Source organism: Triticum urartu, chromosome 5A (assembly GCF_056163025.1).
Source record: "Triticum urartu cultivar PI428250 chromosome 5A, HENAU_Tu73, whole genome shotgun sequence".
Classification (NCBI taxonomy): Eukaryota; Viridiplantae; Streptophyta; class Magnoliopsida; order Poales; family Poaceae; genus Triticum; species Triticum urartu.
Window position 1 is genome coordinate 316,726,347 of NC_141877.1, and position 72,089 is coordinate 316,798,435.

A 72,089-nucleotide genomic window follows, 5' to 3' on the forward strand; every position below is an offset into this window, starting at 1 on the left:
TTATGCGGTGCCTGTGAGGCAGGAAAGATGACGAGGGCCAAACATCCCTCGAAGACAATCATGACCACTACTCGACCCTTCGAACTGCTTCACATGTATCTTTTCGGTCCCACTCATTACTCAACTCTTACTACTACTGCTTGTCTCTATGGCTTTGTCATTGTTGATGATTATTCTAGATATACTTGGGTGCAGATAATCCTTTACAAGACTAAAGTGCAGGATGTCTTCAGACGCTTCACCAATCGAGCAATGAACAACTATGGCGCCAAGATAAAGCATATCAGAAGTGACAATGGCACTGAATTCAAGAACACTGGCCTTGATACATATCTTGATACCTTGGGCATCACACATGAATTCTCAGCCCTGTACACACCACAGCAGAATGGGGTCGTCGAACGCAAGAACAAAACACTCATTGAGATGGCCAGAACGATGCTGGATGAATACAAGACTCCAAGAAAATTCTGGCCTGAAGCCATTAATACTGCATGCCATACAATCAATCGTGTTTATCTTCACAAGCTTCTGAACAAGACATCTTATGAGCTCCTTACTGGCAAGAAGCCAAATGTCAGTTACTTCAGAGTATTTGGCGCCAGGTGCTGGATCAAGGACCCACATCACACCTCAAAGTTTGCACCAAAAGCACAAGAGGGTTTTATGCTTGGATATGGAAAGGATCCGCACTCCTACAGAGTCTTCAATCTCTTTCATTACAAAGTGGTTGAAACAGTGGATGTGCGGTTCGATGAGACCAACGGTTCACAAAGAGAGCAACTGCCAAATGTGCTAGATGAAGTTCCATCCAGTGAATCAATCAAGCTAATGGGAACTGGAGAAATTATACCTTCTGAAGCTCATCCTAAAGAAGAACTTATCATCTCAGCACCTGATCAACATGAAGACAATGCTCAGCCTGAAGACATTCCTTCTAACAACGACAATGATCAGCAAGAGCAAAATCTTCGCCCTGTACATCCTCGTGTTGCCAATGAAGTGCAGATTGAAAGAATAATTGATAGCATCAATGCACCCGGTCCACTCACTCGTTCAAGGGCAACTCAGCTAGCAAATTTCTGTGGGCACTTCGCATTCGTCTCAATAACAGAACCCAAGAAAGTTGAAGAAGCCTTCATGGAACCTGAATGGATTCAAGCTATGCAAGACGAGCTTCAACAGTTTGAGCTGAATAATGTATGGGAACTGGTCAAGCGTCCCAATCCTCGGAAGCACAACATAACAGGCACCAAATGGATATACCGCAACAAGCAAGATGAGCATGGTCACGTTGTCAGAAACAAAGCTCGTCTCGTTGCTCAAGGATATACTCAAGTGGAAGGCATTGACTTCGATGAAACATTTGCTCCTGTGGCTAGACTTGAAGCCATACGCATACTGCTGGCCTATGCAAATCATCACAACATACTTCTTTATCAAATGGATGTGAAGAGCGCCTTCCTCAATGGCAAGATTGAAGAAGAAGTGTATGTTGCACAACCTCCTGGCTTTGAAGATCCAAAACATCCTGACATGGTATACAAGCTCAACAAGGCACTGTATGGCCTCAAACAAGCCCCTCGGGCCTGGTATGACACACTCAAATACTTCCTGAAGAGCAAAGGCTTCATACCTGGTTCTCTCAACCCCACTCTCTTCACGAAGACATATTATGGTGAACTGTTTGTGTGCCAAATATATGTGGATGACATTATCTTCGGCTGCACCAATCAGAAGTATAGTGAAGAGTTTGTATATATGATGCAAGAGCAATATCAAATGTCTATGATGGGAGATCTGAAGTTCTTTCTCGGTCTTCAAATACGATAGCAACACAACGGCATCTTCATATCTCAAGAGAAGTATCTCAAAGATTGCCTGAAGAAGTTCGGTATGCAAGACTGCAAAGGCTTCACGACGCCAATGCCAGCCAAGCATCATCTGGGTCCTGACGACAATGGTAAAGAGTTCGATCAAAAGGTATACCGCTCCATGAGTGGTTCTTTACTTTATCTATGTGCATCTAGGCCAGATATTATGCTTAGTGTTTGCATGTGTGCTCGATTCCAAGCGGCACCAAAGGAGTCGCATCACTTAGCTGTGAAGCGAATTCTTCGATATTTGGCTCACACCCCAACTCTAGGATTATGGTATCCAAAGGGCTCAGAGTTTGATCTGGTTGGATTCTCGGATGCTGATTATGCTGGTGACAAAGTTGATCGCAAGTCTACATCAGGCACATGTCACTTTTTGGGACGATCACTTGTATGTTGGTCTTCAAAGAAGCAGAACTGTGTATCTCTCTCCACTGCTGAATCTGAATACATTGCTGCTGGATCTTGCTGCGCTCAACTTCTATGGATGAAGCAAACGCTCAAGGACTATGGCATTCATCTGAAGCAAGTGCCACTCTACTGCGACAATGAAAGCGCCATCAAGATTTCCAACAACCCAGTTCAGCACTCGAAGACAAAGCACATTGAAATTCGTCATCACTTTCTCAGAGATCATGTTGTGAAGGAAGATATTGATATTATACACGTCAACACTGAAGAGCAATTGGCAGATATCTTCACCAAGCCCTTGGATGAGAAGAGATTTTGCAAGTTACGGTGTGAGCTAAATATCTTGGAATCCTCAAATGTCCTGTGATCAGGCACACATCCTAACCCTTATGCATATTGATGACTTAGATGTGCAACACACGAAGTAAAGTATATCTTCAATCAATAAAGACATACATTCTAAGTGTGAATACATTAATGTGGAATTTGACTTCGGAGCGCCACGATAATTGTGCGCCGTGTCTGGGTCTAATACTTCCTATACGGTGGGTAACGCCACCACCAAATGTTCTATTTTGAAGTGTTTCACTCATGGCGTTACCTTGCTATGTCTTCACATTTGGTTTGACTTCAATCTCAACATGTCTTCATGATTATCTTCACTATGTTGATTATATATATATACTTGTGTTCTGTCCTCTACAGCATTCATTTATAGCTATGTCTTCTTGTTGAATCTTTTGAACTAAGTGAATGTGATCGGACCCTAACCTCTCTATGCTATCTATCTCAAACTCTATCTCTCCAAATCATATGCATTCTATTGAAACTGTCGAATGTCTTCACTGCGTCCTTGTCAGCAGAAGATACAAAGACAAACCTTAAGTCCACTTTCAATGCTCATTCCTCCAAATGAAACCCGGAGAAGTAGGAACGACCACCCGACAATCCAGGCGTGCGTGGGACGTGGAACAAACCCCAAAATTCTGCATGATGGCCACGTGTTCCTCAGATGCGAATCGCCAGGGGCACCTGTGTAATAACGCAGTGCCGCCCCTGTACCTATAAATACACACTTCACGGTGGTCATTATCTCTTCTTCCACTCTCGCACGAACCCTAGCGCCACCGCTAGCCCTCGACGACGCCGGCGACGAAGCGCTTCGCTGCCGCAACCTCTCCGACGCCGTCTTCACGCCGACCGCGGACATCGTCCTCTCCGCAGTTGCCGTAGGTGTCCTCCGTCGCCAAGTTAGGGCACGGAAGATCGAACTGCTCGGCCTCATCTTCCACTCCGTCTAGCAGTTCTTAGTGTGGTAAATAAAACTTCCTTTTTACGGCACCATTGATCCTATGGCTTTGCCACTTTCTACCACAAGCAGTTTCTATTCACACAAGTTAGATCTCTCTCATACTGCATCTCATAACATGCCTAGTATATTCACTTATGCTTCACAAAGTAGTTAGATTCCTCACTTGTACTGATCTCTGGACTCGTACAAATCTAGAACCAACTCCTTATCTATGAGTGAATGTCTTCGCACGATGAGGTCAATGTCTTCTAAACTGATTTATATTCAAAATCTTCTAAGAATGCATATGACCTCTTCCCCTTCCCTCGCACCTTGATGCTGTCACAGGTACATGTCCGTGGGAGAATCCCTTAGTTCTCATAGTCTGCATTCATTTGCAGAATTCTTACAGCATCATATAAATTCTCCCGAAGCAAGTTCCTGTTTGTCCAGCAAGCGAAAATCTTTGAAGCCTTTGAACGTGTTGAATCCTTTTAGTTTAAAGTTCATGGCTTCAGAGAAATCTGCAAGGAAGGGTGGCAGAAAGCGTCGTGGAGAAACATCTAGAGATCTGCCAGATGACCTCTTAGAACTGTACAAGACAGGTCCTGAAGAGGATTACAATCAGCACAAGACCCGAATCCAATGGATTCGAAGATATTGGGCAGAACAATATGCTGAGAAAAATGCCATCAAGAGACCGTGGGGAGACATCCTATACAAGAATCTTCAACCCAGGTCCAGAGATGAAGCCATTGAACAAGGCTTCTACCCCTGCATGGTCCGTGGGCCACAGCCTGCTGATGCACACCCATCGTCACTACTATGGTGTCGTGACGACATTCTGTTCAAGCGCAACTTCCAGTTTGTCCAGAACTCAGCGAAGCAAAACAAGAAGACATTGGGACTAGACTTCAACCCTGGTCCCTCAGCTCCAAGGGCTGATGGCACACGAGATGCAGAACACAATGTCGTCGGTCTTTCTACAACCTTGAAGGCCTCATCACCCATATCTTGGTTCAAGGGACTGCAGTGAATAAGCCTGCAGCTGACGCTGAATCAGATGAAGCGCCTGCAGCGCCGAAGCCAAAGAAGTTGAAGAAGCCTAAAGCTTCAAAGCCTGCCCCTTCACCAAAAATCTCATGGGCGAAGCCACTGGCAACTGCACCTCCTGAAGATAGTGTGCAGTCCGAAGATTTATCACGCATCTCCAAGCCCCAGAAGGTCAAGATGCCTCTGCCACACACCAGCCAAGAGCTAACAGCTGCTGCCATTCTGCGCAATGATGCCATTGATCTGTCAAGTGATGAAGATCTTGCAGATGATGCTCTTGAGCAACTCATCAAGAGCAAAGAAGAAGCAGAAATCTTCAATGATCTGCCTCTATTTGATGTAACAGTCATTCATAATTTCATTGATGAATGGTTTGACACGCCAAACATCAGCTTCGACGATCTCCAACTACCCATTGGCCTCAGTGTCGCCTTCCATGGCGCCATTGCTTCAGAGCTAGCTATCGCCCAGCGCATTGTTGAACTGAAGCAGAAGATTGACTTTGAGAAATCTCAGTTCAAGAAGCATATGGCCAAGCTCAGCGTGCAAGACGTGAAGAATTTCAAGATTATGCTGCACGAGCTCAAGGAAGCCTTTCTAAAGAAATGTGCAGAAGCTCAGGGTTCTCGTGAGCGCATGAAGGTCCTGGCTGATAGGTATGTGCAAGCCTACAATGAGGCTGAGAAGCGCAAGGCCCTTGGGCGTCCTGGCATCGACCCCAGGATGGCTGCCAAGAAGCAGAAGAAGCCCTCTATGGCTAAACCTGAAGCACCAAGGCAGGAGGCAGATCCCCTTGTCTTCCCAACTAGCATGACTGGCCCGAAGCCAAAGGCCAGGTCAACCGCTTCAGAACTGAAGAAGACCAGGACTGCTGAGGCTGAAGCAAGGAAGAGAAAACATCCTGAAGCCTCTGCTACTGCCCCAGCCAAGAAGAAAAGAATGACCAAGAAGGAACGGGCTGCTCCCATAGAGCCCTTGATTGTTGAACCCATTTCCATGGTTCACCCCGACGCCGATCCACAAGAACGTCAACTGTCTGTCCATGAGCCTACTTTCACAGAGGCTCATGAAGCTGAAGACTTTCCAGCAGCTGATCCCCTCGCTACTAAGGACATTGGTCACCATGACCATGTTGAAGATGATGCAGCCCTTCCTCAGCTAGAGCACCAACAGGTATCATCGCCTGTGCTCACGCACAGTGAACTCATCAGCATTGGTCGTCCACTGACACCAATAGCACAGGATGCTTCATGGGCGGATCGCCCACAAGAGGAAGAAGACTCTGAGGCCCAGCCAACACAAACTCCACAGGCGTCGCCCACGTTGCGCAGGCTTCGCAAAGGTCCAAGGCCTCAAGTCTCTGCATCTGAAGCTAAAACTGCTGAAGACATTCCGGCTGCATCAGCTGATGAAGAAGAAGTACCACAAGCTGCTACTCCCCTGTCCCACCAAGAAGCAGTTCTTGAGGAGAACATGATCGTAAGCGACCCTCCAACTCGTCAAGTGGAGGTTGAAAATCTTGCGGCTGCCACCACCAACACCACTGAAGCCACTGACGTTGTCATGGCTGAAGCAAATGTGGAGCCCTCACCAACAAAAGCACCAGAAGTCAGCGAAGCCACTGATCCCGCTGCTTCTGTTCCTGTGTCTGCTGCCGGTCCCCAATTCGACTATCATGTTGAGCACAGGCCTCAGGTACAGAAGCCAATCCCAAGATTGCCAAGGTTCCCAGGTCCTGCATCAGCACCTGGCTCCTTCAATATCAATGGCTTCAGAGCAGACAACACATTCTTCAACAGCTCCAGGAACCCCTACTCCAGGGAAAGAATATCATCTGATCGGTTCTGGAGTTATCCGCAGCGAAGCTATTACTCATGCGTTCTTTACAACCAAGGTCGCATCTTCCCACACAAGCGCCTTGACATTGAAGCAATAGCTGGTCTGCCCTGTCTGGAAGAAGCTCTGGATTGCTTCAAAGAGGTTGGACTGCTGCCGTTCGTCACTGACCAAGAGCATTGGAATGAAGAGTTGCTGCTCCAATTCTATGCCACACTTCACATCCGCGGGTATTGCAGAGATCCGAAGACTTGGCTCCTGGAGTGGATGACAGGAAACGTTTATCACGAAGCCAAAGCCTTTGACATCATTGAGCTCACTGGTTTGCCCACTCCTGGCGATCTCTACGAGCATGGTTGTCAGCTTCATAATGAAGCTATTGAGAGCATCTTTCAGAAGACTGAACCTAATATGAGTCAGATGCTCAGTATGATGAAGCCATTGCCCCAAGATGCTACTTATCCCACGGAGTTCTTCGTTGAATACCTTGAGTATCTGTCAAGAACCATTTATCACATCATAAGGCGAACTCTCTGGCCAATCAAAGGACATTCTCCCCATGCCAAGCTGGAAGGTGCAATGAAGACTTTGGTCTTCTACATTCTTCATGGAAAATGCTTCAATACACAGGATTTCTTCATTCGCCAACTTGCTTCATCTGGCTCTGATCTGTTTGGTTTGAAGTTCTACGCCCCTTGGGTGATGCGGCTGATCAAACTTCACTCCGCTATCTCATATCAGCCCTCGGCCCGCAACCATCGGATCTTTTTGCCTGATGTGGATATGTCTATTGAAGCCATCTATCCTGAGCCTGCCAAGGAACCTCTCAGTCTTTAGAATGCAGAGCATCAAAGTTTCACTCAGAACGTTGAAGGCGTTGAAGCCGTAACTCGTGTGTATCCTTTGGCTGGCACTACACGTGCACCGCATCCTGCTCTCACTGAAGCCACTTACAGTACAACTGCTCCACGACACAAGAAGCGCACTCATGTTCTCAACGACCGGGAGCTTCTTGTGGCTCTTCATCAGAAATAGGATAGGCATCATGACTGGCTGAAGTGTCAGATGCAAAGCCTCTTGGTGGATGTTAATCGCATTCGCAATCTTGCCACCACGAATGCTTTTGTTGCCCATGAAACCTCTCGCCGCACATGGAAAGGGCTAACACTGATGTGTTCTGAAGATGATCTTCAAGAGGATGGCTTCACTGAGCAATTCAAGTTTGACTCCACACCTCCTCGAAGGGCAGTGCTGCGACGAACTCCATCCCTTGAAGACTCTGAGTTCTCTTCCTCTGCTGCAACTATGAATGCCAGAGTAATCGAGGATGAAGACGATGCTACTTCACCGCCACCTCCTTCAGCACGCTTCGACTCTGCTCCAAGCTCTTCAGCACCGCCAAACACAACCAACGACCCGGCTGCTTCACCTACTCCTCATGGGAACGAGTAGATGCTCTATGTCTTCAAACCTTTTTGGTCCTTATTGACAAAAGGGGGAGAAGCATTGAAGGAAATATGCCCTAGAGGCAATAATAAAGTTATTATTTATTTCCTTATAATCATGATAAATGTTTATTATTCATGCTAGAATTGTATTAACCGGAAACATAATACATGTGTGAATACATAGACAAACAAAGTGTCACTAGTATGCCTCTACTTGACTAGCTCGTTAATCAAAGATGGTTATGTTTCCTAACCATGAACAATGAGTTGTTATTTGATTAACGGGATCACATCATTAAGAGAATGATCTGATTGACATGACCCATTCCATTAGCTTAGCACCCGATCGTTTAGTATGTTGCTATTGCTTTCTTCATGACTTATACATGTTCCTATAACTATGAGATTATGCAACTCCCGTTTACCGGAGGAACACTTTGGGTACTACCAAACGTCACAACGTAACTGGGTGATTATAAAGGAGTACTATAGGTGTCTCCAAAGGTACATGTTGGGTTGGCGTATTTCGAGATTAGGTTTTGTCACTCCGATTGTCGGAGAGGTATCTCTGGGCCCTCTCGGTAATGCACATCACTTAAGCCTTGCAAGCATTGCAACTAAATGAGTTAGTTGCGGGATGATGTATTACAGAACGAGTAAAGAGACTTGCCGGTAACGAGATTGAACTAGGTATAGGAATACCGACGATCGAATCTCGGGCAAGTAACATACCGATGACAACGGGAACAACGTGTGTTGTTATGCGGTCTGACCGATAAAGATCTTCGTAGAATATGTAGGAGCCAATATGGGCATCTAGGTCCCGCTATTGGTTATTGACCGGAGACGTGTCTCGGTCATGTCTACATTGTTCTCGAACCCGTAGGGTCCGCACGCTTAAGGTTACGATGACAGTTATATTATGAGTTTATGCATTTTGATGTACCGAAGGTTGTTCGGAGTCCCGGATGTGATCACGGACATGACGAGGAGTCTCGAAATGGTCGAGACATAAAGATTGATATATTGGAAGCCTATGTTTGGATATCGGAAGTGTTCCGGGTGAAATCGGGATTTTACCGGAGTACCGGGAAGGTTACCGGAACCCCCCGGGAGCTAAATGGGCCATGATGGGCCTTAGTGGAAAAGAGAAGAGGCAGCCCTACATGGGCTGTGCGCCTCCCCCTTCCCCTAGTCCTATTAGGACTAGGAGAGGTGGCCGGCCCCCTCCCTCTCTTTTCCCCCTCCGCGAATCCTATTCCAACTAGGATTGGGGGGGGGGGAATCCTACTCCCAGAGGGAGTAGGACTCTCCTGGCGCGCGCCACACCTTGGCCGGCCAGCCTCCCCCCTCTAGTCCTTTATATACTGAGGCAGAGGCACCCTAGAACACACAAGTTGATCCACGTGATCTATTCCTTAGCCGTGTGCGGTGCCCCCAGCCACCATATTCCTCGATAATACTGTAGCGGAGTTTAGGCGAAGCCCTGCTGCTGTAGTGCATCAAGATCGTCACCACGCCGTCGTGCTGACGGAACTCTTCCCCGAAACTTTGCTGGATCGGAGTCCGGGGATCGTCATCGAGCTGAACGTGTGCTCGAACTCGGAGGTGCCGTAGTTTCGGTACTTGATCGGTTGGATCGTGAAGACGTACGACTACTTCCTCTATGTTGCGTCAACGCTTTCCCCCCTCGTTGCTATGCATCACATGATCTTGCGTGTGCGTAGGAAATTTTTTGAAATTACTACGAAACCCAACAGTGGCATCCGAGCCTAGGTTATTTATGTTGATGTTATATGCACGAGTAGAACACAAGTGAGTTGTGGGCGATATAAGTCATACTACCTACCAGCATGTCATACTTTGGTTCGGCGGCATTGTTGGACGAGACGACCCGGACCAACATTACGCGTACGCTTACGCGAGACCGGTTCCCCCGACGTGCTTTGCACATAGATGGCTTACGGGCGACAGTCTCTCCAACTTTAGTTGAACCAAGTGTGGCTACGCCCGGTCCTTGCGAAGGTTAAAACGGAGTCTATTTGACAAACTATCGTTGTGGTTTTGATGCGTAGGTGATATTGGTTCTTGCTTAAGCCCGTAGCAGCCACGTAAAACTTGCAACAACAAAGTAGAGGACGTCTAACTTGTTTTTGCAGGGCATGTTGTGATGTGATATGGTCAAGACATGATGCTGAATTTTATTGTATGAGATGATCATGTTTTGTAACCGAGTTATCGGCAACTGGCAGGAGCCATATGGTTGTCATTTTATTGTATGCAATGCAATCGCGATGTAATGCTTTAATTTTATCACTAAGCGGTAGCGATAGTCGTAGAAGCATAAACTTGGCGAGACGACAACGAAGCTACGATGGAGATCATGGTGATCACGACGGTGCTTCGGAGATGGAGATCACAAGCACAAGATGATGATGGCCATATCATATCACTTATATTGATTGCATGTGATGTTTATCCTTTTATGCATCTTATCTTGCTTTGATTGACGGTAGCATTATAAGATGATCTCTCACTAAATTATCAAGAAGTGTTCTCCCTGAGTATGCACCGTTGCGAAAGTTCTTCGTGCTGAGACACCACGTGATGATCGGGTGTGATAGGTTCTACGTTCAAATACAACGGGTGCAAAACAGTTGCACACGCGGAATACTCAGGTTATACTTGACGAGCCAAGCATATACAGATATGGCCTCGGAACACGGAGACCGAAAGGTCGAGCGTGAATCATATAGTAGATATGATCAACATAACGATGTTCACCATTGAAAACTACTCCATCTCACATGATGATCGGTTATGGTTTAGTTGATTTGGATCACGTAATCACTTAGAGGATTAGAGGGATGTCTATCTAAGTGGGAGTTCTTTAATTAATTTGATTAACTGAACTTAAAATTTTCATGAAACTTAGTACCTGATTAGTATCTTGCTTGTTTATGTTTGATTGTAGATAGATGGCTCGTGCTGTTGTTCCGTTGAATTTTAGTGCATTCCTTGAGAAAGCAAAGTTGAAAGATGATGGTAGCAATTACACGGACTGGGTCCGTAACTTGAGGATTATCCTCATTGCTGCACAGAAGAATTACGTCCTGGAAGCACCGTTGGGTGCCAGGCCTGCTGCAGGAGCAACGCCGGATGTTATGAACGTCTGGCAGAGCAAAGCTGATGACTACTCGATAGTTCAGCGTGCCATGCTTTACGGCTTAGAATCGGGACTTCAACGACGTTTTGAACGTCATGGAGCATATGAGATGTTCCAGGAGTTGAAATTAATATTTCAAGCAAATGCCCAGATTGAGAGATATGAAGTCTCCAATAAGTTCTATAGCTGCAAGATGGAGGAGAACAGTTCTGTCAGTGAGCATATACTCAAAATGTCTGGGTATAATAATCACTTGATTCAATTGGGAGTTAATCTTCCAGATGATTGCGTCATTGACAGAATTCTTCAATCACTGCCACCAAGCTACAAGAGCTTCGTGATGAACTATAATATGCAAGGGATGAACAAGACTATTCCCGAGCTCTTCGCAATGCTGAAAGCTGCAGAGGTAGAAATCAAGAAGGAGCATCAAGTGTTGATGGTCAACAAGACCACTAGTTTCAAGAAAAAGGGCAAAGGGAAGAAAAAGGGGAACTTCAAAAAGAACGTCAAGCAAGTTGCTACTCAAGAGAAGAAACCCAAACCTGGACATAAGCCTGAAACTGAGTGCTTCTATTGCAAGCAGACTGGTCACTGGAAGCGGAACTGCCCCAAGTATTTGGCGGATAAGAAGGATGGCAAGGTGAACAAAGGTATATGTGATATACATGTTATTGATGTGTACCTTACTAATGCTCGCAGTAGCACCTGGGTATTTGATACTGGTTCTGTTGCTAATATTTGCAACTCGAAACAGGGACTACGGATTAAGCGAAGATTGGTTAAGGACGAGGTGACGATGCGCGTGGGAAACGGTTCCAAAGTCGATGTGATCGCGGTCGGCACGCTACCTCTACATCTACCTTCGGGATTAGTATTAGACCTAAATAATTGTTATTTGGTGCCAGCATTGAGCATGAACATTATATCTGGATCTTGTTTAATGCGAGACGGTTATTCATTTAAATCAGAGAATAATGGTTGTTCTATTTATATGAGTAATATCTTTTATGGTCATGCACCCTTGAAGAGTGGTCTATTCTTATTGAATCTCGATAGTAGTAATACACATATTCATAATGTTGAAGCCAAAAGATGCAGAGTTGATAATGATAGTGCGACTTATTTGTGGCACTGCCGTTTAGGTCATATCAGTGTAAAGCGCATGAAGAGACTCCATACTGATGGACTTTTGGAACCACTTGATTATGAATCACTTGGTACTTGCGAACCGTGCCTCATGGGCAAGATGACCAAAACACCGTTCTCCGGTACTATGGAGAGAGCAACAAATTTGTTGGAAATCATACATACAGATGTATGTGGTCCGATGAATATTGAGGCTCGTGGCGGATATCGTTATTTTCTCACCTTCACAGATGATTTAAGCAGATATGGGTATATCTACTTAATGAAACATAAGTCTGAAACATTTGAAAAGTTCAAGGAATTTCAGAGTGAAGTTGAAAATCATCGTAACAAGAAAATAAAGTTTATACGATCTGATCGTGGAGGAGAATATTTGAGTTACGAGTTTGGTGTACATTTGAAAAATTGTGGAATAGTTTCGCAACTCACGCCACCCGGAACACCTCAGCGTAATGGTGTGTCCGAACGTCGTAATCGTACTTTACTGGATATGGTGCGATCTATGATGTCTCTTAATGATTTACCGCTATCGTTTTGGGGATACGCTCTAGAGACGGCCGCATTCACGTTAAATAGGGCACCATCAAAATCCGTTGAGACGACACCTTATGAACAGTGGTTTGGCAAGAAACCAAAGTTGTCGTTTCTAAAAGTTTGGGACTACGATGCTTATGTGAAAAAGCTTCAACCTGATAAGCTCGAACCCAAATCAGAGAAATGTGTCTTCATAGGATATCCAAAGGAAACTATTGGATACACCTTCTATCACAGATCCGAAGGCAAGACTTTTGTTGCTAAATTCGGAAACTTTCTAGAGAAGGAGTTTCTCTCGAAAGAAGTGAGTGGGAGGAAAGTAGAACTTGATGAGGTAACTGTACCTTCTCCCTTATTGGAAAGTAGTACATCACAGAAAACTGTTCCTGTGACACCTACACCAGTTAGTGAGGAAGTTAATGATAATGATCATGAAACTTCAGAACAAGATACTACTGAACCTCATAGATCAACCAGAGTAAGATCCGCGCCAGAGTGGTACGGTAATCCCGTTCTGGAAGTCATGATGCTAGATCATGATGAACCTACGAACTATGAAGAAGCAATGGTGAGACCAGATTCCGCAAAGTGGCTTGAAGCCATGAAATCTGAGATGGGATCCATGTATGAGAACAAAGTATGGACTTTGGTTGACTTGCCCGATGATCGGCAAGCAATTGAGAATAAATGGATCTTCGAGAAGAAGACTGACGCTGACGGTAATATTACTGTCTACAAAGCTCGACTTGTCGCGAAAGGTTTTCGGCAAGTTCAAGGGATTGACTACGATGAGACTTTCTCACCCGTAGCGATGCTTAAGTCTGTCCGAATCATGTTAGCAATTGCCGCATTTTATGATTATGAAATTTGGCAGATGGATGTCAAAACTGCATTCCTAAATGGATTTCTGGAAGAAGAGTTGTATATGATGCAACCAGAAGGTTTTGTCGATCCAAAGGGAGCTAACAAAGTGTGCAAGCTCCAGCAATCCATTTATGGACTGGTGCAAGCCTCTCGGAGTTGGAATAAACGTTTTGATAGTGTGATCAAAGCATTTGGTTTTATACAGACTTTTGGAGAAGCCTGTATTTACAAGAAACTGAGTGGGAGCTCTGTGGCATTTCTGATATTATATGTGGATGACATATTATTAATTGGAAATGATATAGAATTTCTGGATAGCATAAAGGGATACTTGAATAAGAGTTTTTCAATGAAAGACCTCGGTGAAGCTGCTTACATATTAGGCATTAAGATCTATAGAGATAGATCAAAACGCTTAATTGGACTTTCACAAACAACATACCTTGACAAAATTTTGAAGAAGTTCAAAATGGATCAAGCAAAGAAAGGATTCTTGCCTGTGTTACAAGGTGTGAAATTGAGTAAGACTCAATGCCCGACCACTGCAGAAGATAGAGAGAATATGAAAGATGTTCCCTATGCATCAGCAATAGGATCTACCATGTATGCAATGTTGTGTACCAGACCTGATGTGTGCCTTGCTATAAGTCTAGCAGGGAGGTACCAAAGTAATCCAGGAGTGGATCACTGGACAGCGGTCAAGAACATCCTGAAATACCTGAAAAGGACTAAGGATATGCTTCTCGTATATGGAGGTGACAAAGAGCTCGTCGTAAATGGTTACGTTGATGCAAGCTTTGACACTGATCCGGACGATTCTAAATCGCAAACCGGATACGTGTTTACATTGAACGGTGGGGCTGTAAGTTGGTGCAGTTCTAAACAAAGCGTCGTAGCGGGATCTACATGTGAAGCGGAGTACATAGCTGCTTCGGAAGCAGAGAACGAAGGAGTCTGGATGAAGGAGTTCATATCCGATCTAGGTGTCATACCTAGTGCATCGGGTCCAATGAAAATCTTTTGTGACAATACTGGTGCAATTGCCTTGGCAAAGGAATCCAGATTTCACAAGAGAACCAAACACATCAAGAGACGCTTCAATTCCATCTGGGATCTAGTCCAGGTGGGAGACATAGAGATTTGCAAGATACATACGGATCTGAATGTTGCAGACCCGTTGACTAAGCCTCTTCCACGAGCAAAACATGATCAGCACCAAGGCTCCATGGGTGTTAGAATCATTACTGTGTAATCTAGATTATTGACTCTAGTGCAAGTGGGAGACTGAAGGAAATATGCCCTAGAGGCAATAATAAAGTTATTATTTATTTCCTTATAATCATGATAAATGTTTATTATTCATGCTAGAATTGTATTAACCGGAAACATAATACATGTGTGAATACATAGACAAACAAAGTGTCACTAGTATGCCTCTACTTGACTAGCTCGTTAATCAAAGATGGTTATGTTTCCTAACCATGAACAATGAGTTGTTATTTGATTAACGGGATCACATCATTAAGAGAATGATCTGATTGACATGACCCATTCCATTAGCTTAGCACCCGATCGTTTAGTATGTTGCTATTGCTTTCTTCATGACTTATACATGTTCCTATAACTATGAGATTATGCAACTCCCGTTTACCGGAGGAACACTTTGGGTACTACCAAACGTCACAACGTAACTGGGTGATTATAAAGGAGTACTACAGGTGTCTCCAAAGGTACATGTTGGGTTGGCGTATTTCGAGATTAGGTTTTGTCACTCCGATTGTCGGAGAGGTATCTCTGGGCCCTCTCGGTAATGCACATCACTTAAGCCTTGCAAGCATTGCAACTAAATAAGTTAGTTGCGGGATGATGTATTACAGAACAAGTAAAGAGACTTGCCGGTAACGAGATTGAACTAGGTATAGGAATACCGACGATCGAATCTCGGGCAAGTAACATACCGATGACAAAGGGAACAACGTATGTTGTTATGCGGTCTGACCGATAAAGATCTTCGTAGAATATGTAGGAGCCAATATGGGCATCCAGGTCCCGCTATTGGTTATTGACCGGAGACGTGTCTCGGTCATGTCTACATTGTTCTCGAACCCGTAGGGTCCGCACGCTTAAGGTTACGATGACAGTTATATGATTTTATGCATTTTGATGTACCGAAGGTTGTTCGGAGTCCCGGATGTGATCACGGACATGACGAGGAGTCTCGAAATGGTCGAGACATAAAGATTGATATATTGGAAGCCTATGTTTGGATATCGGAAGTGTTCCGGGTGAAATCGGGATTTTACCGGAGTACCGGGAAGGTTACCGGAACCCCCCGGGAGCTAAATGGGCCATGATGGGCCTTAGTGGAAAAGAGAAGAGGCAGCCCTACATGGGCTGCGTGCCTCCCCCTTCCCCTAGTCCTATTAGGACTAGGAGAGGTGGCCGGCCCCCTCCCTCTCTTTTCCCCCTCCGCGAATCCTATTCCAACTAGGATTGGGGGGGGGGAATCCTACTCCCAGAGGGAGTAGGACTTTCCTGGCGCGCCACACCTTGGCCGGCCAGCCTCCCCCCTCTAGTCCTTTATATACTGAGGCAGAGGCACCCTAGAACACACAAGTTGATCCACGTGATCTATTCCTTAGCCGTGTGCGGTGCCCCCAGCCACCATATTCCTCGATAATACTGTAGCGGAGTTTAGGCGAAGCCCTGCTGCTGTAGTGCATCAAGATCGTCACCACGCCGTCGTGCTGACGGAACTCTTCCCCGACACTTTGCTGGATCGGAGTCCGGGGATCGTCATCGAGCTAAACGTGTGCTCGAACTCGGAGGTGCTGTAGTTTCGGTACTTGATCGGTTGGATCGTGAAGACGTACGACTACTTCCTCTATGTTGCGTCAACGCTTCCGCAGTCGGTCTGCGTGGGTACGTAGACAACACTCTCCCCCCTCGTTGCTATGCATCTCATGATCTTGCGTGTGCGTAGGAATTTTTTTGAAATTACTACGAAACCCAACAAGCATATGAGGTTGATAGTCTTCAAGCGGGTCCATATGGGCGGGTGCTTTATATTTTCCTTCGTGCTTACAACTCTCATTTTGCTACATTTGGTTCTTTGAGTTGTAACACTTAAACTCGATGGTAGTCTGCTACTTATTTGCCACCTTGTGTTGCGATGATAAATTCCGCATGTGCGACGATAAATTCCGCACTTAGATCATTCTGCAGACGTCCATTTTCCATTATGCATGTCATTATCTTCATATACTTTCACATGCATAGTGGATTGTCATCATAAGTTGAAGTGGATCTCCACAAGTACAACCTGCCATGTGCATTTGCATTCCAAAAGCAAATTACTTATATGCACATCTTCAGGGGGAGCCCTTGCAACTTATGAAGACAATTCCTTATCCTTTACATTTTCACAGATTATATTCCCCGTTGAAAACTTCAACTAGTTTGTTATCAATCACCAAAAAGGGGGAGATTGTAAGTGCATCTAGTGCCACCTCTAGTTGATTTTGGAGTATTGACGACAAACCTAGTTGAGGGACTAATGTGTTTGTGAGAATTGCAGGATAACACAGGTAGAAGTCCCTCATTGATTCGGTTTTCCTACCAGAGATGACCCCTAAAAATGTATGAAGACATTGAAGTCAAAGGTGGTATATGAAGATATTCACATTGAAGACTATGACAAGAGAAGACACCACATGAAGCCTATGGAGCTCGAAGACTTAGATCTTTCGTAGTTCTCTTTCTTCTGTGTTGAGTCATAGGAACCACCGTACTGTTAAGTGGGGTCCAAGAGAACCAGTCAGAATGACTGAAGTGATGCTTAAACAAAACCTATGTCTTCGAGTGAAGACTTTGAGAGTGAATCTTGTCCAGAGTCGGGCAAGTCAGCTTTGCTTGAAGCCCAAGTAAAGTTTTCGTGTGAGTTTGAAATCTGACCGTTGGAACACGTGTCAGTTCCTTAGTGACCCAGGGTCATTTTGGACAGATCAGGTCGGGTTGCCAAGTGGCTATAAATAGCCCACCCCCTACAACCATAAACGGTTGGCTGCTCGGATTGAGAGTACGGCTTTTGTCGTTTGAGAGCAACCCACCTCGAAGCCTTTGAGAGAGAATTCCTTGCGAGGATAAAGCCCTAACCACCTAGAGCCAAAGAGAATTAGGCATCACTTAAGTCTTCTTGTCTGTGTGATCTGAAGACTTATTACACTTGAGGACTGTGCATCCTCCAGCCGGTTAGGCATCGCGTTCTGAGCATCCAAGAGACATTGTGGATTGCCGGTGAACGAAGTCTGTGAAGGTTTGGGAGTCTACCTTGAAGACTTACCAGAGTGATTGGGCGAGGTCTGTGTGACCTTAGCTCAAGGGGAATACGGTGAGGACTGGGTGTCCTGAGCTGCGTGTTTAGGACAGGGTGTCCGGGACTGTGTGTCCTAAAGTTTAAATACCTAGCCGCCCTAACCAGAGTACAGTTGTCACAGCAACTGGAACTGGTCCAACAAATCATTGTCTTCAGCAAGTCACTGGTTTCATCTTCCCTTCCCTTTACTTACTGTTACTCCTTGTGAAGTCATTGTATGTTCGCACTATCTTTTGTCTTCACTGAGTGACTGCGTGTTCTGTGTGGCTTCACAATATCTTCCTACCTGATCCTTACTACATTGCTGCTATTAGTCATTGTGCTTTCACTCTATTGAATACTTGACTATGGCTTGCCTAGTGTAGTCTACCTTCCGCTGCAGGGTAATAGGTTTATTTCCATCGTTTGTCTTCATAACCTCCACGTTTTGAAGACTTTCATAAAAATCGCCTATTCACCCCCCTCTAGTCGATATAACGCACTTTCAAACAGAAATACTAGATAAAGCATGAATAATATAGTAGAGATAGAACAAGTCATGCGTACTGACAGAGAGAAGGTAAAGAGCATCTGCATATATGAACTTGAACTAAACACATCTAGAACAGACACTAGATGAAGTTGCATATATGAAGTAGAACCTAACATATATAAGGCAGAAACTAGAGAAAAGAACTATGTCATGACATCTAACAGAAAGAGCAAGAACACGTACGGGACAGCAGCAACAGAAGCACTGGACTTGGGGTCAACATCCTCCCCGGCCATGTCGTCGCTGAGGTAGTCGACGTCGGGGAAGAAGTCATCGCCGGGGAAGTAGTCGTCGGAGTCCATGATGAAGAAGCCAATAGTCGCGCGGAGCATTCCCCAGAAACCTTATCACCCTTCTCCCGTACAGGACTCAAAAGGTGCGGTTCCGGAGGCCTACTGTCCCGACCTGCGGTGCACGCCGCAAGACGGGATGGGGAAGAATGTAGCAGCAGCATAATGCTCGAAACTTTGTGGCGAGAGGAAGAGGAGCTTCTGGTGTGTCTCTCTGGAGAGGAGCGACTTCTCTTATATAGGCACAGGAGAAGGACGCGAACAGGCTGCGGCGGGAGGTGAAGAAATGGAGGGAGACGAAGCGAACAGGTAGCGGCCGAAGAGGCGCGCCGTTCGAATTCAGTGTCCACTACAGAAAACGTTTCAGCTCCCGCATGACCTTTCGTATACCCGTCGTGCGTGGCAAAAATTTAGAGATCGGTTCAGCTCATTCCCGCAACCCGCGGTGCTCGTGGCGAGGCGAGCGGCGGCGGAAGAGGAGCACGCGAACAGGCTGCGGTGGGAGGTGAACAAACAGAGGGAGACGAAGCGAATAGGTAGCGGCCGAAGAGGCGCGCCGTTCGAATTCAGTGTCCACTACAGAAAACGTTTCAGCTCCCGCGTGACCTTTCGTATACCCGTCGTGCGTGGCAAAAATGTAGACATCGGCTCGTTCCCGCAACCCGCAACCCGCGACGCGTCGTGACGAGGCGTGGCGTGGCGTGGCGTGGCAAGGCGGGCGGCGGAGGAGGAGCGCGCGTGGATGTCCCTCTTGTTCTCATGCTCATACAAGTGGGGAAAGAACCTCCCTTATAAAGAGGTCCAACTCCCTCTAAACTAGCAATGTGGGACTAAACTTTAGTTCCACCTCTTGCCTTGCACGAATGGGCTGCGTGGGCCTCTAGGATTTATTAAGAATTTCTGAAACTGCTATTGGGCTAGGCCCAAAATAGGCAAAATTCCAGCAATCCACCACCAGATCCCAGAGGCACACAAAAATTGCCTTTGGTTCCAAAACACTGTTTATATACCGGTACTGCAGTGGAGACTGTTAAGTTGAACTTCCACCTAGAACTCTATGCTACACTAGTAAGCAACTTGAATAGTGGACTGGGCCTTGAACTGCAAGTTTTCTGCGAGTCTAGCTTCACATAAAGCCTTGACTGATACGTGGCTACCGTCGGTCTTCCCCGCGGGTGGAGCTTATGAGTCATACTCCGAGACCTTTCATGAGTTTACTAGAGAGAACCCTACTCTCATAGATTGCGACGTTTGACAATCAAACTCATATAGGTGTGTTCTTCAAAAGATGTTCTGCAGGACAACATCTCTGCTTGAATGAGCCACTTAGAACACATTAAGATATACATCAACCTGCCATGCAGTTTTAGGAGAGTATTGCATCTTCATGGAGTGGTATTGATAATAGTAAGGATACTCTCCTCTAAGTTGATCAACAACTTGTCGTCCATATCTAATTCACGGGATCTCCGATCACAAAGAATAGGTTAGCACTGTGAACAACTCATATTGTGGGTCTCATACACATCTCCCTCGATGCATTATCTATCACATTACGTGATAGACCCTTAGTAAAAGAATCTGCCAGATTTTTAGACATTTGGATATAATCCAATGCAATAACTCCAGAGTTTTTTATTTTCCTGACAAACTTTAACCTTCTCTGAACGTGTCTTGATGACTTCATGTTATCCTTTGAGCTGCTCACTTTCGTGATCACAGTTTAATTGTCGCAGTTCATAAGGATACCCGGTACAGGTTTCTCAACAACCGGCAAGTCATTCAAGAGTCGGCGAAGCCAATCTGCTTCGACCGTAGCTGTATCTAGTGCTGTGACTTCTGCTTCCATTGTGGACCTCGTTAAGATGGTCTGCTTGCAAGACTTCCAAGAAACAACGCCACCTCCATGAGTGAATACATATCCGCTCGTGGCCTTTATCTCATCAGCATCTGAGATCCAGTTTGAGTCACTATACCCTTCAAGCACCTTTGGGTGCCCAGTGTAGTGAATTCCATAATTTGTAGTGCCTTTCAAATAACGCAAAACTCTTTTTAGAGCTTTCCAATGCACATCTCCTGGTTTTGAGATAAACCAACTCAGTTTGCTAACAGCAAAAGAGATGCCAGGTTGTGTAGCACTGGCTAAGTACATAAGCGAGCCAATAATATGAGAATATTTCAATTGATCTCTAGCCATTCTTTGATTCTTTCGAAGTAACATGCTTGCATCATATGGTGTTGGAGAGGGCTTGCAGTCACTATAGCCAAAGCGGCTCAAGATCTTTTCCACATAGTGAGATTGAAGCAATGTAATCCCACCATCATCGTCTCTCAACAACTTGATGTTCAGAATGACATCAGCCACTCCTAAATCCTTCATCTCAAAACAGCGAGATAGAAAATTCTTGACCTCCTTAATAACATTCAGATTTGTTCCGAAAATTAGTATGTCATCAACATACAAGCAAAGGATAACTCCCTCGCCCCCACCATGGCGACATTACACACATTTGTCAGCTTCATTCACAACAAAGCCTGTAGCTGTTAAAGTTCTTTCAAACTTCTCATGCCACTGTTTGGGTGCTTGCTTGAGTCCATACAAAGACTTCAGCAACTTGCACGCTTTTCCTTCCTGACCATCTGGTACAAACCCATGTGGTTGTTCCATATAAATTTCCTCGTCCAACTCTCCATTTAGGAAAGCAGTCTTAGGATCCATTTGATGAATGAGAAGACCATGCGAGGCAGCTAGTGAAAGTAGAACTCAAATAGTGGTCAGTCGAGCCACAGGTGGGTAAGTATCAAAGAAGTCTTCACCTTCCTTTTGGGTATAACCCTTAGCCACGAGCCAAGCCTTATACTTTTCAATAGTACCACAGGCCTAAACTTCTTCTTGAATACCCATTTGCATCCTATAGGTTTGCACCCATAAGGACGATCAGTTATCTCCCAAGTTTCATTCGCTAAGATGGAATCCATCTCGGTACGAACTGCTTCCTTCCAATAGTCAGCATCTTCAGATGCATAGGCCTCTGAAATAGAACTGGGAGTGTCATCTATGAGATACACAAGAAAATCATCACAAAAGGACTTTGCAGTCCTCTGTCTCTTGCTCCTAGTAGGAACTTCATTGTTCTCCTCCACATGACTTTCAAAGTGTTCCATCGAAATGGCAGGTTTGGTAACTGTAACTGGTTCCTGATTCGATGAATTAGGCATCTCCTAATTAGATGAGGTAGCCACGTCCTTCATGGAAAAGATATGTTCAAAGAAAGTCGCATCATTCGACTCCATGATCGTACCGACATGCATGTCAGGTACCTCAGATTTTACAACCAAGAATCTATAGCCAATGCTATGAAAAGCATATCCCGGGAAAACACAATCCACAGTCTTTGGTCCAAGCTTCCGCTTCTTTGGAATTGGAACATTGACTTTCGCCAAACAACCCCATGTTCGTAAATAAGAGAGTTTTAACCTTTTCTTCTCCCATTACTCAAATGGAGTTATCTCTTTATTCTTTGTGGGAACTCGGTTTAGGACATGACATGCCGTCAATATCGCCTCCCCCACCATGCCTTGGAGAGACCCGATGTGTCTAACATGGCATTAACCAAATCAGTTAGAGTATAGTTCTTTCTTTCGGCCACCCCATTAGACTGAGGTGAATAGGGAGGCGTCCTCTCATGGATTATACCATGTTCCGCACAAAAAGCATCAAATTCATTAGAAAAATACTCTCCACCACGGTCGGACCTAAGCCTCTTGATTTTCCGATCAAGTTGGTTTTCCACTTCAGCTTTATAGATCTTGAAAAAGTTCAAAGCCTCATCCTTAGATTTCAGAAGATACATGCGACAGTATCTAGTGGAGTCATCAATTAACGTCATGAAATATTCTTTCCACCTTTTGTCAAAACACCATTCATTTCACATAGATCTGAATATATGAGCTCTAGTGGTGCAAGATTTCTCGTTTCTGTAGTCGTGTGAGACTTACGAGGTTGCTTAGCTTGCACACACACTTGACACTTAGATCCCTTGACAGTGGTGAAACTAGGGATTAAGTTCAACTTTGCTAGTCGCGACATGCAACCAAAGTTAACATGACAAAGACGTGAATGCCACACATTTGATTCACTATTGTTGCAAACATGATTAATAACTTTATTGCAAACATCTGATAAGGATAAATGAAACAGGCCTCCTGACTCATAGCCTTTACCAACAAAGGTTCCATACTTGGATATTACAAATTTATTCGACTCAAAGACAAGCTTATAGCCATCTCTACACAGAAGAGATCCGCTAACAAGATTTTTATTGACGAAGGGGACATAATGCACGTTCTTTAGTCGCACGATCTTCCCCGAAGTAAACTTCAAATCGACCGTGCCAACACCACGAACAGAAGCACTTGAACCGTTGCCCATCAGCACGGTTGAAGTCCCTGCGGTCTGATAAGACGAAAACATGGAAATATCACCGCATACATGCACATTAGCACCCGTGTCAATCAACCAATTAGGAGAATGACATACTGAAAGAATAGTGGGAAATATACCATACCCATCATCCTTCATGTCAGTGTCTCCAATGACAACATTAGCGGTCTTGCCGCCTTTCCCAGGGTGACGCTTGTCATAGCAATTAGGGCAACTAGGAGCCCAATGATCAGGATCTCCACACACATAACAAGCACCTTTCTTCTTGTCATTCTTCTTCTTGAAGTTCGTGTGCTGCACAGCCTTGTTCTTCCCATCAAACTTTGCTTTACCATCAAAATTGCCCTTGTTCTTGAACTTGTGGGGCTGGAAGTTCTTCTTCTGTACCAGATTGGCACTAGATCCTCCCTCAATACCTCGAGCACGTGTGTCCTTTGCTCTCGCCTTTTCTTCCACATCAAGAGTGCCAATGAGATCCGAAAAGGAAAACTCCTGTCTCTTGTGTTTCAGTAAAGTAGCAAAGTTCCTCCATGAAGGAGGAAGCTTAGTGATGATACCTCCGGCAACAAACTTGTCCGGTAGCATACAACTAAAGTGCTCAAGTTCTCTAGCAAATGACTGTATCTCATCAAGAACACTCATCCTGTAATCATAGAATTGCTCCATGATGTACAGCTCAGTGACAGCATCCGAGGCCCCAAACTTGGCCTCGAGTGCATCCCACATATCTTTTCCATTATCAATTGACGCATAAGCATCAACTATGTTCTCACCAAGAACACTCAAGAGAGCAGCCTTAAACAGAGTATCCATTTTCTGAAAATCTTGTGCCTGTTGAGCATCAAGCTCTCCTTCAGGTTTGCCAAGAATGGCGTCATAGCAACTCATGGTTTGAAACCATAAGACTGCTCTCACGTGCCACCTCTTATAGTAGATACCCTCAAACATAGGAGGTCTCATAGAAGCAGCAAAACCACTTGGTGTAAATTGCCTATAATAAGGTTTTTGGATTGTTGGAAATATGAGCAATTTACCAAATGATTTTATTAACAGAAATACTAGATAAAGCATGACTAATATAGTAGAGATAAAACAAGTCATGCATTCTGACAGAGAGAAGGTAAAGAGCATCTGCATATATGAACTTGAACTAAACACATCTAGAACAGACACTAGATGAAGTTGCATATATGAAGTAGAACCTAACATATATAGGGCAGAAACTAGAGAAAAGAACTGTGTCATGACATCTAACAGAAAGAGCAAGAACACGTATGGGACAGCAGCAGCAGAAGCACTGGACTTGGGGTCGACATCCTCTCCAGCCATGTCGTCGTTGAGGTAATCGACGTCGGGGAAGAAGTCGTCGGAGTCCGTGATGAAGAAGCCAGTAGTCGTGCGGAGCACTCCCCAAAAACCTTATCACCCTTCTCCCGTACATGACTCAAAAGGTGCGGTTCCGAAGGCCTACTGTTCCGACCTGCAGTGCACGCCGCAAGACGGGATGGGGAAGAACGTAGCAGCAGCGCGGTGCTCGGAACTTTGTGGCGAGAGGAAGACAGCTTCTGGTGTGTCTCTCTGGAGAGGAGCGACCTCTCTTATATAGGCACAGGAGAAGGACGCGAACAGGCTGCGGCGGGAGGTGAAGAAACGGAGGGAGACGAAGCGAACAGGCAGCGGCCGAAGAGGCGCGCCGTTCGAATTCAGTGTCCACTACAGAAAACGTTTCAGCTCCCGCGTGACCTTTCGTATACCCGTCGTGCGTGGCAAAAATTTAGAGATCGGTTCGGCTCGTTCCCGCAACCCGCAACCCGCGACGCGTCGTGACGAGGCGTGGCGTGGCGTGGCGTGGCAAGGCGGGCGGCGGAGGAGGAGCGCGCGTGGATGTCCCTCTTGTTCTCATGCTCATACAAGTGGGGAAAGAACCTCCCTTATAAAGAGGTCCAACTCCCTCTAAACTAGCAATATGGGACTAAACTTTAGTTCCACTTCTTGCCTTGCACGAATGGGCTGCGTGGGCGTCTAGGATTTATTAAGAATTTCTGAAACTGCTATTGGGCTAGGCCCAAAATAGACAAAATTCCAGCAATCCCCCACCAGATCCCAGAGGCACAAAAAAATTGCCTTTGGTTCCAAAACACTGTTTATATACCGGTACTGCAGTGGAGACTGTTAAGTTGAACTTCCACCTAGAACTCTATGCTACACTAGTAAGCAACTTGAATAGTGGACTGGGCCTTGAACTGCAAGTTTTCTGCGAATCTAGCTTCACATAAAGCCTTGACCGATACGTGGCTACCGTGGGTCTTCCCCGCGGGTGGAGCTTATGTGTCATACTCCGAGACCTTTCATGAGTTTACTAGAGAGAACCCTACTCTCATAGATTGCGATGTTTGACAATCAGACTCATATAGGTGTGTTCTTCAAAAGATGTTCTGCAGGACAACATCTCTACTTGAATGGGCCACTTAGAACACATTAATATATACATCAACCTGCCATGCAGTTTTAGGAGAGTATTGCATCTTCATGGAGTGGTATTGATAATAGTAAGGATACTCTCCTCTAAGTTGATCAACAGCTTGTCTTCCACATCTAATTCACGGGATCTCCGATCATAAAGAATAGGTTACCACTGTGAACAACTCATATTGTGGATCTCATACCCATCTCCCTCGATGCATTATCTATCACATTACGTGATAGACCCTTAGTAAAAGAATCTGCCAGATTTTTAGACGTTTGGATATAATCCAATGCAATAACTCCAGAGTTTTTCATTTTCCTGACAGACTTTAACCTTCTCTGAACGTGTCTTGATGACTTCATGTTATCCTTTGAGCTGCTCACTTTCGTGATCACAGTTTGATTGTCGCAGTTCATAAGGATACCCGATACAGGTTTCTCAACAACCGGCAAGTCATTCAAGAGTCGGCGAAGCCAATCTGCTTCGACCGTAGCTGTATCTAGTGCTGCGAGTTTTGCTTCCATTGTTGACCTCGTTAAGATGGTCTGGTTGCAAGACTTCCAAGAAACAGCACCACCTCCATGAGTGAATACATATCCGCTCGTGGCCTTTGTCTCATCAGCATCTGAGATCCAGTTTGAGTCACTATACCCTTCAAGCACCTTTGTGTGCCCAGTGTAGTGAATTCCATAATTCTTAGTGCCTTTCAAATAACGCAAAACTCTTTTTAGAGCTTTCCAATGCACATCTCCTGGTTTTGAGATAAACCGACTCAGTTTGCTAACAGAAAAAGAGATGTCAGGTCTTGTAGCACTGACTAAGTACATAAGCGAGCCAATAATCTGAGAATATTTCAATTGATCTCTAGCAATTCTTCGATTCTTTCAAAGTAACACGCTCGCGTCATATGGTGTTGGAAAGGGCTTGCAGTCACTATAGCCAAAGCGACTCAAGATCTTTTCCACATAGTGAGATTGAAGCAATGTAATCCCACCATCATCGTCTCTCAACAACTTGATGTTCAGAATGACATCAGCCACTCCTAAATCCTTCATCTCAAAACAGCGAGATAGGAAATTCTTGACCTCCTTAATAACATTCAGATTTGTTCCAAAAATCAGTATGTCATCAACATACAAGCAAAGGATAACTCCCTCGCCCCCACCATGGCGATAGTACACACATTTGTCAGCTTCGTTCACAACAAAGCCTGCAGCTGTTAAAGTTCTTTCAAACTTCTCATGCCACTGTTTGGGTGCTTGCTTGAGTCCATACAAAGACTTCAGCAACTTGCACACTTTTCCTTCCTGACCATCTGGTACAAACCCATCTGGTTGTTCCATATAAATTTCCTCGTCCAACTCTCCATTTAGGAAAGCAGTCTTAACATCCATTTGATGAACGAGAAGACCATGCGAGGCAGCTAGTGAAAATAGAACTCGAATAGTGGTCAGTCGAGCCACAGGTGAGTAAGTATCAAAGAAGTCTTCACCTTCCTTTTGGGTATAACCCTTAACCATGAGCCGAGCCTTGTACTTTTCAATAGTACCATCAGGCCTAAGCTTCTTCTTGAATACCCATTTGCATCCTATAGGTTTGCACCCATAAGGACGATCAGTTATCTCTCAAGTTTCACTATGAGGTTTGTCTCTATGCCTTTCATCACACAAGTGTTGTGTAAAACATTTGGAAAAGAAAGATGGTTGCATGCATCATTTGATACAGAGGCCTCTGTCATTCTCTCCTTAAAAGTAAATAATGTTTGCCATGTTTTTGTGAGCGGTTTATCGAACCTTTCGTGGTTAATTTATGGACGGAGTGGGGAGGGTCACTATCAATATTGGTTGACGTATCGGTCATGTGCTATAGTTCCACTAGGGTTTCACATCAAGTTAAATAACCAAAGCAGTGTGAAGGGCAAGTGAGACGGGAAATCTTTTGACGGGTGAAATGAACTTCCATCGTCAACCCTTATAAGATTGTGTGCTGAATATTTTATCTAAGAGTGTGTATAATCTGTAAATCTTATAAGTAGACCTTAAGGTAGGAATCACTACATATGCTATAGCAAGCTAAAATATCCACAACTTTTAAGATCTATATGGTCTAAGGACGAGCAGGGGCCGCACCCAAAGAGAGTTGAGTAGGGGCCTAAGCACATTGTTCAATTTTGTTGGTGTTGTTGTGAATTTCCAAAAGACTGGCCCTCATTGAGATGTTATGCTCCCTCTAAAAGTTCCCTCTAGGTCTGCCCTGGTTTTTAGCTGGAGCGAACATGTCAATACTTTTCCCTCTTAGCCCTAAGCCCCTAACAATGCAACCGCAAAATCACTCAATACCTTGAATATTATGAGATAAATTATTTTTGTTTATTATGGCCTGGTCCTAGCACTGTGGCATGGTCTTAGATTATTATTATTTTGCTAAGACTCCTTCTCACAACGTTCAAAGGTGGATTGCACAAAATTTCTTTCCCTACTACTCATATTTTTGCAACATATTGTTAAAAATATATTTCTTGCAACATTGAAGACCCTTGTCTATATTAAAAGGGTATATGTCTATCCCCGTCTCCTTTGATTCGGATTTATGCTGTAACTCTTGGGATCTTGAATTCTTAATATATACAAGGACACATGATAACTGGACATGCCGAAAATCCGCAATTTTGGATTTCGAAAGGGTTTGCGGGTTTTTCAAACCTAAAACCGTGAACAGTTCGTAGGCCCGTAGCTAGGATTCACACAAATTCATGAGTAAAACTGGTAAGTTTTTTTTTTCTTCTTCTTCTTTTTGGCAAATTAAGCAACGAGAGGGACCACTGAGCAGACTGATGCGGCAGTAGCGACCTGCTGCCTGTGAAGATAAGAAACGAACGGCGATGGAACCGAACCGGCCAGTACAAGGGGCCGGGGTACAAATGTATACAAGGAGAAGAGGATAAAAATGGTGGCTAGGCAGCTCTAGGCGGGCAAATGAGATCTACCCAATTACAGTGCACGCGTATGTTCAGATCAGCAGCAGCATCAAGGTAAACGACCCAATCTATGTCACGGGAGGATATGTACAGCGTGTGGACCTTCATCTTGTGTTGCATGTGGATCTCCTTTACATGCACCTCGTGGTAGGAAGTAGGATCATTTGATAGGCATGCATGCTGCAGCTAGCTAGCAAGAGATGGATAGGCCGGATCGATGGCATGACATCGATGGGAGCATGGGAAAGGAGTAGGTAAGTGTCGTCCGTCCGGCGTGGCCAAGGGCGAGAATTTCGTGCCGTGCTAGCCGTTCACGTGTCTGCGGTAGGCTAGCCATGCATGCATGCAGATGCAGGGCCGGCGGTCCAGATCGAGCATGTCATGCGGCCGTGCATGCGTTTCGTTCCATTGGACATGTTTGTGCACTGATCAGTGCAGTCGTAGATACCTACGTAGACACTACTAGCAAGCGCGAGAGAAAGGAAAGATCGGTCGTTTCACACACACAAAAGATAACAGGAGGGAGATAAAAGAGAGCTCGACGAAGCAACATGGGACAGGTGGACTGTATGTTGCTAGGCAAGGAGAGGAAGAGGCGCATAGCTGCAGATGCCATGCGTCACATGACCATGAAATAGTTCTTAGTCCTTGTGTGTTAACTGTGCATGCACGGGTTTTCAGTACTACTTATATGCCGATCGAGGACAAGGGCTAATTGCTGGGCGTGACGTGACAGCGGCAACGTACGCGATATGTGGAGACGGGTACAAGGTGACACAAATGTCGATCTCCGTTTCACCCTGGGCTCCGACAGAATGCCGCTTATTGCGGCCAGACAAGTGATAGAAGATGAAGCTTGGGGCTCTAACCAGTAGCAATATATAGTAGAGTCGTACACACTTTACCTAGTAATAGTAGTATTTCACTAGTTGCTAGTTCGGCGGCACCTCATTCTATGTCCCGTGATCGATCGGGCTATGTTCATGTGCTTGTGCCTAGCTCTCATCCACACGAGAAATAATCATGTCTCCTCTAACTCCTCTATATATCGTTGAATTTTGCATGGAGATTCGTGGGTGTTTCTTTCTTTCATTTTCTATTAATCAAATAGTGTAGCAATTGCATGAGACATTGCTAATTCTCATCCGATTACGTATATACTTGAAGTCTCTCAAAAAATTATAGTACATACTTGGAGCACGCAGGCCCGACCAGCCGGGTCACTCACTCACTGCATGCATACATGCTCGATCTTGGAATTACTACTTCGTGTACATGTTCCATGTTTGGATGCATATGTACCGTCCTGAACAAAGCGTGACTGGTGGTGATCAGTGCTGCTACTGTTGAAGCTGTGACACATAGGCACAAGCACACACATGTACGAGCTGCACGTCTCAAGACGGACTGCTGCATGCATGCATGTTTCGTCACCGGACGGACAGACCGAGCATCACATCAAGCCTCCCCACGTACCAGACCGGGCACCGCAACCCCAAGCCCTGTGTATTTGTCGGCAGATGATTGCCAGCATCATTACCGTATTATTGCCCCACCTTTCCCAGCCCTACTGCGCGCCCCGCCTCGATTCACTCGCTCACTCCCAGCCCCATCAGGCGCCAAAATTTTGTGTTTTGACCCTATCTGACCCTAATTTAAAAAAAAAATCCACATCTGACCCTTTTGCTACCGCCAGAGTTCATGGCGGTAGGGTCCAACAACCTACCGTCAGGGATTTTGGCGGTAGGAAACATCGCTATCGTCAAACGGGTTGGCGGTAGCCTGCACAACCCTACCGTCAAAGTGTTTGGTGATAGGCACGAGCATGCACTGTGTTCAATATTTAGGAGGTTTTTGGCGATAGGGTATGCAACCCTACCGCCAGGGTCTTTGGCGGTAGGCTGCTATATCCTACCAGCTACCGCCATGGTCTCTGGCAATAGCAAAAGGGTCAAATATTAAAAAAAATCAAACTAGGGTCAGATCTCAAATAGGTTTTGGAAAAAGATCAAAACACGAAATTTAGCCACAGCAGGCACGCACGCCGCACGTCCATCCATTTCATTGAGAGCGACCGCTCGTTAATTTAACTTGTAGGGTTCATCCATCTCCCCGAGTGACTGCTCATTAATTTTGTACTCATACCACTGTACATGCATCCATCCATGTGCGCAGATAAATAATTAAAACCACATCACGGCGGTGCAGTTGCGTTGCATTGCGTGTTGTGTTCCTTCCCCTTGTCCGTTGCTGCTCCGCGCCACATTCACACGAGCTCTCCTCTGCGCCCTTCCCCTTGTACACTTCCGTTGCTCTGAATATCTCTCTTGTATGCCCAGCCCCATGCATGCATGCATGCATGTGGCACTGCGTGCGCCTTGTCGATAGGTTTGTACATGGCATGCCTGTCCCGGTCTTCTTGTTTAGATCTCATCTCTGTATGGTTAATTAAACATGTCATGCGATAATCGATTTTAGATATGCCTTGGGGCCAGCATTTTGTTAGTACTTGTTTTCCCCGATCTTTATTTTTTCTCAACGATCTACTCGAAGTCTTTTCGGGTTTATTAAGTCTGCGCATATTTCTAGATTGACAATTTGACCAACATAATACAAGTTATGTATTTCAAAAAATAAATCTATAGAAACTTTAGGTAATGGTATCAATTTGCAGTATACACCTTGCATTAGGTTGGTCAAATTATCAATTTAAAGAAGAGGTGGGAGGATGCCTCGTTAGCCCGCTTGCAAAGGGTGCAAAGGCCACAGTTATTCAACCTCTCTTCGTCAATCTATCGGACGTCCAAATCCTGTTTTGAGGCACCAATCAAGAGAAGAACTTGACCTTGGAAGCTGCCCAAACCTTCCAAATGGTCTTGTTCATGGTGGTCGAAGTGAAACCCAAGAATTGAACCCTGCAAGCAGAAGCTGCTGAGTACTTTCGATTCACCTCAATTTTCCGAGAGATATCATCAAAAGTTGGATCTGCTCTAGGCGGACCCAAGGGTGCACAAACTTAATGATGTGGTAGACTGCGAGGTTGATGGAGCTGTTGATCTTGTGCACCTTATCATTGTCCCTCAAAAGCCTTCCACACCATCCATTTTTTGCGCTTGGAGGGGGCGAAGATGAGGAGGGGGCGATATCCTTTAGCTTTTTCCCATGCAACCATGGCGTTTCCAGAACGGCATCTTCCCACCATTTCCCATGGTAATGACAGTGGAAGCATAGAAAAGGTCCATATCCACGTTAGTGCACGGATTCACCAAACCCACCCACAACTTAGTCGGATCCTTTCACTCCAACCAAAGGTCATCTTAACTTGAGGGCTCTTGCAAACTTTCCCAAGTGAAGTATCCCCGGCCCACCGAGGTGGGTGAGGCGGCAGATGGTCTCCAAGCTGACTTTGCATTTTGCCCCACGCAACTCATTTCGCGAATGGTTGGGCTTGGGGACCCTCAGATTCACCAATGGGCGACGGTGCGTAACGTCAAATTTGGTGGACTAACATGTCAAAGCCCAATACCACAAACCGGAAAGCCATGGCTTCCCTCCATGCTTGTTTGTTGAGTCATTTGAAACGGGAGAAATGCTAGAATTTTCAGGAAGAAACCAACGCTGCCATTCTACCTACTCAAGCTTATCCATGAAGAGGCCAAACCTTGGATCACCGCGGGGGCTAGACACATGAGCATCATAATGCCGCGAGAGTAATCCGCTTGTTTTTTGTTAGTTTTCTTCCCTGACAGGCTATGTGTGGAGTCACTGTTATGTAACATTAACTCTTCCCTCTTAATTAATGAACGAGGCAAGCTTTTTGCCTCGGTTTCAAGAAAAATGATTGTCAATCCGGAAATACACACATGCCTAATAAACCGGAAAGGAGGTAGTAAGAGGGTGCTTGGATACGTTTTAGTCTCATGACTAAAAGTAGTGGGACTAAAACTTACTAGCCTCACCCATGTTTGGATCCAAATACTAAAGAGACTAAAATCAAGTTAATGAGCATTTATTATCTTCCAGACCCTCCAATCCAGAACTCGCCTGTGTTAAAGGAGAGGAGTTAAATGAGGAGAGCGAGGACTAATCCACATTTTAGTAGCGGTGCCCCTGACTAAAAAAATTTAGTCTGGAGACTAATTTTAGCCTCTCTTTAGTCAGGGGTGCTTAGAACTTTAGCTTCTTAAAGAGACTATTTTTAGTCAGACTAAAATAAATCTCTTGGATCCAAACACCATCTAAGCTTGTTTTGTTGTGTTTACGAACTGCAAAAAATTTATGAAGGAAAGCATAGTTTTCCTTGTAACTAACAAATGAGGCAAAACATTTTTTTTCCTTTTCAGAAAGCAATAGCCCAATTCTTAGGGGTGGAAACGGATCGGATGCGGATCGGATAGTGCTCTTACCACTTCCATTTTCATATTTTCAAAACGAATACGAATCCGAATACGGATATTATCGGATACGGATGCGGCTCGGATATTATTCGAATACGGATATGTATCGGATATTTTCTTGATTCGGAACGGATACGAATAATATCAACATATTGCTTAAGTAAATTAGTCGATAGCTATGTGACCTAAAATAATCAACTTGTGACATACAGTAAGTCAATGATAAATAGGTTTATGAATAAATACTATTGTAATGCATAATAATTTATAAGTTTAATCATATAAAGAGTAAAATTTGACCACTTATTTGGCTTTATGTTGGATAATTGGAATATTGGACCTAGAATTTTAAAATTACCTCGCATAATCTTATTCGGATACGGATATATCCACTTCCATATCCATATTTGTGTCAAAATCTCCTACCATATTTTATTTTTTATTTGTTTAATAAATTCGGATACAGATAATTTTCATTTCCATTTTGGTTCGGATGCGGATGTTTCGGATACAAATAGGCATTTTCTCGAATACGAATATCAGATATTTCGGATTATCCGCTACCACTTTTCACCCCTGCCAATTCTAGAGGGGATGTTTCCACCATAGTTGCTTTGATGTTCTAAAAGAATAAATCCAATGTACTGATGCTAGGTTGCTTCATCAAGTTCAGAGGAACAAGGTACTCCCTCCTATCCGAAATAATTGACGCATCCTCTCTATAAAATGCTTCAGAAAACAATGCAATTTTAGTACTCCCTCCGTTCCCAATTAATTGGCGCAACCTCTATACAGCATTTTATAGAGAGGATGCGTCAATTATTTCGGATAGGAGGGAGTACCTTGTTCCTCTGAACTTGATGAGGAAACCATACATGGTTACACCCATTAACTCTGCAGCTACACTTACCCAAGTTCCAGTGATACAAGCATGATACAGCATGAACCACCATGGTTATGGAACACACATCAACTGAAGACGAAGCCTCAAGCCGCCGCAATTGCATGTTTCTCACAGGCCCGTCCACGTTAACCAACGACACGACAACGGGCACCTGTGAGAACAAGCACTGCCAGACCCAGGCCCGTTGCTGCGTTTTAGTTTTACCCCAAGTTTAAAATTTCATGTAATACATGAGACTTGCATGTAAACCATAAGGTGAAACTTATACTTTGGCCAGAGTGCAAACAAACCCCTGGAAAACTGATGTGTGACATAATCGCTCTGGCATTTAGGATTCAGAATGGCAAACCTAGCTTGGTTGATAAACTAGGTGTTGCATTTTTCAGGATAAGAACGAAAACAAACAAACTGAATGTACCTTTCACATGACATATACAGGCATATCAATCATATTATGTACCAGGGAATTCTATTGTATCGGACAAGTAGTACAACCGGTCGTTTGAAACCAAAGATCGCATAACAATCTTGGTGAGGATTTTTTTTTCTGAAATTATCTTGGTGAGGATTGGCATACTTAGATACAGTTCAAGTATCAGCATCGAAAGAAAGTACAAAAATGATTGATGCAACTGACAGAAACTACAGATAAAGTACTACCTCCGTCCTGATTTATTAGTCCCTTTGGGTCAAACTTTGACCTTTGATTTAACTATCAAAAAATAAGGTATATACCATGAAAATAGTATCATTGAAAACCTCTTTTGAATATGAATTCAACAATATAAGTTTTGTGACATACAACTTATACTCTGTTGGTCAAATCTACGGTAAAAATTTGGCACAAAATACTAAGGGGAAGGACCGAGGTAGTATATGGGGTAATATGTAGTATCTTCAACACGCAAAATAGAACAAAGCCCTAAAAATATATTTGTAGATTAACATACTTAAGCCATAAAGCTAATATCTTAGGTAACTCCAGAAGTTCAATCTACATAGCAATGCACAAGCAAGCAAAGCACAAGAGCAGCTTTAGCTCTGCAGCACATGCATAGCTTGCCTGATGGAACAACTCCGTCATGTGACATAGAATCAACACAAGGCGACTTCACCTACATGTTAGCTATTTGTAGTACAAACATAACAATAAGTGCTCATTTCATTCTCGATAAAGTTTCGTATTTTGGCTCTTGCTGTTCAATATCTTTACTGCCCAGTAGATGAGTTAGAATCGAAGCCTAATAGTCTGGAATGGCCGCAAAGGTGAACCCTGGTGCTCCTCTCCATGAATAGTATGCAACTCGGGTCTCATAAAATCCTGCATAAGCAATGTAAATATGTACACGTAAAAACCATATACTCGTTTGAAAAGTGGATCGGTTCTCTAAATGAGATGCTAAAGAGCAAGATAATATTTGTTTTCCAGGTAATGGTTGACATGCAGAAGAGTAGGAAAAGTTATGTTTTCAGCATAATAATTGAGATACCAAAACGGGCCTGTTTCGTCCAAAATGGAAGAGCCTATAGCAGCTACTGTTACATATCAACATTGTACCTTGTCTCACATACTCTAGTGATACAAGTGGACATTGTTTTTACAGGAAGATCAAAAACTAACCAGTATATGCAAGTGGACATGCGTAATGAGCAGATTAAAAACTGCACCATGCTTAATTACCCCAGTGATGCAAATGGCCCTTGTATATACAGGAAGTATATGCAAGTGCCCACTGTTTTTACAGGAATATTCATATAATAATTGGAGGAAGATAATATTCATACTGGAAGATGAAACAGTTTCATATCAATCTTAATATGGAAACTGAAGCGAAGAACATTGACGTACCAGGAAGAAAGGCAAGGATGCCCAGGAACAATAGACCATACACCTGAGAGCTATCACCCTCCATGTGACCTGTGGATATAAAGTACGAAAGGAAGAGAAGAGAGCTTCCCAGGAAGAGGAGGAACAATGCTAGGGCAATCGACTTCCACGGGATCCTCCTCAAGGATTTTGGAGTGTATGTGAACCGGCGGTCAACATTGTCTTCATCCCTGTCCTCCGTAGGAAGAACAGAATAAGGAATGTTCCGTCTGGCCGCCATACTGCAGTATCAGCATTGGAAACACATACTGTGACTACAAGTACAAAAAATGGCCAAAGTAATACAACTATACAAGACAGAAGAGTTGAGAAAATCACGAAATGTGAAATCACCACCAACAAATGAAAGAAACAGAGAAATTCCACTCTCGGAGAGAAACTGAGGACTAGCTGTTTTGCCAATATATAGGCTGCATATAAAGTACTAAAACAGTCAAGACAATGACATGTTTCACAAAATTGAAGTTATCCAGATAGGAGGCTATTATGCTATGGTAATCAGCGCGGCACCAGGATGGTAATATGTGGGGTCATTAGCAAGCTGTGGTCATTAGTCTATGAATCCAAAGACTATTATAAGATAGCTTACTAATCAAAGGAGGTTTTCAAAAAAACTGTGGGGTCAGTTGACCCCACAGATTACATGTAGCTTCGCCACTGATGGTAATGCTTGATGTGGACATTAGACATTTCCTGTGCAATCGCCCTCGGAGAAGAGTTCAAATTTGTTAAATGACCAAGAGCACGCTTATCAAGATTTTTCTTCATTATATGATCAAGAAAGCGTTTATCAAGATTTTCAGTGAAGCTCATCAGGAGTTCCTTCCCGCGTGTAATTTGGAACCAATTAAATGAACATGTAGAAGAAGAACAGATACAAACATTGACATAATACATACTCCCTCCGTTCCTAAATATAAGTCTTTTTAGAGATTCCAATATGGACTACATACGGAGCAAAATGAGTGAATCTACACTCTAAAATATGTCTATATACATCCGTATGTAGTCCATATTGAAATCTCTAAAAAGACTTATATTTAGGAACGAAGGGAGTATAAACCAAAGTTCTTCCAGCTACAAAATTTGGGATTCTCATAACAACTTTGAACATTCAAATTCAATTCAAGTTTCTTTTGCTTATGGCTTTACTTCAAAATCACTTGTACACAATCTGTAGAAAATAGAAGAATAGTGCTTCCTACATTTCAAAGTCTATAAGACACAGCTTTCAATCACTAAATTTTATGCTTCTACTCCCTCCGTCCGAAAATAAGTGTCTCAACCTTAGTACAACTTTGTACTAAAAGCTAGTACAAAATTGAGACACTTATTTTGGGACGGAGGGAGTACATAAGTTGCAGAAAATGAAGTTATGATTTGAAGAATTTATATCTCGAATATACACATTCCTTTTCATACATGTAACCCAAACTCATGATCGTATCTTTGGTTAAAGCTGGATAGACTTGACTTCATCGATTCTAGGATGTAGTTCTTTCAAGAGTGGACGAAGTATCATGGTTTCCGTTTAAATAACCATTGCTGTATGAAAGCAATAGGCATCATATGATGCGTAGTATATAGATGCAAATAGTAAGAAAAACATGCTTAAAACTTGCATTTCTGTGCCAAGTTATGTTCAGTTAGACCTCCAGTTCCAAGAAAATGTGTGGCCCTTTTAGATAGAATACTTTGATAGGCATGGTGTTTAAGAAAGTTCTATCTTCACGAAACCATGGAATTGCTGAGAATGCTATATGAACCTTTGTTCAGTGCTCTGAAAGATGAATGCTATAACTGCATACGTTCCTAGTCAAGTGTTTTGGAAAGATGACTGTTTGCTTAGGTGGTGATGCATAAATGTTCAGGAAAGGGATGACAGATGAATGGAATTAAGGGAAAGAAAGGAGAGAAATTAACATCATAGCTACATGCAAACTTATATGTCGAAACACAACTAAAAATCTCGTGTCCTAAAGCAAGTACCGAGAGTGGTACAACTAGTTATATACAAGTTTTTCCTACTAAGTGTATCACAGAAACGTACAAATTTTACTTTTGCCAGGAAATAGCACTAGTCTCACAGTAGCTATAGTTTGCAATGACCTTGACAGGAAAATTTACCTTTTCTGCTGTAAGTCAAGACTTCTGATTGCAAGACTGAGAAAGCAGGAAACTACTGCCAAAAGAACACTAATACATCTTATTATTCATCATGGGGCCATGTCCAGTGCCCAATAGAACCATTGCATATGGGGGCTTTCCCCCGTGGTCGCCGGTGGATTTTTTTTTTGTAGCAATGCAGTTTCATTAATTGGTATTTTCCTGATTTGCGCAAATCAAAGCTAATGCCACGTGCTGATGGTCCTTTTAAGGTGTTAGAGAAAATAAATGATAATGCATATAAACTTGAGCTGCCTGCAGATTTTGGGGTTAGTCCCACTTTTAACATTGCAGATTTGAAGCCCTATTTGGGTGAGGAAGATGAGCTTCCGTCGAGGACGACTTCACTTCAAGAAGGGGATGATGATGAGGACATCAATACCATTGTTACACCCACTGCCCCTGCTGCTATACATACTGGACCAATCACTAGAGCTCGCGCACGCAAATTGAATTACCAGGTATTCTCGTTTCTGGGTAACAATTCTAATGTTCATGAGAATATGATGCTGCCTAAATTGGATACTTTTGTGTTGATTACTAATGAAGGGCCTAGCATGGACAAGAGAGATGAACACTGGAGCAGAAACAAGCATGGAGATGAAGGCGCGCGTGAAGGGAACCATAATGGCGTTTCTAGTGCAGATTTCAGTACTTTGAAGCCTCCTTGATGACATACAAGGACATGGACGAAATATGCAAGATGCCATTTTATAAATTTCGTCCATAGCTTATAATAGGTGCTGCGCCACCTTATTTTTGGGTCAGGTCCATGTAATTTCGAAATACTGAAGTATAGGCTGTTTTTAGAGTCCGTATGTGTGGGGAAAATAGAGTTAGGGTTGGTTTCGGACCCCTCTTCCTCCATATATACAGCCCTTAAGGCGTCGTTTAGACTTTGGGTTTTGTTTAGATTAAAAGTTCGCCCTAGCTGCAACTCCGCGTACTTCATTTGTGTTCAACGACCAAACCAGGCGTCACAGAACCCCACCTTGATCAATAAAGCTTTCATCTTATATTCGCAATATCCAGATTGCAATCTTAGGTTTCTTGCTTGTTCTTCGTTTGCTTACAGGAAATAGACTTTCATGGTCAGGTTGATCGTGCTCCGGCATGGTCAATAATCTCTCGGAGTTGGTTTAGCGATTGCTAAGGCGTGACGTCCTCGCACGTTCATAGTCGGATCGTCAAAGTCTATTCCTTCGAAACGATAATCACCTTCTCATCGAAAGATGGGACACCTTTGCCTCTATCAATACTAATTGGTATTGCCCATTTAATCAATACTAATGTATTAGTATATACTAGCAAGCAAACCCATCTAAAAAACAGCATTGCTCATATAATAGGGAACATGCTTAATAAGTTGGTCACGTCGATATGGGCATCAACTCAGGCCTTAGATAAACAAGGACGATCCCACAGCAGTGATTTGTTAGCGAGTGCGATTTTTTGGAACCTCTGATAGGGAACTTAGTATGCACATGCACACAAGTTCAATCAATGGCAAGTAAGTTCAATTTATGGGAAATACACAGCAAGCGGTCTAAATTCACAAGCAAAAACACACCGGTTCAATCTATTGGGTGGAGGATGTGGACTCATTCGGTGGTCGTGCCTGCTACCTGCTTCCGAGAGGTGATGCGGTCGGGAGGGAGTGCGAGACGGAGGAGGATCTGGTGGTGACGAGCTGCGCAGGGGAGGTAGTGTGAGAAGCTCGAGGAGATGTCCCCCACGCGGAGGACCTGTGAAGAGGCGGAGATCCGGTGATCGGCGATGTAGACGGTGTTGCGGCGACGGGGTGCTAGCTGATGAAGGCCAGGTGGCGGCACAGAAAATGGAAGAGAGGTGGCCGCGCAAGGGTCGCCACAGAGAAATTGATGAGGGGAAATCAATCCCTACAGTGAGAATTTCGTGCAGTGCGGATTAATTGGAAGGGGGCTCGCCATGGGCGGTGGACGGCCATGGAGGAGGCTCGGCCGGAATTGAGAGAGATGACCATTACTGTTCTGGGGTATAGGAGGAGAACAGGAGAGGGAAGGGGGGGGGGGGGGGGGGGGTGGAGATGGGGGCTTACCTGCTGTCGGTGCTCCTTTGAAGTGGGTCGCCGGCCGCCGGAGGGCGCCCCTTTGCCGGCTGGTGCGTACTGGAGGAGGAGGTGAGGGGAACGATCAGAGATGAGAAGCAGACGACTCGCCGCTGGGCCTTCTTCCTTTTCTTTTCTTCTGGATTCTGGATGGATTCTCGAGTTTTTTTTTTTTTGAAACTTGGATGGATTCTCGACATTTGACGCACACAAAAAAAGACCATTTACCCCTTAAAAAACATTTGACCATTTCTTCAGAGCAACTTTCCACAACATTTGACCATTTCTTCATAGCAACTTTCCACAACTTTTGAATTTTCCAAAGCAGAATCACAACCAACTTCTGGACTAATTGTCAACCCTAAGCCCAAATCTGTTGATCAACTTATTGTAATAGCCAATTTGACAAACTAGGCCCACATGTTCGGACCTAAGTGGCAAAAATTCGTCACGTGTGAGCTCCTATGTGGCCTACCATCCCCTCCTCTTCGCAGCCCCGGCTGGCACCATAAACTCCACCAATGTGTTGAACAGGGAGCTAGGTGTCAATAGGGTGGTCGAAATTCTTCCATAGGATGATCACCAACGTATAGCGGTCGGACGTCCACACGACAGCATTGGTCTGACGGAGCCTGAGAGAAGGTGAAGACAATTGTTTTTTTCCTTTTCTGCGGTACATGGCGTAGAAACTGCAGGCGAACGCGTCGTTGGTAAGACGAGGATGTTTTATGCGTGATGCTATTTTACACACATTCAATAAATGCAATGTAGGAGGGAACTTGCCACCTAGAGCATGACATGTGGGCCCAATCACTTAGATTGCCTATTAGAAGGTGTACACCAACAGATTTGGGCTCAGTGTTGAGAATTAGTCTAGAAATTGTGGTCATGTGTTGAAAAACTCAAAAGTTGTGGTAAAGTGTTATAAGTTGCCTTCAAGTTATGGTTTCGTGTAAATAGCTCATTTGAAAAATATTCACCGCGCACTAAAAACTTTTAGTGTGTATTTGAAAAAAAATGGTCATCATATATTACAAAACCTACAAAAGAATCTGAAAAATAAAAACCCAAAAAAAGAAGAAAATCCAAGATCAGAAAAGAGAAAAAAACGAAACAAAACAGCTATTATGTGGGCCGGCCCGTCTGGAGGAGTCCTCTGCGAAGCCGCAACTATATGTTGCACGCGGCCGTCATATAGGATTGACCGCCGCACTGCATGCCACAGAGGTCTTCCCAGCATCCGAATCGTGTCCGCCACCACTCCACTAGATCACCGACCACCGACCACCGTGGTAGTTCTAAAAAAAGGCGACCACCGTGGTCCTGCCCGCCCACAGCGCACACCGTACTGCGCCGCCTAGGCCGATACCAGAAGCCATCTCCTGCTCCCCACGGCTCCACTCCGGCGAGAAATGCGGCGCCCTTCGGTTCAAGATGGGCTGACGCGGCAACTCGGATCGGTGGAGTCGACTCGGCAGTAAGACTGGTACGCGTGCGGATGCTGCCGTCGATTTTAATCCCCCGCCCACCCTTGCTTCTAAGTTTCCGGATGTATAAGCGGGCGTCGCATTTGCAGCCTGCGGGAACTCGATTCGTCGGCGGGAGCTCGCGGATTTCTAGCTTGTCGTTGTGCAGGCAAGTGGGGAATTTTTTCTAACCTACTACCTTTGCACTTTGAAGGGAAGATAGAAGAGGGGGTAAGATTGTTTCTGTTTCTGAGCCCTTTTTTGTTTGCAAAGAGTGGGTGGTTCTTGAAGAAAGAGGTCACGGAATAAATTATCGTGTCGAGAAATTTAGCAAGGCGCGTTTCATGCTTTATCGTAGAGCCAGCGCAGATGATATGGCCTACTAGCTTTCATCGTCACAACTTGCGTAGTTAGAGAATGACAGCTCAACTACTCCACCGAAAAGGAAAATTAGATAGTTTAGTTTACCACTTTACTTTATCGCATTTGTCTCAAGTAAGAAGCATGGAGTGATATGTGCCATAGGGCTAAAAGAGAGGTGCAGATTGTTGCCACGAGCTATGCACCTAGGGTCAACTAACCACATGAATGCTGAGCACAGCAAGATGCCAAATATTTTTTAGGATGCAACACAAACCTAATCCCACATACCTGCTACAGATTATTTTTATACACTCGAAACCATTGTTTGTGTCATACTTACTCTTGATATAAGAATAGAGGAGCCTGCTCAGCAGAAAGTGGTCACAGGTAGGCAAACTGTAAAACATGGGGATGTGGCATCTATCCTAAGATGGTGATCTCACTGAAAGTGGCACTCTTTCTTTTTCATAAACTGAGGATCTTCTGTCACATGCTAATGGCCCTGTCTGCCTTTCTCCTCCTACTAGTCTCCTTTTCCCCTTACTTCTTCCCCCCTGATCCTCACCCAGACACCGCTACTGCAAACACCATTCCCATTCATATTCACCTATACCTTCATACACAGGCCATCATCATCTAAGAGTGAGAATCAGGAGAAGGGCGTGACAAGAAGATGCTGAAGAAACTGATATCGAAGACCAAGAGCAAGAAGAAGAAGGAGGCTGCCTCTTCTTCCCTCCCCACCTTGGATCGACTACATGAGGTCTCTCCACCCCTTTTTCCACTTAAATGTTTGCTTGTTTTTCTTATATCGATCAACCTTTACCTTCTGCTCTTCTGTTTCCTTCGAGTTGTCAAGATAGGGTTGGATTTTGGGCTTGGGAGTTAGGGGACGTTTCTAAATAGTTCTCTTCAAGAAATGTGGTCTTTAATTCGCAACAGAGCAATTGGTCACTTGGTAATGTGTAAACAAAGAAAAACCTCAATACCGTGTATCACCTAAGTGAATAGTAAAAGCTTGAGTACTGTAAATCTGTAATGCAGATGTGGGTATTTCTATATCCAATGGATTTCCAGAACACAATAGTGGAAGAAAACAATACTTAAAAGGTCTTCTCTTTGTAGATGGACAAACCTGCCAGTTGGTTGCAGATTTTGACCATTAGTTGTCATGTGTCTAGTTGGTTGAATTCAAGGTATGGTCAGCTGTATCGTCCTAGTCAAATTTTGCTCAACTGTTTTGAGGACATATGATGCGGACATTTTTGTACCCTGTTTCTTGTTTTTCTACCAAAGTGATGTCAGCGTGACCCCCCCCCCCCCCCCCCCCAAAAAAAAAGTATGTTTTCATGCACACAAAGATCATTGTCACTGTAGAAAGAATAACCTAATGCGAAGTCAGATTAGGTTGATGTATTGTAGTGTTCATTCCCCGCTGCAGCCTCAGCTTAATTATACTCATCGATCCATCATGTCCTCACTTTCCTAGTGTTGCGCACATTATTGCAACAGTAACATTTTTCACAGCAATGTCTGAGATATTTTTAGTTTATCGGAGAGAATTTGATAGACTCTTATATGTTCAGGGGCTCATACCAGCTAGACAAAAAGATAAATTTGAGTTTCTCAAGTTATGAATACAGCTAAATGCTAATTTGACTATCATATATTTTCATTCTCAGTGGCTTATATGTTAATACTTTGTGGTAATGTGTAGACCCTAGAAATGCTGGAGAAGAAAGAGCGTTTGCTTCAGAAAAAGTCTTCCGCGGAAATAGAAAAGGCTAAGGACTATACAAAGGCAAAGAATAAGAATGGTAAGCCTAGTGGAAAACCTTTATTTATTTGTCAGGTCTTACACATAATCTATCGACACAAGGCAAAAACTTACACTGCTAGTCTGTGCTTGCATGTCTAAAAAAGGTTTCTAGCTAATGGCTATTTGGTCCTGGAATAACAAGTAATGCTTCTTAGTTTTTTATGGTTTTGTAACTTGCATGAGAAACGGCTTCTTTGTTGCAGCTGCGATTCAGTGTTTAAAGAAAAAGAAGTTGTATGAAACACAGATTGAGCAGCTATCAAATTTTCAGTTGCGAGTTCATGATCAGGTAATGTAAGACATAGAAGTATTTCAATATATGCCCACGCATTAAACTGATAGGAGATTATTTTGTGCAGATTATAATGCTTGAAAATGCAAAGGCAACAACTGACACTGTTGATGCTTTGCGCTCTGGGTCATCTGCTGTCAAAGCTATTCAACAGTCCCTGTAAGAGTCCATCATCCCTCCTTGGTGCATTTCAGTGGCATTCCAAGGTGTAGGATTTCCATGTGCCAAAGGGCTTCACTTTGCCTTTTCTATTCTAAAATGAAAATTTGTCCCCAATAGTTATTTCTGTCCAAGCTAGTTCAGGTTTGCTTAATTTTCCCTTCGTGTTTTCTTGGGTTTTTGCGCCTGCCAAAGCTTAACTAGACCCCGTTCATTGAACATTTTCCATTTATAGTCGTGACATGCGCACCCAGCAGCAATGGCCATACAATCCATACATGTATAAGCTACCTGGCATAGATGTAGGAATGCAGCCCATTGGTTGCCGATAATATATCCATACCTGAATGGGCTGACATATGTGGAATCCTTCCGCAGGAGTATCGATGACATTGAGAATGCAATCGAAGAGGCGAACGAACATACAGAAAATATGAAACAGATACAGGACGCACTTGCTACACCATTCGGTGCTTCGGCTGAATTCGACGAGGTATGGATTGGTTTATTTAACCCTTTGCACCGGTTTACCAATGTTTACTGTCCGGTGCATACCGTCACACATTGCTCCTTTCCCGAATCAGGACGAGTTAGAGGCGGAACTGGAAGACCTCGAGGAGGAAGAACTGGACCTGGAGCTGCCTGAACCGCCTCGGGGGACACGCGTGGCGCCATCAGCGTCGGCGGCGAGTTCTTCTCGACTGGCGGCCAGCGATTTCGCTGAACTGACCAAACTTCAGGCAGAGATGGCGATTTAGGGATCTGCTATAAAAATACTGCGGTTTGGAGGGGATGCTGTCATTGAAACCTCTGAGGCTCATTGCCATCCTTGCGGCGTGCATGTAACATGTTGTAAAATTCAGGTTATGTTGAAGAGCATCAACTCCTGTCAATTTCTTGCATGCTGTTTGCCCTCTTTCTCTGCGTGCACTGTCCCCACTGAGCCTCCTCAATGAGAGCTCCTTTGATTCAAAAGAAATTTTTAAGGATTTAGGTCCTTTCTTTTGCGTGGTTGTTTGATTCGCAATATTTGAATCCTTAGATTTTGGGAATCATTTGCACTCTTTTTTTGAAAAAAATAATCTATCTACTAAGACCTCTCAGTAGATTTTCTTTGTTTTTTCTGTGCTACTATCATATACTCATTCATCCAATTTCTTGTTAGCGAGGAGCTTTTTGGAACGGAGGGAGTAGTAGTTTTTTTCCTACAGAATTTAAGATCACGTGACACTTTAATCCTATTAAAGAGGCCTGATATCGCCAACAACATACGGTTGACAAATCTTCTTGTGCAAATGTGGATGACGTTCTTGTACGAATGCATAATGGGATTCAACGTGTAAAAGTGTCTATCTACTAAAATCTTCTCTTCGTTGTCGAGGTAATTCGTGTACCATCTTTGACAAAAGAAAATTTCTTCTATGGAAGTCGCATGCAAGAAGCCAATTTTTTGGCCGATAAAAGAATGTGCTATCTTGGGTCATGGGTCACCTAGACCACTGGGAGCCGTCAGATTCAAATTGTGAGCTTTGCAACAAGAATAATGTTGTGCTCGGACATTTGCAACAGAGTTCATGCTGCGGAACTTGAGGACGGAACGTCAATTCGTTGGCTGGGTAGCTGCCAACCCGCCTGGATTCGAGCCTAGGCTCTAACACGCGGCATTCGCAGAGTTTCTTCTATAAATAAAAGCTAATGAGGGTTAGCATTTGGGTTGGTCTCATTTTTTTATGTTGCGGAACTTTTACAACAGAAGTATTGCTGTAGAGTATTTTCTGCAACAGAGCTAATGTTGGAAGCAAAATTGTCTTTCACCTTTATACAGGTGTTACTAAAGAAAGTTTTGTAATCTCACTAACGTTAAAGAAATCTTTCTTGCAATAGAGAGGATGTTGCAAGAAAAAGACCACCGTCCTTCGCCATGAGCTCCCGTCGAACGGAGGTGAGGAAGGAGCGGCGCCGCCCGTTAGCGTCGGGCCTCCGACCAGGTCGCCTCGCCGCCATTTGTTGGGGAACGCAGTAATTTAAAAAAAATCCTACGCACACGCAAGATCATGGTGATGCATAGCAACAAGGGGGGAGAAAGTACGGCACCTCCGCGATCTGCACACGTTCGGCTCGGTGACGTCCCACGAACTCACGATCCAGCAGAGTGTCGAGGGAGAGCTTCGTCAGCACGACGGCGTAATGACGGTGATGATGATGCTACCGGAACAGGGCTTCTCCTAAGCACCGCTACGATATGACCGAGGTGGATTATGGTGGAGGGGGGGGGAGGCACCGCACACGACCAAGAGATTAATGATCAACTTGTGTGTCTATGGTGTGCCCCCCTCCCCCGTATATAAAGGAGTGAAGGAGGGGGAGGGTCGGCCCTCTACTATGGTGCGCCCTGGGAGTCCTACTCCCGCCGGGAGTAGGATTCCCCCCCCCCTTCCATGTAGTAGGAGTAGGAGAGAAGAAAATGGAAGAGAGAAGAGAAGGAAGGAGGGGGCGCCACCCCTCCCCCCTAGTCCAATTCGGACTAGCCTTGGGGGGCGTGCGGCCTGCCCTAGGCAGCCCCTCCCTCTCTCCCTTAAAGCCCATTAGCAAGGTTGTCAGAATCGCGATTTTGAATCGGATCGGAGCACTGATGGTAGGATCGCAAATCATAGAATCTTCACTATCAGAATCGTAGAAACGCAGATTCTATGAACTAAAATCGTAGAATCATAGGGGTTAGTTTGGATCGTAAAGTCGTAGAATCGTATAACAGAATCGCGATTCTGACAACCTTGCCCATTAGGGTTTTGTCGATCCTAAGAATTATATATGGATCCACAAGGACACGTTCTGCACCAGAGTGGTACGACAACCCTGTCCTGGAAATCATGTTGTTAGACAATGATGAACCTTCGAACTATGAAGAAGCGATGGCGGGCCTAGATTCCGACAAATGGCTGGAAGCCATGAAATCCGAGATAGGATCCATGTATAAAAACGAAGTATGGACTTTGACTGACTTGCCCGATGATCGGCGAGCCATAGAAAATAAATGGATCTTTAATAAGAAGACAGACGCGGATGGTAATGCAACCATCTATAAAGCTCGGCTTGTCGCTAAGGGTTATCGACAAGTTCAAGGGGTTGACTACGATGAGACTTTCTCACCCGTAGCGAAGCTGAAGTCCGTCCGAATCATGCTAGCAATTGCCGCATTCTATGATTATGAGATATGGCAAATGGATGTCAAAACGGCATTCCTTAATGGTTTCCTTAAGGAAGAATTGTATATGATGCAGCCGGAAGGTTTTGTCGATCCTAAGAATGCTGACAAGGTGTGCAAGCTCCAATGCTCGATCTATGGGCTGGTGCAAGCATCTCGGAGTTGAAACATTCGTTTTGATGAGATGATCAAAGCATTTGGGTTTACGCAGACTTATGGAGAAGCCTGCAATTACAAGAAAGTGAGTGGGAGCTCTGTAGCATTTCTCATATTGTATGTGGATGACATACTGTTGATGGGAAATGATATAGAATTCTTGTAAAGCATAAAGGCCTACTTGAACAAGTGTTTTCAATGAAGGATCTTGGAGAAGCTGCTTACATATTAGGCATCAAGATCTATAGAGATAGATCGAGACGCCTCATTGGTCTTTCACAGAGTACGTACCTTGACAAGATATTGAAGAAGTTCAATATGGACCAGTTAAAGAAGGGGTTCTTGCCTGTGTTGCAAGGTACGAGATTGAGCACGGCTCAATGCCCGACCACGACATAAGATAGAGAAAAGATGAGTGTCATCCCCTATGCCTCGGCCATAGGGTCTATCATGTATGCTATGCTGTGTACCAGACCTGATGTAAACCTTGCCGTAAGTTTGGTAGGAAGGTACCAAAGTAATCCCGGCATGGAACACTGGACAGCGGTCAAGAATATCCCGAAGTACCTGAAGAGGACTAAGGATATGTTTCTCGTTTATGGAGGTGACGAAGAGCTCGTCGTAAAGGGTTACGTCGATGCTAGCTTCGACACAGATCTGGATGAGTCTAAGTCACAAACCGGATACGTGTATATTTTGAATGGTGGGGCAGTAAGTTGGTGCAGTTGCAAGCAAAGCGTTGTGGCGGGATATACACGTGAAGCGGAGTACATGGCAGCCTCGGAGGCAGCACAAGAAGCAATCTGGGTGAAGGAGTTCATTACCGACCTAGGAGTCATTCCCAATGCGTCGGGCCCGATGACTCTCTTCTGTGACAACACTGGAGCTATTGCCCTTGCCAAGGAGCCCAGGTTTCACAGGAAGACCAGGCATATCAAGCGTCGCTTCAATTCCATTCGTGAAAGTGTTCGAAATGGAGACATAGATATTTGTAAAGTACATACGGACCTGAATGTAGCAGATCCGTTGACTAAACCTCTCCCTAGAGCAAAACATGATCAACACCAGAACTCTATGGGTGTTCGATTCATCACAATGTAACTAGACTATTGACTCTAGTGCAAGTGGGAGACTGTTGGAAATATGCCCTAGAGGCAATAATAAAATGGTTATTATTATATTTCCTTGTTCATGATAATTGTCTATTGTTCATGCTATAATTGTGTTATCCGGAAATCGTAATACATGTGTGAATACATAGACCACAACACGTCCCTAGTGAGCCTCTAGTTGACTAGCTTGTTGATCAAAAGATAGTCATGGTTTCCTGACTATGGACATTAGATGTCATTGATAACGGGATCACATCATTAGGAGAATGATGTGATGGACAAGACCCAATCCTAAGCATAGCTCAAAGATCGTGTAGTTCGTTTGCTATAGCTTTTCCGAATGTCAAGTATCATTTCCTTAGACCATGAGATCGTGCAACTCCCGGATACCGTAGGAGTGCTTTGGGTGTGCCAAATATCACAACATAACTGGGTGACTATAAAGGTGCACTACGGGTATCTCCGAAAGTGTCTGTTGGGTTGGCACGAATCGAGACTGCGATTTGTCACTCCGTATGACGGAGAGGTATCTCTGGGCCCACTCAGTAATGCATCATCATAATGAGCTCAAAGTGACCAAGTGGTTGATCACGGGATCATGCATTACGGTACAAGTAAAGTGACTTGCCGGTAACGAGATTGAACGAGGTATTGGGATGCCGACGATCGAGTCTCGGGTGAGTAACGTACCGATTGACAAAGGGAATTGTATACGGGATTGATTGAATCCTCGATATCGTGGTTCATCCGATGAGATCATCGAGGAGCATGTGGGAGCCAACATGGGTATCCAGATCCCGCTGTTGGTTATTGACCGGAGAGTCGTCTCGGTCATGTCTACGTGTCTCCCGAACCCGTAGGGTCTACACACTTAAGGTTCGGTGACGCTAGGGTTGTTGAGATACTAGTATGCGGTAACCCGAAAGTTGTTCAGAGTCCCGGATGAGATCTCAGACGTCAGGAGGAGTTCCGGAATGGTCCGGAGGTGAAGAACTATATATAGGAAGTCCAGTTTCGGCCATCGGGAAAGTTTCGGGGGTCACCGGTATTGTACCGGGACCACCGGAAGGGTCCCGGGGGTCCACCGGGTGGGGCCACCTATCCCGGAGGGCCCCATGGGCTGAAGTGGGGAAGGGAACCAGCCCCTGGTGGGCTGGTGCGCCCCCCTTGGGCCTCCCCTTGCGCCTAGGGCTGGAAACCCTAGGGGTGGGGGCGCCCCACTTGGCTTGGGGGGCAAGCCACCCCCCTTGGCCGCCGCCCCCTTGGAGATTGGATCTCCTAGGGCTGGCCCCCTAGGGGTCCTATATATAGTTGGGGGAGGGAGGGCAGCCGCACCCTAGCCCCTGGCGCCTCCCTCTCCCTCCCGTGACACCTCTCCCTCTCGCTGAGTTTGGCGAAGCCCTGCCGAGATCACCGCTGTTTCCACCACCACGCCATCGTGCTGCTGGATCTCCATCAACCTGTCCTTCCACCTTGCTGGATCAAGAAGGAGGAGACGTCTTTCCAACCGTACGTGTGTTGAACGCGGAGGTGTCGTCCGTTCGGCGCTAGATCATCGGTGATTTGGATCACGGCGAGTACGACTCCGTCAACCTCTCCTTCCCCCTTGCTAGATCAAGAAGGAGGAGACGTCTTCCCAACCGTACGTGTGTTGAATGCGGAGGTGCCATCCGTTCGGCGCTAGATCATCGGTGATTTGGATCACGGCGAGTACGACTCCATCAACCCCGTTCTCTTGAACGCTTCCGCTCGCGATCTACAAGGGTATGTAGATGCACTCCCCTCTCCCTCGTTGCTAGATGACTCCATAGATTGATCTTGGTGATGCGTAGAAAATTTTAAAATTCTGCTACGTTCCCCAACAATAGTGATGTACATTACCAAGAGGGCCCAGAGATACCTCTCTGACAATCGGAGTGACAAATCCTAATCTCGATCTTTCCAACTCAACAAACACCATCGGAGACATGTGTAGAGCATCTTTATAATCACCCACTTACGTTGTTACGTTTGGTAGCACACAAAGTGTTCCTCCGGCATTCGGGAGTTGCATGATCTCATAGTCATAGGAACGTGTATAAGTTATGGAGAAAGCAATAGCAACAAACTAAACGATCATCGTGCTAAGCTAACGCATGGGTCAAGTCAATCACATCATTCTCTAATGATGTGATCCCGTTAATCAAACGACAACTCATGTGTATGGTTAGGAAACATAACCATCATTGATTCAATGATCTAGTTAAGTAGAGGCATACTAGTGACATTATGTTTGTCTATGGATTCACACATGTACTAAGTTTCCGGTTAATACAATTCTAGCATGAATAATAAAAAATTATCATGATATAAGGAAATATAAATAACAACTTTATTATTGCCGCTAGGGCATATTTCCTTCAGTCTCTCACTTCTACTAGAGTCAATAATCTAGATTGCATTGTAATGATTCTAACACCCATGGAGTCTTGGTGCTGATCATGTTTTGCTCGTGAGAGAGGCTTAGTCAATGGGTCTGCAACATTCAGATCTGTATGTATCTTGCAAATCTATGTCTCCCTCCTTGACTTGATCGCAGATGGAATTGAAGCGTCTCTTGATGTGCTTGGTTCTCTTGTGAAATCTGGATTCCTTTGCCAAGGCAATTGCACCAGTATTGTCACAAAAGATTTTCATTGGACCCGGTGCACTAGGTATGACACTGTTAGGGAACGTAGTAATTTCAAAAAAATTCCTACGCACACGCAAGATCATGGTGATGCATAGCAACGAGAGGAGAGAGTGTGTCCACATACCCTCGTAGACCGAAAGCGGAAGCGTTAGCACAACGCGGTTGATGTAGTCGTACGTCTTCATGATCCGACCGATCAAGTACCGAACGCACGGCACCTCCGAGTTCTGCACATGTTCAACTCGATGACGTCCCTCGAACTCTGGTCCAGCTGAGCTTTGAGGGAGAGTTCCGTCGGCACGACGGCGTGGTGACGATGATGATGTTCTACCGACGCAGGGCTTCGCCTAAGCACCGCTACGATATTATCGAGGTGGATTATGGTGGAGGGGGGCACCGCACACGGCTAAGAGATCCAAGAGATCAATTGTTGTGTCTCCAAGGGGTGCCTCCCTCCCCGTATATAAATGAGTAGAGGAGGGGGAGGGGGCCGGCCACCCTAGGCGCCCCCCATGAGGAGTCCTACTCCCACCAAGAGTAGGACTCCCCCCTCCCATGTGGGAGTAGGAGAGGAGAGGGAAGGAGAGAGAGGGAAAAAGGAAAGGGGGGCGCCGCCCCCCTCCTTGTCCAATTCGGACTGGGGGGAAGGGGGCGTGCGGCTGCCCTTGGCCACCCCTCCTCTTCTCCACTAGGGCCCAATAGTCCCATTAGTCTCTCCAGGGGGTTCCGGTAACCCCCCCCGGTACTCCGGTATATGCCCGAAACTCTCTGAAACCATTCCGGTGTCCGAACATAGTCGTCCAATATATCGATCTTTATGTCTCGACCATTTCGAGACTCCTCGTCATGTCCGTGATCACATCCGGGACTCCTAACTACCTTCGGTACATCAAAACACATAAACTCATAATATAACCGTCATCGAACTTTAAGCGTGCGGACCCTACGGGTTCGAGAACTATGTAGACATGACGGAGACACGTCTCCAGTCAATAACCAATAGCGGAACCTGGATACTCATATTGGCTCCTACATATTCTACAAAGATCTTTATCGGTCAAACCGCATAACAACATACGTTGTTCCCTTTGTCATCGGTATGTTACTTGCCCGAGATTCGATCATCGGTATCTCAATACCTAGTTCAATCTCGTTACCGGCAAGTCTCTTTACTCGTTTCGTAATACATCATCCCGCAACTAACTCATTAGTTACAATGCTTGCAAGGCTTAAGTGATGTGTATTACCGAGTGGGCCCAGAGATACCTCTCCGACAATCGGAGTGACAAATCCAAATCTCGAAATACGCCAACCCAACAAGTACCTTCGGAGACACCTGTAGAGCACCTTTATAATCACCCAGTTACGTTGTGACGTTTGGTAGCACACAAAGTGTTCCTCCGATAAACGGGAGTTGCATAATCTCATAGTCATAGGAACATATATAAGTCATGAAGAAAGCAGTAGCAACATACTAAACGATCAAGTGCTAAGCTAACGGAATGGGTCAAGTCAATCACATAATTCTCCTAATGATGTGATCCCGTTAATCAAATGACAACTCTTTATCTATGGCTAGGAAACATAAGCATCTTTGATCAACGAGCTAGTCAAGTAGAGGCATACTAGTGACACTTTGTTTGTCTATGTATTCACACATGTATCATGTTTCCGGTTAATACAATTCTAGCATGAATAATAAACATTTATCATGATATAAGGAAATAAGTAATAACTTTATTATTGCCTCTAGGGCATATTTCCTTCAGTCTCCCACTTGCACTAGAGTCAATAATCTAGATTACACAGTAATGATTCTAACACCCATGGAGCCTTGGTGTTGATCATGTTTTGCTCGTGGAAGAGGCTTAGTCAACGGGTCTGCAACATTCAGATCCGTACGTATCTTGCAAATCTCTATGTCTCCCACCTGGACTTGATCCTGAAAGGAGTTGAAGCGTCTCTTGATGTGCTTGGTTCTCTTGTGAAATCTGGATCCTTTGCCAAAGCAATTGCACCAGTATTGTCACAAAAGATTTTCATTGGACCCGATGCACTAGGTATGACACCTAGATCAGATATGAACTCCTTCATCCAGACTCCTTCATTTGCTGCTTCCGAAGCAGCTATGTACTCCGCTTCACATGTAGATCCTGCTATGACGCTTTGTTTAGAACTGCACCAACTGACAGCTCCACCATTTAATAAAAACACGTATCCGGTTTGCGATTTAGAATCGTCCGTATCAGTATCAAAGCTTGCATCGACGTAACCATTTATGACGAGCTCTTTGTCACCTCCATAAACGAGAAACATATCCTTCGTCCTTTTCAGGTATTTCAGGATGTTCTTGACCGCTGTCCAGTGATCCACTCCTGGATTACTTTGGTACCTCCCTGCTAAACTAATAGCAAGGCACACATCAGGTCTGGTACACAGCATTGCATACATGATAGAGCCTATGGCTGAAGCATAGGGAACATCTTTCATTTTCTCTCTATCTTCTGCAGTGGTCGGGCATTGAGTCTTACTCAACTTCACACCTTGTAACACAGGCAAGAACCCTTTCTTTGCTTGATCCATTTTGAACTTCTTCAAAACTTTGTCAAGGTATGTGCTTTGTGAAAGTCTAATTAAGCGTCTCGATCTATCTCTATAGATCTTGATGCCCAATATATAAGTAGCTTCACCGAGGTCTTTCATTGAAAAAACTCTTATTCAAATATCCTTTTATGCTATCAAGAAATTCTATATCATTTCCAATCAACAATATGTCATCCACATATAATATCAGAAATGCTACAGAGCTCCCACTCACTTTCTTGTAAATACATGCTTCTCCAAATTTCCGTATAAAACCATATGCGTTGATCACACTATCAAAACATTTATTCCAACTCCGAGAGCCTTGCACCAAACCATAAATGGATCGCTGGAGCTTGCACACCTTGTTAGCTCCCTTTGGATTGACAAAACCTTCCGGTTGCATCATATACAACTCTTCTTCCAGAAATCCATTCAGGAATGCAGTTTTGACATCCATTTGCCAAATTTCATAATCATAAAATGTGGCAATTGCTAACATGATTCGGACAGACTTAAGCATCGCTACGGGTGAGAAGGTCTCATCGTAGTCAATCCCTTGAACTTGTCGAAAACCTTTTGCAACAAGTCGAGCTTTATAGACAGTAACATTACCGTCAGCGTCAGTCTTCTTCTTGAAGATCCATTTATTCTTGATGGCTTGCCCATCATCTGGCAAGTCAACCAAAGTCCACACTTTGTTCTCATACATGGATCCCATCTCAGATTTCATGGCCTCAAGCCATTTTGCGGAATCTGGGCTCACCATCGCTTCTTCATAGTTCGTAGGTTCGTCATGGTCTAGTAACATAACCTCCAGAACAGGATTACCGTACCACTCTAGTGCGGATCTTACTCTGGTTGACCTACGAGGTTCAGTAACAACTTGATCTAAAGTTTCATGATCATCATCATTAACTTTCTCACTAACTGGTATAGACGTCACGGGAACCGGTTTCTGTGATGAACTACTTTCCAATAACGGAGCAGGTACTGTTACCTCATCAAGTTCTACTTTCCTCCCACTCACTTCTTTCGAGAGAAACTCATTCTCTAGAAAGGATCCATTCTTAGCAACGAATGTCTTGCCTTCGGATTTGTGATAGAAGGTGTACCCAACAGTTTCCTTTGGGTATCCTATGAAGACACATTTCTCCGATTTGGGTTCGAGCTTATCAGGTTGAAGCTTTTTCACATAAGCAACACAGCCCCAAACTTTAAGAAATGACAACTTTGGTTTCTTTCCAAACCATAGTTCATATGGTGTCGTCTCAATGGATTTTGATGATGCCCTATTTAATGTGAATGCGGTCGTCTCTAAAGCATAACCCTAAAATGATAGCAGTAAATCAGTAAGAGACATCATAGATCGCACCATATCTAGTAAAGTATGATTACGACGTTCGGACACACCATTATGTTGTGGTGTTCCGGGTGGCGTGAGTTGTGAAACTATTCCGCATTGTTTCAAATGTAGACCAAACTCGTAACTCAAATATTCTCCTCCATGATCAGATCATAGAAACTTTATTTGCTTGTTACGATGATTTTCAACTTCACTCTGAAATTCTTTGAACTTTTCAAATGTTTCAGACTTATGTTTCATTAAGTAGATATACCCATATCTGCTTAAATCATCTGTGAAGGTGAGAAAATAACGACACCTGCCGCGAGCCTCAACATTCATTGGACCACATACATTAGTATGTATGATCTCCAACAAATCAGTTGCTCGCTCCATAGTTCCGGAGAACGACGTTTTAGTCATCTTGCCCATGAGGCATGGTTCGCAAGTAGCAAGTGATTCATAATCAAGTGATTCCAAAATTCCATCACTATGGAGTTTCTTCATGCGTTTTATACCAATATGACCTAAACGGCAGTGCCACAAATAAGTTGCACTATCATTATCAACTCCGCATCTTTTGGCTTCAACATTATCAATATGTGTATCACTACTATCGAGATTCATCAAAAATAGACCACTCTTCAAGGGTGCATGACCATAAAAGATATTACTCATATAAATAGAACAACCATTATTCTCAGATTTAAATGAATAACCGTCTCGCATTAAACAAGATCCAGATATAATGTTCATGCTCAACGCTGGCACCAAATAACAATTATTTAGGTCTAAAACTAATCTCGAAGGTAGATGTAGAGGTAGCGTGCCGACGGCGATCACATCGACTTTGGAACCATTTCCCACGCGCATCGTCACCTCATCCTTAGCCAGTGTTCGCATAATCCGTAGTCCCTGTTTTGAGTTGCAAATATTAGCAACAGAACCAGTATCAAATACCCAGGTGCTACTGCGAGCTCTAGTAAGGTACACATCAATAACATGCATATCACATATACCTTTGTTCACCTTGTCATCCTTCTTATCCGCCAAATACTTGGGGCAGTTCCGCTTCCAGCGACCAGTCTGCTTGCAGTAAAAGCACTCAGTCTCAGACTTAGGTCCAGACTTGGGTTTCTTCTCTTAAGCAGCAATTTGTTTGTTGTTCTTTTTGAAGTTCCCCTTCTTCTTCCCTTTATCCTTTTTCTTGAAACTGGTGGTCTTATTGACCATCAACACTTGATGCTCCTTCTTGATTTCTACCTCCGCAACCTTTAGCATTGCGAAGAGCTCAGGAATTGTCTTATCCATCCCTTGCATGTTATAGTTCATCACGAAGCTCTTGTAGCTTGGTGGTAGTGATTGAAGAATTCTGTCAATGATGCTATCATCCGGAAGATTAACTCCCAGTTGAATCAAGTGATTGTTATACCCAGACATTGTGAGTATATGCTCATTGACAGAACTATTCTCCTCCATCTTGCAGCTGTAGAACTCATTGGAGACTTCATATCTCTCAATCCGGGCATTTGCTTGAAATATTAACTTCAACTCCTGGAACATCTCATATGCTCCATGACGTTCAAAACATCGTTGAAGTCCCAGTTCTAAGCCGTAAAGCATGGCACACTGAACTATCGAGTAGTCATCAGCTTTGCTCTGCCAGACGTTCATAACATCTGGTGTTGCTCCTGCAGCAGGTTTGGCACCTAGCGGTGCTTCCAGGACGTAATTCTTCTGTGCAGCAATGAGGATAATCCTCAAGTTACGGACCCAGTCCGTGTAATTGCTACCATCATATTTCAACTTTGCTTTCTCAAGGAACACATTAAAATTCAACGGAACAACGGCACGATCCATCTATCTACAACAAACATAGACATGCAAAATACTATCAGGTACTAAGTTCATGATAAATTTAAGTTCAATTAATCATATTAATTAAGAACTCCCACTTAGATAGACATCCCTCTAATCATCTAAGTGATCACATGATCCAAATCAACTAAACCATAACCGATCATCACGTGAAATGGAGTAGTTTTCAATGGTGAACATCACTATGTTGATCATATCTACTATATGATTCATGCTTGACCTTTTGGTCTCAGTGTTCCGAGGCCATATCTGCATATGGTAGGCTCGTCAAGTTTAACCTGAGTATTTTGCGTGTGCAAAACTAGCTTGCACCCGTTGTAGATGGACGTAGAGCTTATCACACCCGATCATCACGTGGTGTCTGGGCACGACGAACTTTGGCAACGGTGCATACTCAGGGAGAACACTTTTATCTTGAAATTTAGTGAGAGATCATCTTATAATGCTACCGCCAATCAAAGCAAAATAAGATGCTTAAAAGATAAACGTCACATGCAATCAATATAAGTGATATGATATGGCCATCATCATCTTGTGTGCTTGTGATCTCCATCTCCGAAGCACTGTAATGATCACCATCGTCACCGGCGCGACACCTTGATCTCCATCGTAGCATTGTTGTCATCTCGCCAACTATTGCTTCTACGACTATCGCTACCGCTTAATGATAAAGTAAAGCAATTACAGGGCGATTGCATTGCATACAATAAAGCGACAACCATATGGATCCTGCCAGTTGCCGATAACTCAGTTACAAAACATGATCATCACATACAATAAAATATAGCATCATGTCTTGACCATATAACATCACAACATGCCCTGCAAAAACAAGTTAGACATCCTCTACTTTGTTGTTGCAAGTTTTACGTGGCTGCTACGGGCTGAACAATAACCGTTCTTACCTACGCATCAAAACCACAATGATAGTTCGTCAAGTTAGTGTTGTTTTAACCTTCCCAAGGACGGGGCGTAGCCACACTCGGTTCAACTAAAGTTGGAGAAACTGACACCCGCCAGCCACCTGTGTGTAAAGCACGTCGGTAGAACCAGTCTCGCGTAAGCATACGTGTAATGTCGGTCCGGGCCACTTCATCCAACAATACCGCCGAACCAAAGTATGACATGCTGGTAAGCAGTATGACTTGTATCGCCCACAACTCACTTGTGTTCTACTCGTGTATATAACATCAACGCATAAAACTAGGCTCGGATGACACTGTTGAGGAACGTAGTAATTTCAAAAAATTTCCTACGCACACGCAAGATCATGGTGATGCATAGCAACGAGAGGGGAGAGTGTGTCCACGTACCCTCGTAGACCGAAAGCGGAAGCGTTAGCACAACACGGTTGATGTAGTCGTACGTCTTCACGATCCGACCGATCAAGTACCGAACGCACGGCACCTCCGAGTTCTACACACGTTCAACTCGATGACGTCCCTCGAACTTAAGCATCCATTTGCGAAATTTCATAATCATAAAATGCGGCAATTGCTTACATGATTCGGACAGACTTACGCATCACTATGAGTGAGAAGGTCTCATCATAGTCAACTCCTTGAACTTGTCGAAAACCTTTTGCAACAAGTCGAGCTTTGTAGACAGTAACATTACCATCAGTGATACGTCTCCAACGTATCTATAATTTTTGATTGCTCAATGCTATATTATCTACTGTTTTGGACATTAGTGGGCTTTATTATCCACTTTTATATTACTTTTGGGACTAACCTATTAACCGGAGGCCCAGCCCAGAATTGCTGTTTTTTTGCCTATTTTAGGGTTTCGAAGAAAAGGAATATCAAACGGAGTCCAAACGGAATGAAACCTTCGGGAACGTGATTTTCTCACCGAACATGATCCAGGAGACTTGGACCCTACGTCAAGAAATAAAGGAGGAGGCCACAAGGTAGGGGGCACGCCTACCCCCCCCCCCCAGGCGCGCCCTCCACCCTCGTGGGCCCCCTGATGCTCCACCGACGTACTCCTTCCTCCTATATATACCTACATACCCCCAAACGATCAGATACGGAGCCAAAACCCTAATTCCACCGCCGTAACTTCCTGTATCCACGAGATCCCATATTGGTGCCTGTTCCGGAGCTCCGCCGGAGGGGGAATCCATCACGGAGGGCTTCTACATCAACACCATAGCCTCTCCGATGAAGTGTGAGTAGTTTACCTCAGACCTTCGGGTCCATAGTTATTAGCTAGATGGCTTCTTCTCTCTTTTTGGATCTCAATACAATGTTCTCCCCCTCTCTTGTGGAGATCTATTCGATGTAATCTTCTTTTTGCGGTGTGTTTGTTGAGACCGGTGAATTGTGGGTTTATGATCAAGATTATCTATGAACAATATTTGAATCTTCTCTGAATTCTGTTATGTATGATTGGTTATCTTTGCAAGTCTCTTCGAATTATCAGTTTGGTTTGGCCTACTAGATTGATCTTTCTTGCAATGGGAGAAGTGCTTAGCTTTGGGTTCAATCTTGCGGTGTCCTTTCCCAGTGACAGTAGGGGCAGCAAGGCACGTATTGTATTGTTGCCATCGAGGATAACAAGATGGGTTTTTTTATCATATTGCATGAATTTATCCCTCTACATCATGTCATCTTGCTTAAGGCGTTACTCTGTTTTCATGAACTTAATACTCTAGATGCATGTTGCATAGCGGTCGATGAGTGGAGTAATAGTAGTAGATGCAGGCAGGAGCCGGTCTACTTGTCTCGGACGTGATGCCTATATACATGATCATACCTAGATATTCTCATAACTATGCTCAATTCTGTCAATTGCTCAATAGTAATTCGTTCACCCACTGTAAAATACTTATGCTCTTGAGAGAAGCCACTAGTGAAACCTATGGCCCCCGGGTCTATCTTCATCATATTAATCTTCCAATACTTAGTTATTTCCTTTACTTTTTACTTTGATTTTATTTTACTTTGCATCTTTATCATAAAAATACCAAAAATATTATCTTATCATATCTATCAGATCTCACTCTCGTAAGTGTCCGTGAAGGGATTGACAACCCCTTATCGCATTGGTTGCGAGGAGTTATTTGTTTTGTGCAGGTACGAGGGACTCGCGCGTAGCCTCCTACTGGATTGATACCTTGGATCTCAAAAACCGAGGGAAATACTTACGCTACTTTGTTGCATCATCCTTTCCTCTTCAAGGAAATCCAACGCAGTGCTCAAGAGGTAGCAGTCAGCGTCAGTCTTCTTCTTGAAGATCCATTTATTCTCTATGGCCTACCGATCATCGGGCAAGTCAACCAAAATCCACACTTTGTTCTCATACATGGATCCCATCTCAGATTTCATGGCCTCAAGTCATTTTGCGGAATCTGGGCTCATCATCGCTTCCTCATAGTTCATAGGTTCGTCATGGTCAAGTAACATGACCTCCAGAACAGGATTACCGTACCACTCTAGTGCGGATCTTACTCTGGTTGACCTACGAGGTTCGGTAGTAACTTCATCAGAAGTTTCATGATCATCATCATTAGCTTCCTCACTTACTGGTGTTGGAATCACTGGAACTGATTTCAGTGATGAACTACTTTCCAATAAGGGAGCAGGTACAATTACCTCATCAATTTCTACTTTCCTCCCACTTACTTCTTTCGAGAGAAACTCCTTCTCTAGAAAGGATGCATTCTTAGCAACGAATATCTTGCCTTCAGATCTGTGATAGAATATGTACCCAACAGTCTCCTTTGGGTATCCTATGACGACACATTTCTCCGATTTGGGTTCGAGCTTATTAGGTTGAAGCTTTTTCACATAAGCATCGCAGCCCCAAACTTTAAGAAACGACAACTTGGGTTTCTTGTAAAACCACATTTCATAAGGTGTCGTCTCAACGGATTTAGATGGTTCCCTATTTAATGTGAATGGAGCCGTCTCTAAAGCATAACCCCAAAACGATAGTGGTAAATCAGTGAGAGACATCATAGATCGCATCATATCTAATGAAGTGCGGTTACGACGTTCGGACACACCATTACGTTGTGGTGTTCTAGGTGGCGTGAGTTGCGAAACTATTCCACATTGTTTCAAATGAAGTCCAAACTCATAACTCAAATATTCACCTCCACGGTCAGATCGTAGAAAATTGATTTTCTTGTTACGAGGATTTTCCACTTCACTCTGAAATTCTTTGAACTTTTCAAATGTTTCAGACTTGTGTTTCATTAAGTAGATATACCCATATCTTCTCAAATCATCTGTGAAGGTGAGAAAATAACGATATCCGACACAAGCTTCAATGTTCATTGGACCACACACATCAGTATGTATGATTTCCAATAACTCTGTTGCTCGCTCCATTGTTCCGGAGAACAAAGTTTTAGTCATTTTGCCCATGAGGCATGGTTCACAAGTACCAAGTGATTCATAATCAAGTGATTATAGAAGTCCATGAGAATGGAGTTTCTTCATGCGCTTTACACCAATATGACCCAAACGGCAGTGCCACAAATAAGTTGCACTATCATTATCAACTCTGCATCCTTTGGCTTCAATACTATGAACATGTGTATCATTACTATCAAGATTTAGTAAAAATAGACCACTTATCAAGGGTGCATGACCATAAAAGATATTACTCATATAAATAGAACAACCATTATTCTCAGATTTAAATGAATAACCGTCTCGCATCAAACAAGATCCATATATAATGTTCATGCTCAACGCTGGCACCAAATAACAATTATTTAGGTCTAAAACTAATTCCGAAGGTAGATGTAGAGGTAGCATGCCGACGGAGATCACATCGACTTTGGAACCATTTCGCACGCGCATCGTCACCTCGTCCTTAGCCAATCTTCGCTTAATCCGTAGCCCCTATTTCGAGTTGCAAATGTTAGCAACTAAACTAGTATCAAATCCCCATGCACTACTGCGAGCATTAGTAAGGTACACATCAATAACATGTATATCAAATATACTTTTCACTTTGCCATCCTTCTTCTTCGCCAAATACTTGGGGCAGTTCCGCTTCCAGTGACCAGTCCCTTTGAAGTAGAAGCACTCAGTCTCAGGCTTAGGTCCAGACTTGGGTTTCTTCACTTGAGCAGCAACTGGCTTGCTGTTCTTCTTAAAGTTCCCTTTCTTCCCTTTGCCCTTTTTCTTGAAACTGGTGGTCTTGTTGACCATCAACACTTGATGCTCCTTCTTGATTTCTACCTTCGCAACTTTTAGCATTGCGAAGAGCTCAGGAATCATCTTATCCATCCCTTGCATATTATAGTTTATCACGAAGCTCTTGTAGCTTGGTGGCAGTAATTGAAGAACTCTGTCAATGACACTATCATCAGGAAGATTAACTCCCAGCTGAGTCAAGTGGTTGTGGTACCCAGACATTGTGAGTATATGTTCACTGACAGAACTATTCTCATTCATCTTGCAGTTGTAGAACTTATTGGAGACTTCATATCTCTCAATCCGGGCATTTGCTTGAAATATTAACTTCAACTCCTAGAACATCTCATATGCTCCATGACGTTCAAAACGTCGTTGAAGTCCCGGTTCTAAGCCATAAAGCATGGCACACTGAACTATCGAGTAGTCATCAGCTTTGCTCTGCCAGGTGTTCACAACATCTGGCGTTGCTCCTGCAGCGGGTTTGTCACCTAGCGGTGCTTCCAGGACGTAATTCTTCTGTGCAGCAATGAGGATAATCCTCAAGTTACGGACCCAGTCCGTGTAGTTTCTACCATTATCTTTCAACTTAGCTTTCTCTAGGAACGCATTAAAATTCAATGTAACAACAGCACGGGCCATCTATCTACAACAACATAGACATGCAAAATACTATCAGGTACTAAGTTCATGATAAATTAAAGTTCAATTAATCAAATTACTTAAGAACTCCCACTTAGATAGACATCTCTCTAATCATCTAAGTGATCACGTGATCCATATCAACTAAACCATGTCCGATCATAGTGTGAGCAAAGCAAAGTAAGATGCATAAAGGATAAACATCACATGCAATCAATATAAGTGATATGATATGGCCATCATCATCTTGTGCCTTTGATCTCCATCTCCAAAGCACTGTCATGATCACCATCGTCACCGGCTTGACACCTTGATCTCCATTGAAGCATCGTTGTCGTCTCGCCAACTATTGCTTCTACGACTATCGCTCCCGCTTAGTGATAAAGTAATACAATTACATGGTGATTGCATTTCATACAATAAAGCGACAACCATATGGCTCCTGCTAGTTGCCGATAATTGTGTTACAAAACATGATCATCTCATACAATAAATTTTAGCATCTGACCATATCACATCACAACATGCCCTGCAAAAACAAGTTAGACATCCTCTACTTTGTTGTTGCAAGTTTTATGTGGCTGCTACGGGCTGAGCAAGGACCGTTCTTATCTACGCATCAAAAACCACAACACGGTATAGTGATTGCTTTTTGATCTTTAGAAAGAACCTTGTTCATTGAATCTAACTCAACTAAAGTTGGAGAAACTGACACCCACCAGCCACCTGTGTGCGAAGCACGTCGGTAGAACAAGTCTCGCGTAAGCGTACGCGTAATGTCGGTCTGAGCCGCTTCATCCAACAATACCGCCGAATCAAGAATCAACTAGTGACGGCAAGCAATATGTATATACCCACGCCCACAAATACTTTGTGTTCTACTCGTGCATATAACATCTGCGCATAAACCTGGCTCGGATTCCACTGTTGGGGAACACAGTAATTTCAAAAAAATCCGTACACACACGCAAGATCATGGTGATGCATAGTAACGAGAGGGAAGAGTGTTGTCCACGTACCCTCGTAGACCGTAAGCGGAAGCGTTATGACAGCGCGGTTGATGTAGTCGTAAGTCTTCACAATCGATCGATCCTAGTACTGAAAGTACGACACCTCCACGATCTGCACACGTTCGGCTCGGTGACGTCCCATGATCTCATGATCTAGCAGAGTGTCGAGGGAGAGCTTTGTCAGCACGACGGCTTGATGACGGTGATGATGATGCTACCGGAACAAGGCTTCACCTAAGCACCGCTACGATATGACCAAGGTGGATTATGGTGGAGGGGGGCACCGCACACGGCTAAGAGATCAATGATCAACTTGTGTGTCTATAGGGTGCCCCCTACCCCGTATATAAAGGAGTGGAGGAGCGGTAGGGCCGACCCTCTACTATGGCGCGCCCTGGGGAGTCCTACTCCCACCGGGAGTAGGATTCCCCCCTTCCATGTAGTAGGAGTAGGAGAGAAGAAAAGGGAAGAGAGAAGAGAAGGAAGGAGGGGGCGCCGCCCCTCCCCCTAGTCCAATTTGTACTAGGCCTTGGGGGGCACGCGGCCTGCCCTAGGCAGCCCCTCCCTCTCTCCCTAAAGCCCATTAGGGCCCATATACTCCCGGGGGGGTCCGGTAACCCCTGGTACTCCGGTTAATGCCCGAATTCACCCGGAACCATTCCGATGTCCAAACATAGTCATCCAATATATCGATCTCTATGTCTCGACCATTTCAAGACTCCTCGTCATGTCCGTGATCATATCCGAGACTCCGAACAATCTTCGGTACATCAAAACATATAAACTCATAATACCGATCGTCACCGAACGTTAAGCGTGCGGACCCTACGGGTTCGAGAACTATGTAGACATGACCAAGACACGTCTCTGGTCATTAACCAATAGCGGAACCTGGATGTTCATATTGGCTCCCACATATTCTACGAAGATCTTTATCGGTCAAACCGCATAACGATATACGTTGTTCCCTTTGTCATCGTTATGTTATTTGCCCGAGATTTGATCGTCGGTATCTCAATACCTAGTTCAATGTCGTTACCGACAAGTCTCTTTACTCGTTCCGTAATGCTACATCCCGTAACTAACTCATTAGCTACATTGCTTGCATGGCTTATAGTGATGTACATTATCGAAGGGGGCCTAGAGATACCTCTCCGACAATCGGAGTGACAAATCCTAATCTCGATCTATGCCAACTCAACAAACACCATCGGAGACACCTGTAGAGCACCTTTATAATCACCTAGTTACGTTGTGACATTTGGTAGCACACAAAGTGTTCCTCCGGTATTCGGGAGTTGCATGATCTCATAGTCATAGGAACATGTATAAGTTATGGAGAAATCAATAGCAACAAACTAAACGATTATCGTGCTAAACTAACGGATGGGTCAAGTCAATCACATCATTCTATAATGATGTGATCCCGTTAATCAAATGACAACTCATGTCTATGGTTAGAAAACATAACCATCATTGATTCAACGAGCTAGTTAAGTAGAGGCATACTAGTGACATTCTGTTTGTCTATGTATTCACACATGTACTAAGTTTCCGGTTAATACAATTCTAGCATGAATAATAAACATTTATCATGATATAAGGAAATATAAATAACAACTTTATTATTGCCTCTAGGGCATATTTCCTTCACCATCATCCTCTCCGATAAGGTGGATGCACCGCGCACGATCAAGAGACGTGGTGGAGGCGGGCGGCAAGCACCACAGTGTGCGACCATGCCCGACCTTCGGTTGCAACAATGCACCACGATGGACCACACCCGACCCCCGGCTCACGGCAAGCCAGGACCACTCTGTTGTGTTGTTGTTGTCTCAGAATGAAAGGATCGAGAAGACATGGAAGCGGTCGAGGATTCACGTGAGATCCAGATCTTGCAACATACTAGTTGTTATCGTGGGGGAGATTGCAACAGTTGTAAAACCTAAATTATGTACATAGGTTGCACCCCAAACCATTCGATCAAAATAGATCCGACGGCTACAGAGGCGACGAACGCTCGTGTTGTCATTAGTCGGCTGATGGCAAGCGTTCCCCTTATAATACATGTCATCACATGTTTAGTTATCATAGATAAGATTAAAAAACAACCCATTTTTTCTAAATTACATGCCGGACTTAAAATAAAATCGTCTTATCAACCACCGTGCATGCCCTAATTTTATACCTGATGAAGGAAAAGTACTTCTCGAGCATCATCATACTCCTTTCGTTTCATAGTGTACTACGTATCGATCTTTTGAAAAGTCAAACATTATAAAATTTAACAAAGTTTATGAAGAAAACTATTCATATCTACAATACCATATATACTACTATACATATAAAATATCAAACTACATCTTATATGAATTGAATGATATACACTTTCTCTGTAATCAAATATAAGATGTAAGTATTTGGTATTCTAGATGTAATTTTTTTCATAAACTAGATAAAAAATTATGTGGTTTGACTTAAAAAAACACACACACAATATGTACATTGTATTTTATCGGATGTCCCCGAAGGAACTATATGCACTGTATTTTGAAACGGAGGGAGGAAGTTGTTAGAGCAACTCCAATGGGGCGACCCATTTTGTCCGTCTGCGTCCGTTTGGGTCGGCGCGAACAAAAGTGGAGGCCCAATGCACCGACCCAAATTCAAATCGCGTCGCGCGTCTCCTCGCCGTCCGCCGCGTCCCCACCTGGCGGCCGTCCAACTACGACGGTCAACATTATTTATGACGACCGCCCACCTTGGGCCCACGCGTCAGCGATGACGGTCGTGCTTTTTTAAGCCGGGCGTGCGGTGGGGCCGTCTTCATCCACTGCCACTCGCCCCCGTCCCCATCTGGCCACCCCAGCCTTCACATCGGCGACAACCCTAGCCACCGCCAGCATGGGCTTTTTCTTCCGCATCGGCAGCAGCGGCAAGGGCAAGGCCCCCGCCCGCCATTCTCCCTCCCTCCCCACCCTCCCCGCACCGACGCGCGCTCCCCGGCAGAGGCATCGCATCAATGTGCCGGTGCACCAGACAGAGTGGCACTGGCAAACACTGCGTGCCTCTGCCGTACCCCGACGCGACGCTGTCGCGTGACTGGCATTTGGATCCGGAGAGGATCCTAGTGCCGGCGGCGCAGCGGACGACGAGGGCCCATGCGGAGGAGGTGCGACACTGGCAGGCGTTGCTGACGCCGGAGCAACGCGCCGAACCGCACTGCTGTCGACTCACCCAACTGGGCTCGATAGTTCGCCTTTGAGCATGAGGAGGCGAGGTGACGCGGCGTTCGCGGCGTCGACCGCAGCCTGCCGCCGCCCCCGCTCGTCGTCTACGACGAGGACCTGGAGGTCGAGGCTGCCTACCAGGCGGCCATTAAGGAGAGCGAGGAGGAGGAGCGGTGGAGGAAGGCGGATGAGACGGCTTTCCAAGCTGCCATGGCGGAGGCCATGGCCCTCTCCGCGGGGGACTGCGTCGTGCCGCCGGTGACCCCGCCGTTCCCGCCCAAAGCCGAGCCGGAGGAGCCGGGCCCCCTCGAGCGCAACTCCTGGTCCGGAGTAGTGCGCGAGTGGGTCAGCGCTTCACCGATCTGGATTGGGGCCACGAATAAGCAGGAGGCGGCCTACCTCGACCACTGACGCCGCGTTCGGCTAGCCGAGGAGCGCCGAGAGGGCGAGCGCTTGCAGATGCTCGAGCGCGAGGCCGAAAAGGAGGCACGCCAGGCCCAGGCAGTGGCGGCGCAGCCCGAGATCGCCGCCCTCTGGGCCGGCCCTGCGCCGACGCCGATCGACCTCACCGGCCCCGACGCAGACGCCACCGACGACGAGGACGTCTAGGGCACGCGTCGTCTAGTTTTTAGTTTTTTATGTTAATTAATGTAATGTGGACTTTCACCGGCCTTCGTGGCCGGCTTTATGTTTAATTAAATGCATGTGTTTATTTTTAAAATGCCTTTAAACTTTTTTTTGACGCGTCGATAAAATGGGTCGGACCAGCGTTGGGCGCTTGCGCCGACCCAAACACAATACCGGACGTTTGTGTCCTCTGGGCCGACCCAATCGGACAAAAAGCGGAGAAAAGCGTCGTCCGTTTGGGTTGGCCCATTGGAGTTGCTCTTAGGCCAACTCCACCGCGCGACCCCAAACGGACGTCCGTTTTGTCCGAATTCTGTCCGTTTGGGTAGGGCAATGGGGTCGTGTCATGGTGTGTCCTGGGATGCGGTGGTCGTGCGCCCAGAGCGGGGCCACATCCGTTTGCCCCATCTTGTCTGTCAGGACAAAAAATGCCCATATTTTCATCAAAACAAGTTTGCACGTCCAAATTTTTGTCTGAAAATTAAAATAGTTTTACAACCCAATTGAAATTGTCTATAATAAAATAGTTTTACAACCAAATCGAAATTGTCTCGACTGAATATAAAATGAACCAATACATTTATTAGTTGCCAATGTGATCCCAAACGTGCTCAACCAAGTCATTTAAAGATTCAAATGAGTGTGCCAATCAAATGGACAGTTCTTCCACGCCCAGTGCATACAATCTATGCTGCCAAGCATGCCTCGAAAGCCTCTATCTGCGTTGATCGCCAACAATCTCTCTGTATCAGCGACAGTTGGCTACCTCAAGTATTCTGGGCCAAACACCTCGATCACAGCCTGGTAGAACTTGTACATTGACATCAGACATGTTGTCTCACTCATACGCACATACTCATCCACCAGATCGCCTGGAATTCCATATGCAAGCATGCGGATGGCCATGGTGTATTTCTGGTAAGAGAAGAATCCAAGCTTGCCAAGGGCATCCGTCTTGCATTCGAAGTATGGGTCATGAGCAACCACTCCCTCTTGGATACAATTGAACACATGCCTTGCTATTCGAAAACGGCGACGAAATTTATCCGGCTTGAAAAGCGGGGTGTTGGAAAAGTAATCGGCATAGAGCAGGGCGTGACCTCTCTTCCTGTTGCGGTTCAGGTTGGGAGCACGGCCAGGGACTAACCACATGTATCGAGGAAGCTGCCGTTGAATGTGGTCGTGAACGACCAGTGCAGCCACCACAAGATCTTCATCATCCGACGACGAATCGTCCGATAAACAAAGGAAGTGATGGAAGAAAAACCCGTCTCCACTGTCCATACCTTTGTGGGCAAAATGTCGAACACCTTGCGGTCGTGGTGGCGAAGAGGCCGCGATGATCACCTCGACGCAGCAGGCACTGGCGGAGCGTAGTGGAGATGAAACTGGGCTACGACCCCCCTTTCCGAAGTGAATTTTTTTACTAGGTATGCTTGCGATCTGGCCCAGCCCATCAGGAGATATGTCCACTGTCCACAAGCCGCAGCCCATTTGTAGCACCGCTCGACAGCACAGATCGAGACACCAACACCTGGTTGCGAGTCAACGAGTTGTTCCCCAAATCCCCAATCCCCATCCTGCTGCCTCCCTGCCTCCGCGTCCGGCATCGCCGCGTCGGCGACCTAATTCCTCGACGACGGCGGTCGGCGGAGGCAACTGACGACGGCAGTCGGCGGCATTCCCCTTCTCAGTCGGCTACTCAAGTGGCCGCACCCGTGAGCGGCGCGCCCAGTGGCCAGCGGCCACATGCCCACCGACCCACACCCAGTTTGCCTAGGTGCACAGTGGCTCCTCCTCCTCTGCTCGTCTAGTTCACAGCGCCAGCTCATCCGCTTCTTGCTATTGCCAGGTACAGTGACTGATTTAGGGCTCATGTTGATTAATTGGATGCAAATCAACTGCTGCTACTCACTGCTTCTGTTAATTCCGACGAGTTGAGATGTTTTGGTAACTTTGATGTCTACCCAATTGATTATTTGATAGAAAATTTGATGTTGTATAAATATTTGTTTAGGTAGCAATGGTGAAACAACAGAAGATGCAGTCTTTTTTTAAAAGAAAAGGGGATGAGGGATTAGCTCCAGATGCTCTAGCATTGGTGCCATATATGGATGGAAGACATGCTGAAGATGCACAAGAAGGCCAAATGGAAGATGATAATGTGCAGGAAAATCAGATGCAAGATGATGATGTGCCGGATGTAGAACAAAGAGCAAACGAACATGTCACTTTTCGAGGCATTGAGTTGTTGGAGCGAGATCCTGCACTACGTCCACAAATTTGGCAGTACCCCCCAGACCAAAGAGATGAAGTACGAAGAGCTTACTTGAGGCTGGGTCCCAATCAACCTAAAAGAAAGAAATATAAAGCTATTGGAAAACCAGGACACAAAAGACGTTTTTAGTACAGCTATTTTTGTGATTTTCCATCATGGCCGGAGTATTCATTGACCTCTCATTGTGCATATTGTCTGTATTGCTTTCTCTTTAGCAAAAATAGAAAGAAAAGAGGTGGGTTTGATGTCTTCACAACACAAGGTTTTAATAATTGGAAGAAAGTTCATGATGGACAGAAGTGTGCACTTTTAGTTCACATGGGATCAAGTCCTTGCTCACAACATAACAATGCAGTGAGAGATGGCCATGCTTTATTGGATCAGTCAAACCATTTGGCAAATATCTTTGATGTGAAGACCATGGGGGATAAAGAAAAGGATCGTTTAAGGCTGAGAACTATGATTGCGGTTGTAAAGTGGCTCACATTTCAGTCTTGTGCTTTAAGAGGCCATGATGAGAGGCCGGAGTCAAGAAACAGAGGTAACTTTCTTGAGATGTTGAAGCTTCTTGCAGAATTCTGCCCTGATGTTCAAGCTGTAGTTCTTGGCAATGCTCCACAAGTTTGCAAATACACATCACACGAAATTCAAAATGAGATCTTGAGCATTTATGCTATGAAAGTCAGGGAGCATATTCGAGCAAAAATTGGGGACTCAAAGTACTCTATTCTTGTGGATGAAACATGTGATGTGTCCAAAAGAGAGCAAATGGCACTAGTTTTCAGATTTGTTGATAAAGATGGTTATTCCCAAGAAAGATTCTTTCATCTCATACATGTAGCCAACACAAAAGCACTGACACTAAAGATGGAGTTGTGTAAAGTATTATCCAAGCATGGATTTGATGTACAAAATCTTCGAGGCCAGGGGTATGATGGGGCAAGCAACATGAGGGGAGAGTTGAATGGATTGCAAGCTCTATTCATTAAAGATTGTCCCTATGCATATTATGTTCATTGCTATGCTCATCGGTTGCAACTCTCCCTTGTTGGTGCAGCAAGAGATGTGGTTCCAATCACCCAATTTTTTCAGAAACTTCACTTTGTTATAAACACAGTTGACTCCTCTTCAAAGCGACATGATGAGTTGCATGACGCCCAGGTGGTTGAGATTGCACGCTTGCTTGCTATCGATCAGATTGAAACAGGCAAAGGAGCCAATCAAATACGCTTATTGAAGCGACCAGGAGAGACTAGATGGGGTTCCCACTTAGGTTCGATTTATAGCCTTATGCATATGTTCAATCCAGTGAGAGTTGTTCTAGAAAATTTAGCCGCAGATTCATCAGCTGGAGCAAACCGGGCTGATGGTGATACTTCTTTCACTTACCTGACCTCTTTTGAGTTTGTATTTATCCTATGCATGATGAAAGAAATATTGGAAACTAGCAAAGATCTTGGGAAGGCTTTACAGAAGAAAGCACAAGACATAGTAAATGCAGTTCGTCTAGTGCATTCCACAAAAGTACTTCTAGAAGAGATGAGATCAGATGAAGGATGGGAGTTGTTCATTGGAAATGTTGTTGAGTTCTGTGTGGAGCATGATATAGATATTCCAGACATGGAAGAACTATACATTCTGCGTGGTGGGCGTGCTCGTCGTCAACCTGATCACTTTACTAGAGAAAGGTATCTACGAGTGGAGATATTTCGAGCAACAATTGACAACCAACTAAATGAATTGAATCTTAGGTTCAATGAGAAAGTGATGGATCTCTTATCCATTAGTGTTACATTGATTCCAAGAAATGGATTTACATCATTCAACGCTAAGGAAATATGTTCAATGGTGGAGAAATATTATCCGGCTGATTTTACACAACAAGAGAGATATGGGTTGGAGATTCAGCTCAACCATTTTGCTGCAGATGCTAAAAACAGTG

At 44.6% G+C, this 72,089-nt stretch overlaps 3 protein-coding genes across 5 annotated transcripts in view; 2 read left to right on the plus strand and 1 right to left on the minus strand.

Moving 5' to 3' along the window:
* Nucleotides 1-34,938: 34,938 nt before the first annotated feature.
* LOC125508718 (uncharacterized) lies at nucleotides 34,939-40,323 on the minus strand. The gene is made up of 3 exons (XM_048673501.1): nucleotides 40,147-40,323; nucleotides 35,865-36,124; nucleotides 34,939-35,336 (listed from the first exon to the last, which is right to left on the minus strand). The coding sequence occupies exons 2-3, from the start codon at nucleotides 36,121-36,123 to the stop codon at nucleotides 35,257-35,259; spliced, it is 339 nt and encodes a 112-aa protein (XP_048529458.1). The 5' UTR covers nucleotide 36,124; nucleotides 40,147-40,323; the 3' UTR covers nucleotides 34,939-35,256.
* Nucleotides 40,324-41,364: 1,041 nt separating this feature from the next.
* LOC125508719 (vacuolar protein sorting-associated protein 32 homolog 1) lies at nucleotides 41,365-45,147 on the plus strand. 3 transcript variants are annotated; one of them, XM_048673502.2, is made up of 8 exons: nucleotides 41,365-41,641; nucleotides 41,732-41,852; nucleotides 42,610-42,747; nucleotides 43,702-43,801; nucleotides 44,007-44,092; nucleotides 44,163-44,254; nucleotides 44,633-44,747; nucleotides 44,839-45,147. In XM_048673502.2, the coding sequence occupies exons 3-8, from the start codon at nucleotides 42,658-42,660 to the stop codon at nucleotides 45,010-45,012; spliced, it is 657 nt and encodes a 218-aa protein (XP_048529459.1). In that variant the 5' UTR covers nucleotides 41,365-41,641; nucleotides 41,732-41,852; nucleotides 42,610-42,657; the 3' UTR covers nucleotides 45,013-45,147. The 3 variants fall into 3 exon arrangements, with proteins under 3 accessions (XP_048529459.1, XP_048529460.1, XP_048529461.1); XM_048673503.2 differs by having other exon boundaries at nucleotides 41,732-41,790; XM_048673504.2 differs by lacking the exon at nucleotides 41,732-41,852.
* Nucleotides 45,148-70,900: 25,753 nt separating this feature from the next.
* The window catches only part of LOC147971211 (uncharacterized), a 1,500-nt gene continuing 311 nt past the window's right edge, over nucleotides 70,901-72,089 (plus strand). Inside the window, exon 1 of the mRNA XM_087522747.1 lies at nucleotides 70,901-72,089. This exon is cut by the window's right edge and continues 311 nt beyond it. Coding sequence (XP_087378873.1) covers nucleotides 70,916-72,089 — 1,174 coding nt within the window. The 5' untranslated portion in view covers nucleotides 70,901-70,915.

Coding starts and splice junctions, on each gene's coding strand:
- LOC125508718 (XM_048673501.1), bottom strand. CDS start 36,123: ATGGCGGCCAGACGGAACATTCCTTATTCTGTTCTTCCTACGGAGGAC. Junction 35,337..35,864: donor CATCCTTGCCTTTCTTCCTG/GTACGTCAATGT, acceptor TTGCTTATGCAG/GATTTTATGAGACCCGAGTT.
- LOC125508719 (XM_048673502.2), top strand. CDS start 42,658: ATGCTGAAGAAACTGATATCGAAGACCAAGAGCAAGAAGAAGAAGGAG. Junction 42,748..43,701: donor CCTTGGATCGACTACATGAG/GTCTCTCCACCC, acceptor GGTAATGTGTAG/ACCCTAGAAATGCTGGAGAA. Junction 44,093..44,162: donor AGTTGCGAGTTCATGATCAG/GTAATGTAAGAC, acceptor TATTTTGTGCAG/ATTATAATGCTTGAAAATGC.